The sequence below is a fragment of the Coturnix japonica genome, chromosome 2 (genome assembly GCF_001577835.2).
Source record: "Coturnix japonica isolate 7356 chromosome 2, Coturnix japonica 2.1, whole genome shotgun sequence".
NCBI classification, from domain to species: domain Eukaryota; kingdom Metazoa; phylum Chordata; class Aves; order Galliformes; family Phasianidae; genus Coturnix; species Coturnix japonica.
The window spans coordinates 99,511,966-99,584,054 of record NC_029517.1 but is presented as its reverse complement, the minus strand read 5'-3'; the positions used below and the strand labels follow the sequence as shown (position 1 = coordinate 99,584,054).

Below are 72,089 nucleotides of genomic sequence, written 5' to 3'. Positions count from 1 at the left end.
ACTTTCAGCTGCTCTGCTGTGATTTAATGGTCCAGTACATTCTGCTGCATGTGTGCAAAGTGAGGGGTATAAGTAAAAAAGCCTCTGAGTGAAGTGCTAATGAGTTATTGATTCTGCTGAGACTAACAGTAATGGCACTGATGTAACTGTAATTGGTTTGCTGAAGTACTTCTTCACATGCAATATACTTCTACCTGGGAAACTTCTACCTGGGAAATTTCATGTCTATTTTTCTAACTTCCTGACTTCCACAAAAGTTAGAAAATTGCTTACTTCACTCAAATATAACTGAATACTAAAAAATTTTCTGGGAGAAAATATTAGTCAGTTTTCAATTCAACAATTGTATATCCATCTTTTCAATTACAATAGAAAATATGTGTGTGTGTGACAAAGTGCATAGAACTAACTCAAGGGTTTTTTGAAGTATCTGCAATTTTCTAAACAATTGTAATTTTAATCTTACAGTATTTTAATATGAAGTATCCTTGCATAAGAAAAGTAAAACAAACAAACAACAGATTCTGGACAGATTTTTTCCTAGCTCTTATTCCTAAATGAAACAATTATATATGTGAATAGTTTGCACCTTTAAGCATGGATCATTAACAAAGTCCAAGCTGGAAAATGACAGCCTCAGAGGCTTCTCTGAAGGAAGTTCTTCAGGAGTAATGAGTCACTCACATTACTTCACTAAGTGATGTGACAGTGTAAAAAACCCTGATACCATCCAAACTAACTCTTTTCCTCCAACGGTGGTGAAGTTTCTGATGAGGACAGGGTCCAATTTTGGACCAAGGAGGATGTCAGCCAACAGAAATAAGCCCAGGTAACAGTGTAAGTGGATGCTCTACAGAATAAAGTTATTGAGTGAATTTTGTTTGTCCATGCTAACTGGTAAATGTAATAGTATAAGCATTTGCATGGGGCTTCAAAAAGAAAATGTCAAATTTTATGTGAACTTTGTAACTGTAAGGGAAAAATCTGAGCTGCAGTAGGAAGTTTAGGGAGGGTGTGTATCCCACACCACTGGACTTCTCGAGGATAAAGCATTCAGTGCTACTTGCTCCTGCCCCACAGAGAAAGCTGAATAAAGTCATTTCTAGTTTATTATTCAATGATTTCTATACAGCAAACTGTTACATATTATGCAGCATTACAGTTTCTAAATTATATAGTTTCACACTGGATTTACAGAAAAGCTAGGAGGACACTTATCTGTTAAAAATAGAAGCATATTAGAGCTGTATTGATTTACAGGAGGAAATCATAGAATTATACATTGAAAAGTACCAAGTACTATTCATTGTATTTTATTTTTTAGGTAAGAAATTGTCAAACACTACCAGACTAACATAAGTGATTAGTTTGCAGTGTTTAACAGTGATGTTCTCTGCTCTGTTCACTGTGCCCTCAACACACATAGCAAGCCTCTCCTGTTAAATTCTTGTTAAACTGAGTAATACATTAACTTAGAAATTTTTCTCCCAATTTTTGTTTGTGAGTGACTCACTTGTGAGTATGCTAATTATCCATAAGAACCTTCTGACATACTGGAGCAGCATTTGTTACATGTTACAAGTCAGTCTGACTCTAATCTCACCTGAAGTGCCGTAAATAGGCTTTGTTAATGTGCGCTAATGTAAGAGAAATAAAAATCAATTGAATGGCTTTGTGTATTCAATGGCTTATTAAAACATTCAATCATCAGAAGAATGAAGTAAGTAAAAGGAAGGTAAAGTTCTCCACAGAAAACGGTCTGCTTTTTGTTTTCCTTCTTATTTTAATGAAGGACTAGGGTCGAAAAATCTTATAATAGATAAAAAGCTGTATTCCACCTAATTTTAACTGATAAAAAGTTAAAATTTATGTAGGCGAACTCTGTTTAAAGCTGACTGTGGAAAGTCAGCAAATATTTCAGCAGAAATTACTAAGACTACTGTATATTCATATATTCTCTTAGAGAACCTTGAAAAGCTTTGTTATTTATAGTACTTGCTGTGATATCTGCAAACTTCATTTTGTCAGCTTTCATCCTTCTTTCTAGTGTGACTAGCATTTACCTTGACAGGAATGTGAATTACAATGTTTATTGCCAATGCATTATGTTCTTATAAAGTCTATAAACATAAACACTCTTTGTAGACTCTAACTCCTTTGTGGCTGCAATGAGTTGCAGGAGAAACAAGATACATCTATTTCTGGAGTCTATTAGTCTTCTAGACTTTGATTTATTTTTTTTTCCCCCTTCTTTTCCTTCATTTTTATCTCTTGTAGATGAATTTTATTTTCCTGCAGTTTATTGTTTCATTCTAAACTATGCAGAGTAATAAGCACTCAGAACTTCACTTGTATTTGGTCCACTTTATTGTGCCATCTCCTTAAGGACTCTTCCATGTCCTTAAACAGGTCTCATAACTCCAGAATGTTCACTGCGTAGATGCTGAAATTGTGAAACAGAAGCTCTGTAGTGAAATGAAAGAACAAGATGGTGAAACAAGACATATTCTACCAACTTTCCAAATACAAATAGTACATAAGAAACCCTAAGACTTCCTGAACTGGGAAAACAAGGAATTCCTTCCTATATATAAAAGAAGAAACCTTTCAAGAGCGATTTCAGCATGGGAGAGAATACAGGGGTTGTGGTAAGGCTTATGGATGAGCTCAGGCACACTACACATGCATACTGGAGCAAAGGTATAAAAAAGTCACGTATGAAAATTATAAAAGACTTTGCAAAGATATGAGGAAGAACATAGTAGAAAACTTGACACAGGTAACTGGAAAATATTGGATTTCAGTGTACAGATTGCTGCTCTTTTATTACCCTCATGTTGATTTGTTTTACACTGTCAAGATTGCTCAGAGATATGACTTAGCAGAGGGTTGCAACAGGAATCTCCTCATTGCTTTTTTGTTGTTGTTGTTGTTGTTTCCTAGGGAGAACATCTTGAACAACCAAATGCAAAACACATCTTGTGTTTCTCTCCTGGAATGTCTTTTTGCAAAGGCAAAGTCTGTTTTTGCATGGACCTCTGTGAGTCTCATTGTTTAGTTCTGTGTGTTTTAAAAATGTGAACAATCACCTGGCAGTGACCCCACAGAACAGACACCAGCATGACTGCCATACTAGAGAGCCTGCTGCCAACCATCGTTCCTGTGAGCATTCCAGCCTTCACTCACATTCTCTGAAAGCTTCTAAGTGGATTATTATACAGTCAGTGTTATGTAAATCCATTGCAAAGAGAATTCTGGGGAAAATAATATGAAAAACAAGTCCTTTGCTCTAAGCATAGTATTCAGTACTTTGTGTTCTCAAAAGCTTGCAGTCATTCTCAAACGCTGATCTATGTTCACAGCTAGAGCAAGTGTAAGTGTCTTAAAAAACTGTCTATCGTGCTTTCCCAGATGGATACGTAGCAGGCTGAACTGAAAGATGTTAAAAAGTACCATTGAAAACATATGAGGGTAACTGTTGGTGGCAGAAATCTTTGGTCCTAAAGAAGTAAATCTTGTTTCTGTGTGTATCTATAGTCATCCTCTGCTGTCTGTGCAATCTTTTAACGTGGCCTTATATTCTATGTTAAAAGAGAAGGTAGCCAATGTTAATTAGGATTTCTTCTTTAAGCTGCCTTTTAGGCTTAAGTCATGCAGCAACTTTGCAATAGAATGTCAGTCTGGCTCAGCAAGCCTAAATTTTGGTCCATTCTCTGAAATTAATATAATGAAAAGCTAAGTACACCAATTCTTTTTAGAAGAGGATCCTTTAAATATGGTCATCAGGTGATCTCTTAGCCCATTTTTTAGGAAGGCACCACAGGCTTCTAAACTACCAGATCTGATTTATACCCTACTCAAGATTTCATTTTTTTTTTAACGTATGTCGTTTCTTGGGCATCTGAAAATGGCTTGGGCACTGCAAGGTTGAGCCTTGTGTACGTTATTTTTACCTTGCAAGTTGAAACCTGAAGTCCTGGGGAGGACGTCTATCATCATGTTGTGAGTAGAAAGATAAGTGGAAAAGGTCATCCACGAGAAAAACCTTTGGTTGGGAATAAGTTAAAATCCCCACTGTCTAGAATTCAGGTATCTAAACCTGGGCAATGCAAGCTTGATAAACATGATAAAGGTCCAAGTCAATTTATTTTCAGGAATGTGCTGAAGTGTTTCACCTGAGTAAATTATTACAGATTATTATAGGAGTGGAGTGCTTACCCATAATGTAAAACTCCCAGTTTTACATTTTGCTGTTGCCTGTGGACTCTGAAACAGCTCTCGGCTCTTAAGGTATTGCAGTAAACAGTAAGCCATACAGATACATTTTCAGCTGATGGCTGAGTAATACAAGGACAGAAATAAACTTTAAAATATGGATGCAAAGGAGGATTTTCACTTTCCCAAAAGATCAGTCTAAGAAGTAATGATAGTCACAGTGTTTTCCTTTTATTTCTCCTGTCCCCTTCTGGCATCATCTTTAAAGTGTAATAGCTTTGGTTTTGCTGGGGTAGAGAAAAACCCAGCTGCATCTTTGAGGTCGCTGATCAGAAGGCTGTTGAAGAAAATTTATAGGAAGAGAATGCCATTCTGTGTGAAAGCCAGTACTTCCTCTCTCCTTGAAAACAACAGTAACCATCTGTTTTTCAAGTGAACTGCTAAGGTTGACTGGCAGTTTTAACCCTCTTCAATAGAAGTCTTGTTTGAAAGCATGAGGTAGCCGCTGAGAGTGAGGTGTGGTAAACTGGGCGTGTTCACAAGCAGTGCTTGCACACTTTGGTGACTTTACCTATCAAGGCAAAAGTCCTGATGACTGGTCTGGTTTACACTTCAGTGTCTAAATTGTGCCTACATTGATTGTTGGAACCCATCTGTGAATTTTAGAGCTCATCTATTACGCAAAGGTTCAGAAGTTAATGCAATAGAAACACTAGTAAATACAAGATGCGTCTTTTCTGTTTGTGCCTTTCTCTCCTTTAACTAGGTGCCTTACTTCATGAAATCTGTGGAAATTTCATGTTTGGGAAGCCAATCATTCTGTCAGTTTTGATGATTGACATCTGGTCACTGAGTTTAAAAGCCATTGCTATTTGTATTCAGAGGCACATGCATGTGCATAATGATTTCCTCCCTTTCTTGGGATCTCATGACTGAAAAAAATGCAGATCTTCTGATCTGTTTTGTAACAAATGAATAATGGTACAGCACTGAGTTCTGTTAAGTTACCCAAAGTTTTTCATCAGTAAGTTCAAGACTACTAACATGGATAGCATCTGTAAATATGGAAGGTGCTTCATAGAAAATATTCATGACTATTAAATACATTTTTGTTTCAATTCAGACTTTTTATTAGGAAAAAAAAGAAAAATGTTTCAGCTAAGTGCACTCAGTGTCTCACTTATAGCTAAGGAACTCAATGACTGGATGCACTAATAATGGCACTTGAGACCATTAGGCTCCATGTAAAATAGGATGATTGGCAGCTAATGAAAGAGAGAATACAGTAAGATAAGAGTCTACAGTCTAAGAATAATGGAGGGCTGAAATGAACTATGTGTAACAGTAATGAAAAGAGCCACATTGTTCATCTCCTAATAAAGACATGAAAGAGTGACCTCACATCTAGCAGAAATGAGTTAACTGTAATCTGAACTTGGCCTCCTATCATCTGTTTGGAAAATGTCTTCATGTAAGTATAGGTGTGATGATAATGAAAAAGGTTCCAGGCAGGCAGGAAGAATATAGTTGCTTGTACCTTAATGAACAGACAAAATTATAGTTAATAACTAAGAATCTGAGTGTCCTGAATTCCTAATTGGACTGTGGGAACTGGCCAGTTTATAACAGGAAAAGAGAGTAAGAAAAAAAAAAGCAAAACAGAACAATTTAAATGCTTAGTAGCATGTATGCAGAGAATTCAGTGCTTTTCTTCTTTCACACTTTCAAATTGGACTTCCAATAAGTAATTTTGGCAAGCTGATGATTTGCAGGATCTCATGCAGCAAACAACATAAGGGAAGCAAAAAGTGAAATCTGATTTCTAACTTTGAAGCACAGCACAGTGGGTCTGAATCTCCAGCCAAAGCACCACCATTCAAAGATACTTTGTGGTGGTTTATCTAAATTTAAATATTCTGAAAGTTGGTGAAGGCTTTTGTCCAGTAATATTCTGGTTATTTATCTTTAAGCTCCCCTGGTAGTTGATAGATAGAAAGAAGGTGCTTGGGCTCCCTGACTTATGCTGATATATCACTGTCCTCATTAGAGCACAGTAGAGTCTGAATTCTACCCTTAGTAAATGTGTCCTTGGATTTCTGAGTGTCTTCTACCACCTCTCAACTGGACCCATTATATATTCTGAGAAAAAATGTTTATTTAAGTGGATCCTGACATGCACGGTTTAGAAGTGCCGAGTATCAGTTCAATGTTCAATTTCTGATATGCTGCATAAAAAAATCATCATCTGTCTTCCAAGTTTCCAAGATTTGGGCTGATGTGAAATGCAGTTGCATATCTGCCAAGGTTATCCCTAGTAACTACAGGAGGTAGTAATAGGACAAGGGGGACTGTTTTTAATCTGAGACAGGGGAGATTTAGGTCAGATATTAGGAGGAAGTTTTTCACACAGAGGGTGGTGACACACTGGAACAGGTTGCCCAGAGAGGTTTTGGATACCCCATCCCTGGAGGCATTCAAGGCCATGTATTCAAGGATGTGGGCAGCCTGATCTGGTGGCTGGTGACCCTGCACATAACAGGAGGGTTGAAACCAGATGATCATTGCGGTCCTTTTCAACTGAGGCCATTCTATGATTCTATGATTCTATGAATTCCAGTTAAAATTTCTTCTATCTATCTGTAACCGCTTTACAATGTACATGGAGTTAAGATTAAACAAGATTAGAAAAAGCTTTTAAACCTCTTAGAAATTACACGGCAGTTTCACAACAATTCAATAGGAATGTACATAGAAGGGAAATTAGAACAAAAAATTCTTTTGACAGTTAGCTATCAAATAAAATTATTGCTGTGTTGCACAAAGTGCATTTATAAGAATGTTTAAAAATATTTCAGTTGTTATACACTGCACTGATAGACAACTAGTGCATTTTTCTCTGGGGCTTACATTATTGCATATAGAATATTTTTTGAGATAGAGTAATTGTTCAAGCAATTCATTAGAGGACAATAGCTATTACATGTTGTCATCATTTTCCATACATCCTTGAATATTATGGTTGGTACTGTGTTGGCTGTTTGGTTCTTTACTTCCTTGCAATGAGTTGATGGGGGAACTGGTTGTTGCTGTCCTAAAAATATGTGAATATGTGGGCAATAATATAAATATGTTCTACACTTGGTGATGGGAGTGAAAGCTGTATTTCCCTAGAAGCACGCTCCAGGACCTTTGGACAATAAAGATGTAAATAGGTTAAGGCTGTATGTACATATTTTTGCTTCTTATGTATTCACAAATAAAGAGAACTTGCAATGTAGCTTTCTTCTGATTTCTATCAGAACACATGTATTAATCATACATAGAAGTCATGAACTAAGAGGTAGGTCAGCATACCATGTTCGCACGTTTTTGAGGGGCTCAGAGCTGTCTTTGCCCCTGTCCAGGGTAGGTGTGAGGAGCAGATGGCTGAGGTCACACCAATGCCAGAAGAATGCTGTAAAGAGAAGATGGAACTGGGGGGTGGTGGAAGCCTATAGGCAACTTTGCAGCTTAGTATTGATCCCACAGGGTTTGTCACTATCACTTCTGTCCTCCTACAGTTTAGACCTACCCACACACTGTCGGCTCCAATTAAATATATATGCCAGGCATGACAAACAGAGAGGGTTTTTCCTTACTATGTGAGAAACAGATTTTGTGTACTGTCTTCAAGTGACTGAATTACTGGAGGAACAATAAGCCATGTAATACTGTGGTCTGATATAAATAAATGAAAAGTCACTTTCAAAGCAATAAATTTTACACCAGCAAATCTCACAATCTCCGGTAAACTGGATCCTGACGCAAGGGGCCTAGGAATGCAACATGTCACAAGTCAGGAATGAGAAATGAATTTTTGATGTATTACATAAAAGACACCAACATTCAAGTTTTCAGGTTGGGCCTGCCTTCAAATGCAGTTGGGTGACTGCTGGGCAGCTGGGAAGGATTGAAGTTACAAGATTTTGTCACTTTGAGAAACTAGGTCTAGTAAGAAAAAATCAATGACATTGTTTACATTTTATGTCACCCTGGTGAAATCAAGCTAAGAAAATAAATTAAGACTCCTTTTCTCCACCTCCCCCCCCACAAAGATATATCAAATAGAACAACTATGACACAAATGAAGTTCAGATATCATTTCTACAGCTTCTTTGCTTTTAGGGTAAGACTTTAAAGCACTTTCTTAAATTTCAAAGAAATCTAATGATTAACTACTGCTGTGATATTAATGAATATCTTAGGACCATGCCTAAATCTATAGTGTTTTACTATTTGCACTGAGCTCAAATCTGCTGCAGAAACAGACATAAGACTTTTTGTTTTTAATTGATTCAAAGGTGTTGAGAACCTAGATTATGTTCCTGGTATATGACCAGAAGGAGAAATTTGTCACACAGTGGGAAAAAAAAATGTCAAAAGAACTCCTGCCTGCTGCAAATTGATCTGCAGGAGGAACACATGCAGGATAGATCCTTCTTCCTGGCTTTTATTAGTCATTCTATAGTAAGAATTTAAAAATAAAAAAAAAATAAAAAAATAAAAAAAAAAATCCTCTATAATCCAGGGATATAAATTAATTGCATGAATGTGATGCAATGTGCAAGAAGTGATCTGTGTCTGTAAAGAAAAACAGTATAGCATTTTACTTGCAAACTCTGCACAGCAGTCCTAGCAATCCTAAGAGTTTTATTTGCATGGAATCCTACAGAATGCTTTAAATGAAAAAAAAAAAAAAAAAAAAAAAAAAGCTCACCGATATTCTATATTTTCCTTCTGGCAAAGATATTCTAGAACGAGAAATCTAGAAATTGCATACCTCCTTTTTCCACAGATTTAGGGAGGCTGTCTCAGAAGTTGGTGCAAACCAAGAGCTAACAGGCTCAATCTGTAGCTGAAAGGCCACGTAAGTCAGCACTTGAATGGCTGCCCAGGGAGGTGGTGGAGTCGCTGTCCCTGGCAGTGTTCAAGAGGTGTCTGGATGAGGAGCTATGAGATATGGTTTAGTGGCTTGTGGTAGCAATGGTTAATGGAAGGATGGTTGGACTAGATGATCTTGTAGGTCATTTCCAACATTGTGATTCTATGATTCTAAGTTAAAAGCCCATTATTAATGGAAGTTTAAAATTACAATATTAAGTTTTACATTTATATTTTTATTGGCTTTTAAGAATAGCTTCCTAATTTTCGTTAATTCTATTGCAGAGTGTTGTACACAGCAATTTAACTTTGACTGAAAAGACTAATTTCTAGCAAGATTATATATATATGTATATATTTTAAGAGCAGCTCCTTTGTGAATTGAACAGCTTATTTGCTAATACTGAAATAGCATTCAGTGGCATGAAACTGATATGGTTTCTGTTTCAGAATCTCATGTTTACCTCTGGAAGAGGTCAGGTTGTTCTCGCAAAGTTTCATTTCCTTCAACAACAGAATGTTTTGCTGAATTTCATGGGATCATGGGACAATCAAATGACATTAGTGACAGAGGAACCACATCCTTTAGATTCACTTTCATTAATTTCCTCTGTGCCATACTTCTGATCTGTTTTAGGAAAAAACCTCCTACTCTACTTTAATCCTAACTGACTTGTTTCCCATTCACAAGTTTATCTTCCTCTCTCTCCTCCCTCTCCGTCATTTTTTTCAATCCTTTTTCACTCCCACCCATTTCTCTCTTATCAGGCAGATGTTTTACTTGACATGAATAGACACAAGGTCTATTTACCCAAGTGAAATACTTCCTTCTTTACATTCTCTTCACTTAAGAATCATCCTAAGGGTGCAGTGGTGTTCTTTCTTTTCTAACTACTTCTATTCAGTTTCGAGCAAAGGAATCATATTTTCTACTGCCATTGGCAAATAAATATTGATAGCATCTATTCCCTGTCTAAATTATAATTCCAGGTCCTTGGACCAGGAAGACTTTTGCTACAATGAAAACTCTACAGAAATGAATAAAAACTGCTAGGTAGGGATTGAAAGCATATAAACCTATTGCAGACCTGATGAACAAATGCACAGAGAACTCTCATGTCCATTCACACTGGACAGTCATTTTTAGGATTTGGAACAGTATTTCAGTTTTGGAAAAGTTTAAGATGTTCTCTGATACATTTTTATTGCAAGGCAGAAGCAATAGCCTGAAGGTAATATATATGATATAGGAGACAGATCTACTTAGTACTGCTGATATAAAGACCCATTCAGCAGTTTTGAGATCACAGTTTATTTTCCTTGCTTTTGGCATGCTGTGATAATGTAGTACAATATGTTACTCATTTCAAATGAAAGTAGTTGAACTCCCAATTTGTTAAAGGCCAGAAATCAAATGCATATCAGAAAGAAGATATTTTTTTTTTAGTGAAGAATTGCTTATGCTTTTATCACTCACTGGCAGTTGAGAGTAATTATGTAAAACTATATTAGTAGCCTAAATAAATCTTCAGTAGCTGTGAGAGCGTATCTGAAAACTTTTTGGCTATAATGTTTAGTATTTCAATATTAGTACCATGAATAAATAAATAAATAAATAAATAAATAAAGGTTGCACATAGTTTTGGAAAGAACATCTTTTAAAGAACATTTTGCTCTCTTTCTATGTAGTCTTCCACATTAACTGTTTAAGCTGGGTCTATTGGTTATTTGCAATGAAAGAGCTGATATAGAGTTTGGATTCAGGCTTTATTGATCATATTAGTTCAGCTACTGAAATTAGATTGTTTGGAAGTTTCCCTCTTTCTGCTTACTTTCAATTTTCTGCTCTAACCTTTCTTTTTCTTATGCCGTTAGCAACACTCTCTTTAGAATTCACTCATTCTACCAAAGCTTTTTTCTTTACAACCTTTAAAAATAAAAACAGTTAAAGATTAGAGAGACTAAATCTCTTTAACATCTTTTAATATTCATTGGGTTCACTGAAGGATAAACTGTTCTGGCCTTTCAGATTAACACTGAAGTAACACCCTGTGGGCAAGCCGAAGAATGCATTGTCTGAAACCAATTAGTAAAGCACAAACTATTATCAGGATCTGTCAGATCTGTCAAACAGCTATTCTCATTTTTGACACCTTTGGAGAAATTGTTTTGAGACAGGGTTGTGAATGTTCAAGGAGATACATGTTAATATCTGCTGGGTGTGTTAAGTACACTCAGTTTCAAGCTGCCTGTAACAGCACCTTTCTCCCAAGCTATGACCAAAGAAAACAGATAAGCTTCTCTGCTCAGGATATTTAATTAGAATGACCAGGCTATGACAGTGTTAAAATAAGCTTTGTCTTGTTCAGGTAAAAAGGACAAGCAGTTTAAGTAAAATCAAATGAAATAAAATAAAATAATACAGTTTTTAAGGGGAAAACCTTTACGCAGTAAATACAAAAACCATTATGGCATTTTTTTTCTGGTCAGAATATGTGAGGAAAATTAAAAAATGCAGTGAATAGATGAGGCAACAAATGCTCTGCTGTAGAAGAGCAGCTGCAGTTTGTTGGAAGTTTACATGGGTGGTATTATTTAGTATCAGTAATATGGAATTACAATAACTTGTATATGAACAGAGCTAGTTCTCATGGCAATTCTGTTGTGGATGGGCGCGCAGCATTTTCATTTTATGACAACTTTGGGTTCAGAAAAAGAACCTGCTGACATTACAATAAGCATTATGGAAGAGGATGTAAATAGGGACTTCTACAGTCTGTGACAAATTATTCCATCTGTGGAACAAACTGAAACTGATTCCATCAATATTCAGTGATTGATGCCACAGTGAAAAAGACAGCTCTCCTAAATGATGGGGATTATGCTCTCTTTTCCTCTTTACCTTTATTGACACAATGATTTATATCTAGGTAGAAATAGGGCTTTCAGAAAGAACAGGACATGAAACTGGGTTATATCAGTTAGATATTTAAAGAAAGTGTTCTTTAAGTCAGAACAAGATATTTTGTTATGATTAATATAACCATGAGCAACAACCTCCACAATCTGCTGAAATTATTGTCCCAAGTTCCCGTCATGATGAATGTGACCTGTGCATAGTATGAGCACTTGGCTGACCTGGGTGCAAGCCATGTGCCCTGGGTCTCACTGGGGTCATTCTTCCCTTTGATGGCTGTGAATCAAGAGCTTTAGAATCCCGCCTGCCAACAAGGGACCCAATGTACTGCTGGTCTTGCTCTTCCCCTCGCAGCATTACCCTGGTAACAGAAGTACACTGCTAGTGATGTGTGCAGCTTATGTTGCCTAGATGGAAAGAGAAAGGAATTTTAATGTGCCTTACATTATTGTTATATGCATCTGTGTATGATGAGAGACTTTGAAACATCTGCAGGAATGTCTTATTCAGTTTTTTCCAATTAGAAACTGTTATTTTGTGCTGCATACAGAAATCCTTTCAAAAGAACCAAGCCATCTCCCTGCTTCTAGCTTCTTGCCTCACTCTTGTGAGCATGCAACAGAAGTGGAAATGCAGCAGTGAAGAGGTACACTCAGAATGGATCTGTTCCAGGGAGTAATAATAATGGCTAAGAAAACAGAAATCCTTATCCCAGAATAGGTCTGTTTTGCTCTGCTGTGTAATTTAAAAGAGAAAAATGACCCAAAGGTTCAATTTTGCAAGGATTACATATTCAATAATAACAAGCGACGACTCCAGCAGTTTTACTAATAGACTATAGTAGTTTTCAGACCTGAAAGACAAACGGCACAAATGGATTTGCCTGGGGAGAGGACAGCTAGCATTAGGACCTCAAGCTTCCTCTGCCTGGTAATAGGAGAGGTGTGCCATGTCATAACCCCAGGTGCTCTTTCTCTAGCAATCAGGTAAGAACACTGTCTTCCTTTGAGAAGGAAGATGGAATTTTGTTAAAGGAAAGAGCTACTAGTGTAAACTATTAAGCTTTTGCCTTCTAAGCCTATCATTTTGGGAAAATGAAGCAACTGTAAAGTAAAATAGAAACAGAAATGTTAGTGTGACAAAAGACAAGTATTTCATTATACCAGGGAAAAGTCAGCAGTATTATTCAGGATTAAAATGGTTGAAAATGAATTTCAGTCTGCAAATGGATGTTGAATTCTAATCATAATGTAGTAGTTTATAACTCATCAGAGTAATGATGTTATTTAGAAAATGGAGAGAAGAATGAGAGGTAATTAACTTTTAACTAATTAGCTTATTTGATTAGCACTGTGATTTTTACTTATATATTTCTCTTCCTATTTTCTCATTGTGGCTATACAAATATGTGAAGTTTTGTCACATTTCCTGTCTCAGCAGGGGGGAAATAAGTGGGTTAAACGTACTGATTAAACTGAAAATAAAAATTGAATTGTATTTCGTTTTTGAACGGCAACTGCTGTTAAAAATATATTTATATATATTTATGTTATCTAAAAAGAGAAAAAACAAATGTTACTAATATTTGGGTTTGGGTACATTTTTTTTTTTATTATTATTATTATTATTTTTCGGTTGAAATGGTTTGATTAAGAAAATGTGAATTTATCATAATTTCTAGTCACTACATTATACCTTACCAGTGAATTTATTTTTGCCCCTAATTATTTTTGTATCAGTGAAAGACTTGTTATATGAAATGATTTGAACAAATTGAAACTGTGTTACCAGAAGTGCTTAATATCTTCAGGCTAACCACATAGTTTGAAAGAGATCCTTCCAAATCAACTTTCTGTGTGTGCTTGTAAACATGAGTGTGCAAACAATGAAATCAATTGAGCTAATGTGACACTCGAATTTAGCTCAGAGCATTTGATGCTCTCAACATAAACGCAACAGTGTCGTGTATCCTGCCTAACACTGCGTGTTGCGCACCCACGCTGTAAAAATGTTGAGGAGAACCTTGAAAAGCTCAGGAAGAAAGTGTGTGGGAGTGCTCAGAAGATTGGAATGAAACAGTGCGCAGTGAAAGAAAGTGAGCACAGAAGGGTAAAATTGTCACAGTGCCTTCCTTCAGTCAGAAGTGCTGCTTCTCTGAGTCACTGCTGTCACATGACATCAGTACCTATTGCAGCAATTTCACAGGTAGCAGGAGTTGCTCTTGCCTGTGAAATGGGAATCGTGTCTCTTCTGCCAAAATACAGTGTTGGAATAAAGTTATAGCAGAGATGAAAGGAAAAGATGCATGTCGTACCATTGGCCAAGATTTCCAACAGATGCTTTAGCAACAAGCCAGACTATGCAAAAATTGTATAGAAAGATGAATTTTTTGATACATTTTTGCACCTAAGTGGAATTCAGGAAGTTAAGTGAGAAAACAAAATTAAACCAGCACTGATGGGCTATTATACAGATGGGGACCTATTAACATTAACCAAATATATGCTGTACATTTTGAACTACTCATTATAAACTGTGCTTGCTTAAATTACTTTAAAATTATAACTGAACTTAGACTGGGGACATTGTGTTACCCTTATGTAGATCTATTTATGCTTGTTTTTTTGAAGCTGATGAAATTACTGCTTTCAAAAGCACCAAATTGAAAGTACCTTCCGCTTTGTGGATCTGGCAAAATTATTGTTATGATTGCTGTATAGCACCATCTTCCTGCATAGGACAGTATCCAGAGCACTGAGACATTTCTGGATGTAGACAGACAGATTATATGTTGACCTTCATATTCTTGAAGTTGAATTTTTGAGGATTTCTAAGGCTGTAATTCTGAGCAATAGCTCTCAAAATGAGTTTTAAATGCAATGCAGGTAACAGTATCTGCATTGGCACATAATGAGGCACAACAAAAACAGTTCACAGAGTGAAGTGGCTGTGAGTGCTTATGCTGGTACAACATGGTATAACTCCTACAGTGTAAGCATGGTGCATGGACTAGCTCTGGACTAAGGAACCCACTATCACTCTTAAGTAAGTGTGCTCCTTACCTTCGTCTGAAGGGGATACAGCTGGCAAGTGCCGAGACTGCACTGTGAACCTAAACCTAGTAAATGGGGACAACCAGGATGTTAGTTTCAAAACTGAAATTGTAATTACATGGAAATGGATAACTGTGCTATTTTAGTACAGAAAATAGATTGTCCATTGCAATTAACCTGTTGGAGCTGTGGAGAAGTTTATTTAAAGCTGCCTAGCTGAACAAAACTTTCTACTTTTTCAGTACAGGTGACCCACTGGACATCACTGAAAAGATCCTGTCCCCATACATTTGACTGTTTTTCTTTAGATAACTATCAAAGAAAAGAGGCTTTCTAAAGCTGAAGCGCCAGAACTCAGTGTTGGTCCTCTGAGTGGATTTCTGAGATTTTAGGGAAGGCTACACTACTGAAGACCACTTATGTTCTGGGGAAAATAAGCCTCTCAGATCAGCATTTCCAGGCTTTTTATCAGAGATTTTGCCTACCAGGAGAAATTGATATCCCTCTCTCACTTAAAGTGACATCTTTAGGATCTTTCTGTCTCCGATCTCTGGGTATACAGGACTCTGAGGGTCTGTTTTCAGAAGACAGAAGGACTAAAGTCTTCAAATCTATAGCTATTCCCTCTGCCATAAGGGAGGATAATTAGATCCTTACACAATGGAAATCATTGGACAAGAGTAAAAGCACATTTGCAATTTATAAGCAATGCATCTCCTATTGGTGAGAAGAGGGAGACACTTCAGCAGAATGCTGGACTGTGAAGCAGAGTCCTACAGCCTTCTCTATGAAAAGGCTCTGACCTCACATTGACTTTGAAAACTTTGAACCATTGGCTGATCTGAACTGAAAATTGCAAGAGTTCCCTTCCAGTGGACCAGAATAAGCACTTCTTTTTTCCTCAAAGACTTATCTTAGTGTCGCAACTCTGTCTTCTGAGTATTGCCAGATCTGGCTATGAATGTGTAGGGAGCCCCTGTGTGCAAGTGGATTTCCAGAAGGATGAGAAATGTAAAGGCCAAGTGTAGCAATAATGAGCATAAAGTCCCTTAAAGATCTAACATCAGTCTGGCTTGAGTTAACGTAAATACTGTTGACATCAATAGGATTTGAATGAAAGCTTAAGGGGTGCCTCTTCAAATTTAAGAGTGTGTGGTGGATTAAGCCAAACAGAACAACTGAGGCAAATTTACAACAGGATCAGGTTATTGGAATATGAAAAGTATGCAGGATTTGTTCCTTTTCTTTAAATGCCTGGCTTGTGGTAGGGTTGAAGTATCTCTGTTTACTTAACTCTAGCTTTGCCTGTCTTTCATAAAGGGTATTTACGAAAATATGAATATATTATCTTAGCCAAGAAAAGTTGAACTTTATTTTATTATCTGACAGTTAAGACTGCAGAACTTGAGACTGGAAACATTAGACTCACTCATCCTTCATTGTATCTAGTTCAATTTTCCTGTCAAATTGAAAAAATTATTTTCCTTGGAGAGTCAAAAATCTTATTTTTTTTCCTCTTAGCTTTCAGCTTAAAAAAAAAAAAAAAGAAAAGAAAAAAAAAGAAAAAGAAAGACAAGATGCTGTTTTACTTTTGTGATTCTTGGGAAAATGCAAAAATACCAATTAAGCTGTAATTTTAACTCACAGCTGTCTTTCAATGCCAGTGAAAAAGGTAATATCAAAACCACTCTATGGCATTTAGCTATCTTGGAATTTTGAATTGTGCATAGCACTTGTTTGTACTTCATAGCTTGTCTGCCTGCCACATTTAGTTGAAAATAAGCTAAATGTGAATTGTATGAATCTGTGTTTTTCCAATCTCTTTGCAAACAAAATTATTCAGTGCTTCAACATATCAACAGAAAGACTTTCAGGACAAATTTAATCACGTTTTTAGCCTTTTGTTCTGGTTTATAAACAGCTTTTCAAGTCTCTGAAAATGCGATATATATGTATATGTAAATATCACATTGAGAAACAGATTGTGTGCATTGGCTAGGCTAGGCAGAAATTTAATATTTATCTACTGGCTTCAATCCAAGAATTCATTTCACTTACTCATGGGCTGATGACTGGATAAGTGTTTAGTGGATTGGGGCCTAAAAAGGGAATGTGTTCTTTTCTTTCTTTTTCTTTTCTTTTCTTTTCTTTTCTTTTCTTTTCTTTTCTTTTCTTTTCTTTTCTTTTCTTTTCTTTTCTTTTCTTTTCTTTCCTTTTCCTTTGCTTCCTTTCTGTTCCTTTCCTTTCCTGAGTGCCTTTCCTTTCCTTTCTTTCTTCCTCGCTTTCCTTTCTTTCCTTTCTTCCTCCTTTCTTCTCATTTCCTTTCCTTCCTTTCCTTGTCCTTTCCTTGTTCCTTTCCCAGTCGCTACAACTGCAATGCTTGCCTTGTTTTTATATGTCTGAAAGGTCTGTCAGGAAATGTAATTTACCTTTTAATTTTTTTTTCTTTGCTCAGAGGAGAAGGACAAAGCAGTAAAAATAAAAACGTGGTACAGAATATTAAAGATGAAGCTAAATTAATTATAAAAAAATAAAATTCAGCTGGTTAGGAGGCATTTTGTTTTTTCCTCACTGAAGAAAAGAAAGAAAAGAATTATATGGTTAAGATCTTTTTAATGCAACAAAAAAAAAAAAAAAAAAAGTATATTGCAAAAAAAAAAAAAAAAAAAAAAAATTCAGAGTAATCCCATCTGATTGTTCCAGCGTGCTGCATCCTTCCATAGACAGCCATTTTAAAGTTTTGAGTTGACAGATGATTTCTGAAGAGATGATTGTTTGATGTTTCTTAAGAGCATTTTAAGCTATCAAACCCCAAATCAATTAGTAGAGTTCCCTACCTGTTTTTTACCATTCTACGGCTTGCTTTCTTTATACGTATAGAGCTATTTTTAAACTCTTGTCTCTGAGTTTACCAGGCAATACAGTGATATAGTGACAAAATTTAAAACTAGAGCTAACCATTATCTTGTTTCCTGTTTCTTAATCTACTTTTTGTTTTCAGATGACTGTATCTTGAGACAGAGACATCTATGTCCTGTATTTTGTTAGAGAGCTATTAGGGTTTAAATGATCCTCAAACATAGAATGGCTTGAATTGGAAGGGACATTAAAGCCTACACAGTTCTAACCCCCTGCTGTGGGCAGGGTTGCTACCCACCAGCTCAGGCTGCCTAGGGCCCATCCAACCTGGTCTTGAGCACCTCCAGGGATGAGGCACCCACAGCTTCTCTGGGCAGCCTGTGCTACTGCCTCACCACCCTCTCAGTGAAAAGCTTCCCTCTTGAACCTAACCTAGATCACCTCTCTTTTAATTTAAAACTATTCCCCCTTGTTCTGTCACTATGTCAGTATGAGACTGCAAAAAGTCAGTCTCCCATCTTTTTTATAAGCTCCCATTTTATACTGAAATTCTTCATACATTCCAAATACTATATCAACATATGAGAGCAACATGCAGAGCTGAAGGAAAATGTGACTATTGGCAAATTGCAACAGTTAAAACAAATTAAACAGTCACTGATTGGCATTTTTCACTAATTTCTTTCAGCTGAAAAGGGACAGGGCTTACTGATGGGCTTTCCTTTTGGATTCCATTGGCTTGAAGAAGTGAGGATCAGCAAAGGGGAGTTCTGTATGAGCTTCCTTTCTCCTCCTGGGTGAAAATGGCTTAGAGAGCCTGCCATTTTGTGACATTTCACTTTTTGTGTGTGTGAAAAGGAACTATGTATGTATGGATGAAATCTATAATTCCTCCCCATTTCTGCAAACTAGTGGTTTCCATAGTAACCTGCATAGAGTTTGGAAGGAGGTGCACAGTCTGTCTTTGGGAGAAAGTTGAAAGATGATATGGCACATCAGCATGAGTGTAGCTGCAATGATAGTTGTAATCTAAGTATGTCTTTTGAAAAATTACATACCCTTTTAAAAAAAATTTAAATATATATATATATTTACTGTCATAGTTATCTCTGTATCATAGAACACAGCGCATGAAGTAGTCTCTGCTTTACTTAGGCTTTTAATTCTTGCCCTGTGACATTGTTCACTTGCCTTTTTTGCAGGACTGATCATAGAGGTTGGGCAAAAAGAAAAGTTTGAGACAGATTTCTAAGTCTAACTATTAAAAAAAATGATTGAGTAGAAATTGAAATGAAATTCAGTCCCTGGGTTTCCCAACTAAAAACTTAACATGTTTTAGAATATAAAACAACACGTGACACTTGGCTTGAATTTCATATGTCAAGATCCTCAAAAATACGGCCCTTTCTAAAAAGATTTATTCTCAGAAATGGACACTTAATATATATTCACTCTAAATGGAGAGATTAATTTACACATATGCTATTGAAGAGTTTGCAAAGGACTCAGGTAGGGGTGAAGTGAAAATTGTAAATGAATGAACAGATCCCACTTGCTTACCTGACTCTGCAAATAGAGCTGTTTCCAGATCACCATCCCCAATAATTACTGCCATTAAACTAAAAGCTCCCTTTGGCACATTTATTTTGGTCACCGTCTTTGGTTGCTTGATAAAGAGCAGGCCACTGATTTGTTTTCAAGCATATTTTTTGCCACATTTTTAAAAAAGTCTTCCTAAACTGAGTGCTGTCATTATGAAAGCAAGGCCAAACGTGTGCATGAGGACTAAATACCTAGGAGCATGTAGAAGAGGGGGGAAAATAAATGACAGCACATTTCAGAATGCCCCAAAATGACTTTCATGTTTGTTTCTTCTCCAGAAATTTCTCAGCCACCTGTATTGCCTCTGTCAAGCCCTGATCCTTGATGTGATTCTCCTGTACCTGCTCTGGAGCTGGGCCTCATCTCTGCTGCACAAGCCACCATTTTCTCCTGCCCCTGGCACATCACAGCTGGCAAAATTCATGTATTGGTGCAGCTCCTTCCCAACCGCTTCTTTTCCAGGCTCCATCTCTCCATACTACTTGCTATGTTTTCACAGCACAGTCGCCACTCAGCAGCTTTATTTCTGGTACTGGAAAAGAACAGGGTTCTCTGTGGAATAGAGACATTCACTACAATATTGCACTGTGGGCTGTTTCATTTATTTTCTTGGTAATTTTTCTGTAATTAATGGGGTGAAACTATCAGAGATGATTGCATTTTACAAGATTTCAATTTCCATTGGTAATAAACATTAAAGATATGGAGCAGTATACTGAATGTGTATGCACAACTATTTCCTGCACTTACAGTATTATTACTGTATCTTTTTTATTAGCTTTTTATTAGAGCTAAATCCAACTACAGAAGTGATGATTAGATGAGATAATATTAGGAAATCTCTGGTTTTTGTTTGATTGTTTTTTAAATCTGAGACAAAAACCTATCTCTTGTGGTTTAACTAGGCAGGTAGCTCAGCACCACAGAGCCAGTCACTTACTTTCCCCAGGTAGGATGAGGTAGAGAATTGGAAATGTTAAAGTTCAAGAACTCACGGGTGGAGAAAAAGACAGGTTAACTGGAAAAGCAAAAGCTTCATGCATAAGCAAAGCAAAATGAGGAGTTAACTCGTGACTCCCCACTGGCAGGCACATAGATAGTCAGCACTCCCAGGAAACTGCGGCTCATCATGTAAAGTGGTGTCTTGGAAGACCAGCACCATCAGCCTGAATGTCTGCCCCTTCTTCCTTCATTCCCCCAGCTTTTATTAGTGAGTGTGATGTGATGCGGTGCAAGCTTGGGTCAGCTGTCCTGGTTTTGTCCCCTCCCAGCTCCTTGTGCACCCCCAGCTCCTTGTTGGCAGGGCCATGTGAGAATCTGCAAAGTCCCTGATTTAACATAAACACGGCTAAAACATCAATGTGTTATCGATGCTATTTTCATCAAAAATCTAAAACTAGCACCATAGAAACCTTTTTGAAGAGAATTAACTCTATTCCAGTCAAAACAGTAGCTGAAGCAGCCTTCTAGTTCCCAGCAGAGAAAAGCAAGCAGGAATTTGATGGCAGCATGAGAATCAAATCTGTGTCTCCATTCCAGGAGTCACCAGAATAAATCTGAATTGCAGAGCAACAGACGACATAAAATAGAAGACATTAGTGAGTGGAAGCTCTTAGATGCCTGTATGTGAAATTTGGTAGCTACAAAGTTACAGAACATTGTAATAAATTTTAAAACCAGAGATATGAAATACCGACAGTGCTCCCACAGATGTCATTAACGCTTCCATTCGAAACATGGGCATCATTTTGCAGGTCTGTTTTGTGTGCTTGAATAATGTCTTCTGTTTCACCGTGCCTTATTATGGGGCTGTTAACTGGACAGCTGACATCATCTCTGGGTCTGCATGACTGTGATATGATATAATACAGAGTAAAATGTCTGTAATATCTGTATCCTAGAGAGCATTAACTACTACTGAAGTGTCAATTTAGTTTGAACAAGGCACCATTTGTTTTTCCCTAACAAAAAAAAACTGCTCCCAACACCCAGCTGCCTGGATAAAATACTGTCTCTTGAAAACCTCAGTGAGAAAACAGCTTATCCCGAAGGTGAACATCCTGACACAAATGGTGAGTAGTCTACTTGAAATAGTCATAATGTGACCCAAAATGTCTTTCTGACAGTGCACATAGCTTTTTCTCCTGCTCTGGGCTTTTGAACATTAGATGACCCTTCAGCTTTTACCTGAGAACAGAACCATCAGAGACCTTTCCATCCCCAGCTCAGCTGAGGCAGGTTGCTAGGATCTGGTCAGATCACTGTGCTTTCAGTTGAGTTGAATTCCCTCCTGAGGAGATAACAAGCTCAGGAATTGGACATATCTCAGTCAAAGCATGATAGTAATCCTTTTTATTTGTTTATTTCCACTTTGCCAACCCTGAACAGCTCTCCTTTGAAAGTATGCTTCACTGGAGTTCTGGTTGTACAGTGTATGCTGCATACCCTGTATTTGCTGGTGTGTATAACTCCGTTCCTGCCTCATGCATTTTTGGCTGGGAATCTCTTGTAATTAGGATAATAAAAATCACTTGTTAGACTGCATTCTAAGAAAAGAAAAAAAAAAATCTTTGTGTTGTATCTCTTGTTCATCAAGGTGTCTGATCTGTGTTGGAGGAGAAAATCAATACACAGTTTGACTAGAGAAGTATGTAAGATCAAATAGCAGTGTTTGCTTTCTATTTAGAGAGTTCAGGTGCTTTTTGCAGCAAAGCAATTAAGCTCCTAATAGTACCACAGTACATCTTGAAAGAGTTTTTGAGCTGACATTGTTTTGGAGACAAAAGCAATAATGCACATATATATACTATGCTTGCTTTTGTTTCTGGTAGTTCATCTATATTTTATCTAGTTTATTTTGACAACAGCTGCCTGAATACTTTATATATACTCACATTTGTTGTGAAAAGAGTAAGACATTCAATAGCATTGTAAAACAAACCTGTGTTCTTTCAGGGAAGTTCTCATCAGAAATGACTAGTGATGGTGCTGCAGGGAGTTTACCAAATTAACTGTTTTTCAAAGCATATGTTGCCACTGATTATGATCTGACTTTGTCACCACAGTCATGAGACACCTATCAACACTCACTGTGCTTGTTCTTGTAGAGCTTTCCCCTTAGAGGGATTAATCTGTCTTCACGATGCTGTGTGTTTCAGGCTAGCTGTTCAGACCCACTGCCGGGTCGTGTTTCTGTTTATGACAGTATACTGGTAAATAATCAAATCCATAAGGTATAAGACGGTTGTGTGGCTCTAGAGAGTTAACATGCTGGCCAACAATAAGAAAAAGATTTACTTTCAAAAATTCCTTTGCAGATATAGCTGGAAATACTCTGTCTAAATTATTTTGTAGTAAGTGTAGGTTTTTTAAGACCGAGTTTCTTCACTTAGGACACCTGCAGTGAGAGCAAGGAAGATTTGGAACCAAATTCTGGGACATCTGGTTAGTTTGGGAAAGACTCATTGGCAGCCCAAGAAATCACTGGTTTTGTGGTAGATAAACACAGTCCTTGGCAGAGAAGACACAGGGAACATTTTTGTGAGCTCTTCATTCCCGCAACAAGTCTGTGCTGGGTGAACTGCCAGTGAGTTTGGTTTAGGCAGCCTTTGGACAGATAACATAGCAGGACTGGAAAGCAGGACCCCAACTTCATATCTGCTTCCCTTACTCCTGCTGTTTTTAAACAAAACAACATTTATTCCTTTGAAGGTACAAAGCAAATATGAAAATTTAAAACCAAGTACTTTGTCTTATTTATTTATTTATTTATTTTTGGTTATCTCCTTACTTTTTGTCTATCTTCTCCACTCTTACTAACAAAATTATGTCTTGTTGCTCTGTGTTCCCATTCTTCTGAAGAACTGATTTTTTCCCTCCTGATCCTAATCATAGTGCTGCAAAGAGCAATTATCCTTTACCTGGATGTTGTGAAGTAGCTCTACCAGATAGACATTGTCAAGAATTGCGCTTGTGATTTCAGGGTTCTGGGTTGTTCTTTTTTGTTGTTGTTCTTCCAAATCACAGGGATTTTCTGGAGAAAAGGAGGTTGAGAGGTGACCTGACTGCTCTCTGCACTTGCCTGAGGAGGAGAAGCAAAGAGAGGTGCTGGGCTCTGCTGCTGGGAACCGATGGTAGCATGGGAATGGTGAAACCCTGCACCAAGAGAGAGTCAGACTGGGCCTTAGGAAACATTTCTGTGCTATATGATATCAGGCAACAAAATGAGTTTCTTATAGAGGTGGTTACCTTGTGACTCTCAGAGTTCAAGAAACGTTTGGGCAATGCCCTCAATAATGTGATTTACTACTGGTTAGGTCTGAAGAGGTTAGGCAGTTGGACTTGACCCTTGCAGATCCCTTCCAACTGAACTATTCTTTTTTATTTTAAAGGATAGAACATGCTGAACTGAATTGGTTCCATTTTATAAGTCTGAGGTGCTCCAGGAAGCCTTTGGGAACCTACTTTTAAAAACATGTTTTCATAATGTAAAAACTTCTGTGATTTCTTTCTCAATTGAAAGTTTTTAATGAGCTGTGTAGATCCCTCTTGATGACCCAAGTGATTTTCTGTATCATAGAATTTATTTTCATTTTATTTAAATTACTCCCTTTTCTTACTCTTGAATATTATAAGTGCATGTAAACAGTTCCTGGAAATTTGTGTTCTAGCAAAACAAATAGCAAAGCTCTAGAATAATCTTCCCTTTGCAAAACCTACTAACTTGTGAAACAAAAGAATAAGCCATTTTAGATGAAACAATAATTAAAATAAGAGGCAAGAAAATGAAAAGCATGGTAATTATCAAAAAGTCTACAATTTTACTTCCAGCACTTAGTAATTAGTGCATGCATTTCTCAGATATCTACTATTTATCTTGATTTTTTTTGAAGCAGACTTCTAAGCATATGAAAAATTCATTTTTATTTGTGCTTTTCTACTTAATGTGTTACAGCTACTGTTTTGCACATAATAACACACAATGAAAATACAAAACCTGGTTATTATTTTTTTGTTTATGAACTGTAATTATAGCATATGAATGAAATTAATATTACATTTTGTGCTAGAAACAGAATAAAAGTGGAGTACAAGCCCTGCAATTTAATTTTGTAACAATTATAATTAAGTGTTTTGTGAACACGGTAGAATGCACTATTGTTGGACCCAGTCATTGTAGTAAGGCTGGTGGTAAAGTGGTTGGAAATTTTTTATAATTATTTGGATGATTTTCACTAGTTTAGTAAATAATTTAAGTTGGCTGATGCAGCTTGGTATTATACTGTGCAGCTATAATTTTTGTCTCAAGATTCCTATTTTTTTTTCCTCAGGAGTTTTTGGAAAATAATACAAATATTATAAATTTTAATCAGATGTTACTCTTTTCAAGTGAAGCCTAAGACCTACAACCAACGAGGTCCTCTTTGCCTTAAGTCCCCCTTAGCATCAAAGCAAACAGTGGCACTCCTCTCCTGGCCACCTTCCCTCCCTACCCAGTCACCCTATGGGGGCTGTCACACATGTGCCCAGCCAGATTCCTGCTGTCTCGTGAAACCTGGCTGGGTAATCTCTCCAACCCTTTTCACCCTGACCTCCATCATTGTGACACTGCTCACAGACTGCAAGACCTGCAGCCAGACTAATGGCCCAATTCCTTTGTTGAGGAACTTCATGAACCTCTGTCCTTTTGGTGCTGCAGTTAACATGCTGCTGCTTCACTACTGTCAAGTTGCTGGAATTAAGCTCACATTGTGAGAATAAATATTCCCAGTGTGCTAAAAAGGCAGTGATACAGGAACTGGAAGAGCATAGTGAAGCATCTGATATTCTGCTACAGTCTTCTCTGGTTTTGACACATATAGTTTGACAATTATAGCTCAGAACTTTGCTGAACTACAGGCTGCATTTTAGACATCCTGTTTAGCAGCCAGCAGCTGTAGACTTGTTTACAACCTTTGTAAGAACCTGGTTTTATTTCCAGCCTATAAAACATTTTTTGTGGAAACCAGTTTTGCAACACCAAATTGTGTTGAAATAACTGGTATACTAGCATGCACATACCATACTCCATGCTAATGGAGTCTATTGATAGTTTACCAATATCAACAGATATCATCATTACTGCTTGTGTCCCCACAAGTAAGTAAGCCTAAGACCATTTTGATGTTCATTTCTTTGGTTGTGTTAGGATTAATTAGCTGAGTAACAAAGAATCTACTATTTGAAGGAATGTGCAAATATTATATTCTCAAATAAAAAAGCTCATTGACAATTTTAGCAACTATTTTTTTTTTTAATTGTTCAATAGTGTTTCTTTAAGGACAACAAAGATGAAAATTGGTAACCCAAATTTATGCTTGTAGTAAATTACATAGAAATACTTCTCAATTTATCAGTCAGGTGTATTTAAGGAGTTTTTCCTTCTAATTTCCTACATGTAATTCTGATTGACAGAGCTGTAAGCTACGCACGTGTTATAAGTACTGTGGGATATGAGATAGACTACTTGGAAAAAAATGGACTGATCGTTTTGTTGTTTTTCTTGAGTACTTTTAGCTGCAGTAATGTGTCTCAATGGCAGCACTCCCTCAGAACCTAACTTAACAATGTAGTCTCACCACTGAGTAGCACTTCATATCTTATTTAGTAACAGGGGAAGGGAAATCGGCCACCTCAACTTTAACAAGGCTTGAATGAGAATACAGTAACCAACACAGCAAAAATTAATAGATAGAAGACAATTGCTAGCAATGGTAGGGACCATTATTTCTGCATTGGCCTTTCCATCTTATATTCTGGCTTAGTCTATTTAACTTTGTTCTCGGTTATTTATACAAGGATTAATTTCACTGGATAACACTTCTTGATGCCTTTTTCATTTTAACAGAATTTAAGTCAGTGTTAGCAGAATGCTTCATCACACTAGAAAGACTGTCAACGGGGCTTAAGTTTCTCCCAAGCTTTTTGAGAGCTGAAGATTTTGGTAAGATTTCTAACATTCTGGTTGTTTCTCTACTTCATATTATCTGTTTGAATGAGCAAGTATATTAGATGAGTAAGAAAGCCTTAGGAGAAATGTTTCTGTTCTCTTGAATATTTTCCTTTTAGTCCCGCAGCACTACTTAGAGGATTTCTCTCCTCTCCTCTCCTCTCCTCTCCTCTCCTCTCCTCTCCTCTCCTCTCCTCTCCTCTCCTCTCCTCTCCTCTCTCTCTCCTCTCCCTCTTCCTCTCCTCTCTCTCCTCTCGCTCTCCTCTCCCTCCTCTCCTCTCCTCTTCCTCTTCCTCTCCCCTCCCCTCCTCCCTCCCCTCCTCCCCTCTCCTCCCCTCTCCTCCCCTTTGTTTTTTGTTTTTTGTTTTTTTCATTATTATTTATTTTTTTCCCCCAGTGTGGTCAAGGTATCTTCAAAGGATAACAAATAGTGAGCTGCCTTCTTCTTTTATATGAAGTTTCCAGATTCAGTTTTCCAAAGTTCCCATAGCGTATTGTGCCACCAGAAATAAAAAATGACCTATTGCTCTGGCTCTTGATGATACTTGAGTAGTGTTCTCAACCAAAGAGAACAAATGTCAAACTGTAGAGCTCATCAAATGTGAAGACAATAGGTTCTATAGACACCTGATATAAAGCACATTAAAGTTTTAGATAGCACGTTGCTGCTGAGTTACTATGCCAACCAGAAATTAGCTTTGCTATTTCTTCAGCTGAAGATCCCTTTTGGAACACAGACTCAGTGACTGAGGCATAAAAGCCCACATGCAATATTTCAAAGGTGAATTTAATACACAAGTGAAATACAGACCTTGGAAAATGCACGTTTCTTTTGAGAGGAGAAGAAACCTAGATATTTATTATAGAATCTAAGGGGACCGTAGGAACATCTTATCCTGTAATAAATTACAGAAACAGATTACATAGTCACATATCCAGTCCCACTGTAATACAGCTCCCCAGAAATCTACGAGATATACAATTGTTTACACTCCTTCTCCTTAACAAAACATTTAGATTTTTCTTAATACACACATTATAAAAAGATTTGACTCATATTTCCTGTATATAAAAAGTTTTTTTGTTTTTTTGGTTTTTTTTTGTTTTTCCTATAAGAATTTGTGAATTTTGTTAAGATACTCTTTCCTCATTGATCTGCCTAATATCTGAAGTGAGAACTTGAATCTGAAAGGAGCAGAAAGGCATTTTTATCCAGATTTAACTAGATGATCCTTAAGGTCTCTTCCAACCCAAGAAATTCTATCACTGAAGTTAAATCAGATCTAGGTTCTACTGTTTATTTCAGCAGACTTTGTTCAGCCATTTAAACAACGCCCATTGAAAAGTATTAACCTCCAGAAATTTGAAAGGTCTATAGATATCAGTTATGAACCTGTGAATGGGGGAATCTTGTCACAATATTGTGTTTGAAAATAATTAAATCTGCTCAGCTGCTGTACTGCACCAGTTCAGTAAGCTGCATTTACAATGTTCATTTCCCTGACTTGCCTAAACTGTGTCCAAGGGTAAAACTGTGTTTACCAGCCCAATTTGCTGTACCGCTGAACATAGCCTCAGCCCCATCACAGCTTTGGCCATTCTCCTGCAGCTGCATGGAGCAGCCAGGACATCTCCCTAGGTATGGGAAGCTGAATCTGATCTGCCTGACAGCACACGTACTGAGGAAGGAAACAGTGCTGTTCTCCTCCTTCAGCCTGCTTGTATGCATTTGTGCTACCTATTGTATGATTTATAGCAAAAATCCAAGTATTTTGTTTCCCTGAAGACAGACTAATTTGCATCAGTTTGGGCGTCTCCTGTAGCACCTGGAATCGATTTTGTAGTTTTCAAAGCTGGTTTGGGAAAATATAGCTACTTCTCAGTGATAAATCAGTGCCACCTAGGGGCTGTGAGCAGGAAGGAGATTCGGTGTACAAAATGCTAATTGCAGCCAGGGGACAAAAGGAACAAGGGCCAGGAAAAACAGAAATACTAGGCAAATTTAGCTGATGAAGCTACTGAGAAGCACAGTATGAAGATACAGAAATCCGTGCCCCGATGCAGCTTGGCCTTCCTCTGGCTCAGGGAGTGGGAAGGTGGAAAGGTGGTCTCTGTGACACTGCATTTGCTTTGTGAAATAAGCTGTGCAGAAGGTGGGCTCCTGAAGGCCAGTTCAGGTGAACTGGGGCCAGAAATGTGAACTAGGGCAGGCTTACTAGGAATGGGAACATGCAGGAGGATATGGGTGCTCAGCTGCATCCAGACATTTGCAGTTCTTTGAATCCAAAAGCGCTATATGCTCAATGAGTATGCTTATAAAGAAACAAAAATGCTCTGAGCAGCTTTGGGATCACACCTCTAGAAAATTATGATCTAAGCTCAATGATTTTTTTCCTCTATATATTTTTATCCCTTTCTTAAAGCTATTTTAATACCCTACTTTTCTTATGCTTGTGAGAAAAATCTGAGGAAAGAGAATTTATGTAGAAAATGCATGCTCTGTGTCAGGAATAACCCCTGGAACTGGAGTCCCCACTCAGTGCCTTTCTAAATAACTTGTCTTTTCACTCCCTCTGGTGGTGTAAATGTTTTGTGAGGAGATACTGTAAGTACTCAATGTGATCTTAGTAATGAGTTGATAGTTTGTTGGTATATATATATAAGAAAACAGGAAAAAAAGGAAAATCTCTAGCAAGTACGAAAGAGGGTTTGGGTTTTTTTTCCCCCATTGTCTCTTACACAAGAGACAAACACTAAATAATTTCCTTTGGTTGTAATTATGTTTTATCACAGAATCACAGAATTGCAGGCATTGGAAGTGACCTCAAGAGATCAAGTCCAACTACCCTGCATAGCAGGTATCCTACAACAGGTTGCACAGGTAGGCATCCAGATGGGTCTTGAATATCTTTATAGAAGGAAACTTCTCAAACTCTATGAGCAGCAAATAAAAGAATTATACAACTTTCTCTATTGGTCACTGTGAAATTACTTTAAAATAAAGTGGAAAGACTGAGAGAGTTGGGGACCTCTCTGACTGTCATGGGCTGGTCTGCCATGAGCTGTTCTTACAATGCTTACTGTTTATACGGGCAGAGACTGGAGTATTCCTTTCCTGGACTCAAACACAAGGGTTGGTGAAGCCTGATGTTGTGTGGGCCTTCTCCTATCCATCTGTGGTATCAACTGTAGGTCACACAAAAGATTTGTACTGATTCATTTTATATTTTACTCATTTTCATAAATACATCTTCACAGCAACTATGCTGTACCAAGATGTGATACTACTGAATTTCATTATAGCTGGTTAAGTATGGGCTGAGCAGGAGTATAAATCTTTTTCCCGTACAAGAAGTACAAAGATTTATGGGGTGCAAATTTTGCAGAGGTATTACCCTCTAGTTCTGCTGTGAGAGTCAAAGATTAGCTTCTAGAGAGCACTAAATTGTCCCTGCTGACAAGCAAAACTGAAGATCTGACCTCTCTCTCTCTTGCTCAAAGCCAGTTTTGATGATGTTTGTACTCCTCCAGAATGGTCTGTTTCCAATTAAACAGGGCAGACATTAGAAGAAAATATATGAATTGCTTGCTTTAATGTTGAGGCTGTGCAAATCAGAGAACGCATTTCCCAGGCTGTCCAGCCACACCTTCCTCTTATACACAGCTGCCAAACTGCAGTGCCCAAAGCTGAACCTCAAGCATCAGTGTGTCACAGGAAAACCCCGGGCATTTGGGGAAACACTGAATTCTTCTCAGATGGTCAATCTGAGAATTAAGAACAGGTTGAGAAAGAATTTATGGAAGGATTGTATTTACCACAGGTGATGCTATGTTTACCTTTTTCTGGTTTTGATGAAAAAAATAAAAAGACAAGCAGTGCAAGACAGTGGAAAACACAAGAAATGTGGCAATGTATGGCACTTCACATGTGGGCAAACAAGAACTGAGTATGAGGAAGACAAAAGGGCTGACTATTAGTATTAATTGACCATCTCAGAAATGCACTAAATATGTCTGTGAAAATCAAGTTTTGCAAAAACACACTAAAAAACACTTCAATTATCAGTAACATTTCTACAGTAAATATAAGTGCCAGCCAGTGATAAGGCAAACGTAACAGCATTATCAGCATTTTCATGTGATGGGTAACAGGAGCAATGCTCAATCTGTGCCACTCCTTCTAAGGTGATTGTTTTGCCAAAAATAAAGCATACACACACACCCAAAACAAATACCCTACAAACGTATTTCACCTGCATTCTTCAGCTTCCAGGAAAGGATGAGCAAGCAATGAAAGCACGGTAATCTAGAAAAATATCTTTTCATCAAACAATGTGCTTTAGTTTCAAAACTGCACACAAAGTTCACACAAATAACGTTGCAGGCATGATGAGACAGAAGTGTGTGTACAGACGGATAGCCTGAAAGAAGACAGACTTTGTTTTTTGGTCCATGCAGTGTAACATGTCAGAAGGTGCATCTGGTGAAGGAAAATGCTGAGATACACAGACCGGCACAGCAAGTGGTCAACCAAAGAGAGACATCATTATGAGTTACAAGCATAGCTGAAACAACAGACAGCTGTGGGGAAAAGATAATTACCTTTCTTTCCAGGCAGCATGATGAAAACAGGGATAGCAGTTCCTGCAGCATGCTTCTGTATGTTTATTCTCAACACTTTGTGGACTTGCTCTGTCAAAGAACAGCCTCTGTGCCTGATAGAAATCAATCACATGCTCCCCACTGGCTTCAGGGAAGTTGAATTAGACACAGTTGCTCCCTAAAGGAATCCTTCCATTTCCATTACAGCTGAAATGAGCATTGAAATTAGAACCGGCTGCTTTGCAGAACGTTAGTGACTTGTAAGAGGACATGATTTAATCAACAACACTGTTACACGACATTGTAATATATCAGAGATTGTGAAATTGCTGCAGTCTGAAAGTAAAATTCTCATTTGGGGTCTTTTTGGAAGGATGTGATAGAAGAAACATTTCACACGTCTGTAGCAGAGGATTAGGCTGCAGTAGTGGGAAGGGACCTGCTGCCAAGGACTCTCAGGAGGCAGCTGAAAATCTGAGCGTGAGCCACATGGATCCTTATGGACCTCCTGAAACCCATCCTCCTTTCCCATGTAAGTGAAAATGCAATTCTTTTACTGCATATTTCTGCCTCTCTGTACTCAGTGGAGGGGGAAATCTGAATGAAATAAATGTTACTCTCCTAGGGAAAAGTACAAGGAAGGCCATTAAGATGAGATAATGCTAAGAGATTGCAACTATTTTCACAGTATTCCATACTTTTATTCAGTTTTCCTTGAAGGGCTAACATAGGACGGAAGAGAAAAAAGCCTCTTTGCTCTGTGTGTAGACACATGAATACTAGTGAAATTTCCGCTGATACTCTCTCCCCTCTTCCTTACTGTTAGAAGTCATCTAAGATCTACTCATTTATCATTTGTAGGGAAGAAGTCAGAATCTTCCCCACACTGCAGTAGGGCCAATATGAATAGAAAATACCTTCTTTTTATAGGGTTGAAATAAAATTATGTGCTAGAAGGTGATTGCCCATAAATATATGATGAATAATAAAGTAAACATAAATTCAAGAGCAATAAATAAATAAATAAATAAATAGATCCTGAAAATACAGTGAACTACTCTATTTCCACAGTGGGTTCTAAACCTACTTCTAGCAGTTTTATTCACCAGTGATGGATTGCTCATTGCTAATACCAGACCAAAGTCATTCTTGCCAGCTGTCATTGGTCTCATTTTCTTGTGAAATAAAATAACCTCAGTGTCTTGTTTTTTTCCCCTTGAATATATTCCTTACCCAATGCCTTGGTTTATTGTCTATCCTTTGGAGCAGTGCCTTTTTCAGTACTGGTAACTTTGTGAGAGTTTTGGTAAGTAGGTAAGGATATGAAGGAGGCCGGGGAATCATTAAGCAGGACACTTAACAACACACTTTTATTTGGCTTTGCAAATCTCCAGTGACAGTCATATGGCTTAAGCTCACAAGGCAATACATTTTAAAATGGAAAAGGGATCTGCTGCAGCTGTGTGAGCTATCACGTTAAGACAGAAAGCACATTAGAGAGAAGGGAAAAAAACAAACACTAGCAAAAGAGACAGAAAACAGTGCTGAGGAAATAGGTGCTAGAAAGTTGAGATTAATCCATCTGTCCCCACTCTGTATTTTGGGCAGTGAGACTGAAGCACCGTGGACCATCACAGGGAGGATGGAGCAAAAGCACTCTCTGGGCTTGAGAGCCTCAGGAAGAGCAGATAACAGTGAGAGGGACATACAAGAGGGGTATCATGTTGGCTCTATGAGGTGGTTCTGCAGTCCATGAGTTTGCGAAAACTCCTCCGGAAACTGTCATCCAGAAAGGCGTACAAGAAAGGGTTGAAACAGCTGTTGGCATAACTCAAGCTAGTGATGAAGTAGGAAATCCCAACAATCTGAGGAGTTTGTGGGATGTCTGTGGTGAGGGCCACCACTGTGCTGAGGTGATAGGGTGTCCAGCAGAACAGACACACAGCCAGGATGATGACCACCATCAGTGTCACTTTTTTTTTGGCTTTATCCAGGGCTTTTGCATTGCTATGAAGATGCACACGTCTCAGTCTGCACAACATGATGGTATAGAGGATGCAGATGGTGGACACTGGGATAGCAAAGCCTAAAATAAGAGTGTAAATCCGACTGCCTTTCCACCACACGCTTTCAGGATGAGGGAACACAAAAACACACTGGGAGCGCCCCTGCTCCTTGTGTACCTTAGCAAAGACAGTGAAGGGCAGGATGATGACTGTGACAAAGGACCAGATGCAGAGGCTTACAATCTTGGCAGCTCGGTAGGTGCGGTAAGACATCTTCCTGGACTTGGTGGTGGCCACTACAACAAGGTAGCGGTCAACACTCATAATGGTGAGGAAGTAGATGCTGGAGAAAATATTGTACTGATCTATGGAGATTATGAGCTTGCACATGAACTCTCCAAAGGGCCACTGTAGGAGCAGGTAGTCAGCGATGTTGATGGGCAGCACCAAGGTAAAAAGTTCATCAGCAATGGCTAAATTGAGGATGAAGATGTTGGTGACTGTCTTCATCTTCGGGGCTTTGAGGATTACATAGATGACAACAGTGTTACCTGTCAGTCCCACAGCACAGATGATGGAATAGATGACAGGCATCGTGATGTAGGAGCTGGGGCTTGGTGCGGGAGTAGGAATATCCAGCTCCACATCTCCTCTCCTTCCACAGTCTGTGTGCCCAGCCACACATGAAGAATTGAGCTCAGAGAGAGAGGTATTTTCCATGGTCACAGCAGAGGGACCAGACCTGCTGGTGGCAAGAAGGGATTGGAAGTGAGAGAAAGGCAAGGAACCTGGTTATTCTCAAGCTTGCTTTGTTGAAAGCGTCCAACCACTAGGGTCTTCCCTTCTGCTCCCATGTGCGTTCCACCAGAGATGTCCTGCTGGGAGCAAGGGGACATCATTGAAGGCTCAGCTGCTGGCAGAAGGTCCCACCATCCTGTCACAGCAGAGGCAGTCCCTTCCAACTGCCCTTGACCTCTGCCAATGCTAACTGAAAAGGCTGCCGAGGGAGGCTGTAGATGCTCTATCCCTGGATGTATTCAAGGCCAGGCTGGCTGTGGCTATGGGTGACTCTCCGAGGCATAACTGCCAAGACGTGAGCCCAAAAGAGGGGATCTGGTGCCTCTATGATGCTTGGGGCTGAGAGATGGGAAGTGGAGAACCCTGGGGCGAGGGTAGCAGGATGTGAGACTGTTGCTAAAGTTTAGTGTTGCAAGGGGGGGGGGGGGGTTACATCTACAGTCTTGCTCGGTCCTCGAAAATAATCCACCCCACCCACTCCCCCTGGGCTGGGAGCATTGAAAGCAGAGGAAGAGCAGGCTCACCTTTCCCCGGCGGCTGTGAGCAGGAACCGGAGGCAGCCCAGGGTGCACAGATGTCGTTTCTTAGCCGGATCCTAAGCACGGCCGGGAATTAAAGCCGTGCTCATCTCGATCTAGGAACAACAGACAGACAGCGGTAACCGCGAAGAGGAATGTGCAAAATTCAGGAGCTGGAAATTTCCCAGGGGAAAAAAAAAAGGAGTTTGGGGGGCAGTTACCTCAAGTCACATCTCCTCCCGACGGCGGCGGATCGCAGCACAGGGAAGGTAGGAGAAATCCGAGCTCTAGGTGGCATCTGTCTCTGGTGCGGGGTCTGGAAGCGCTGCTTCCTCCCCACCCGGTCCCGGGGTATCCGCGGCTGCGCTCCCACGGGCGGTGCTGCGCCCGTCGCCCTGATCCCACGGCTGCGGAGTGAAGCGGGATGCACCGACGGGAGCTCTTATACCTTTTCACTTTCCTACTGTCATGCTGAGATAACGACAGACTTGCCTGGACCCCCGCGGGAGGCAATCTTTATTAGAGGGTAATTCAGAGCTCTTGATTACCTTGTTTTCCCAGAAAGAACACGGAGTATTTATCTATTTGGCTTCAGCTTTATGTGTGTTCCTGCTTAAAAGAGATTGAATTTTGTGGGCTCGGGGTATATCTGATAAAATTTTGCATCTCTTACACCAGAAGTGAAAACAGTGCCTTTTGTGGTGTGACCAGCAGTACTGACTACATGCCCGAAGCTAATATTGTAGCTCACGATTTCTTTTTGTCAAATAGTTTGGCGAAATTCTTCAGTATCTCTGATCTAGCAACATGGAGTGAGAGAGAAACATAGCTGTGACTGTCTCATGCCCTGATACACAGTTACCTAGATCACTGTGATTTCACAAATATGAGAATTCAAGCAAACCAATCAATCAATAAATGGATTTAAAAGTATAACTGTTTGTTATGGATTTAAAAATCCATAAATGGATTTAAAAAAATCCGTAAATGGATTTAAAAGAAAACTGTTTGTCTTTTATTATATACCGCTTGTAGATACAAAACAAGTGGAGCTTAGCAGTACAGAATACACTGTATGCTCTGTGACTCTTGCCTTCCTTAACAGAAACAGAAAGCTGTTCACATACTTACGAGCTCCCATGACAGTGACATCAAATTTAGGTTGCAGGTCTGCCATGGTGCTTTGATCCTTTTTCTGCATGGTCTGTACTTCAACAGTACAAAGAAAAGAAAAGAAAAGAAAAGAAAAGAAAAGAAAAGAAAAGAAAAGAAAAGAAAAGAAAAGAAAAGAAAAGAAAAGAAAAGAAAAGAAAAGAAGAAGAAAGAAAAGAAAGAAAAGAAAAGGAAAAGGAAAGGAAAGGAAAGGAAAGGAAAGGAAAGGAAAGGAAAGGAAAAGGAAAGGAAAGGAAAGGAAAGGAAAGGAAAAGGAAAAGGAAGGAAAGGAAAGGAAAGGAAAGAAAAGAAAAGAAAAGAAAAGAAAAGAAAAGAAAAGAAAAGAAAAGAAAAGAAAAGAAAAGAAAAGAAAAGAAAAGAAAAAAAAAAAGAGAGAGAGAGAGCATCAGCTTTGCACCTTTCTGTTTCAGAATTATTCAGTGTGAGAATTACTGCCTTTCTGAATGCTTCTCCTTATCTGGAAGAACTTAGAACTCAGCTGGACATGGCCCTGAACAACCTGATTTAGTTTTGAAGCTGACATTAGTTTGAACAGGGAATTAGGTCAGATGATCTTCAGAAGTTCATCAACTAAATTATATTGTGATTTGCTTCTACCATATTCAAATAATATTTTAAGCTTTGAAAATCAGACACTGCCTTAGAATTCACACTGTAATTAAAAAATAATAATAATAATAAAAAGTTTTTTAGAGGAAACTAAAAGATTTTTTATGCAGTTGAATAATTTAAAATTACCAAAAATGATAAACTGTATCACAGCTCAGTAGAAATTTCCTTTGAGAGAGCACAGAACACCTATTGAATGACTAATATCCAACTAAACAAATCATTCAACAGTCTGGGAGGGAGGGAAATCTTTAAGAATGAAGTAGAGAAAAAAAGATGTCCTTTATGCTTTATGTAAAGAAAAGACTAATTATTGTTTGTATTCTAACATGCTTTAGCTGTATGGAGCACAGAGACTGAACAAACAAGGCATCAAAAAACACTCATTTCTGTTCCATGTACAAAATCCTCCAAGGTTATTTTTGTATTTACTAGCAACTTTAATTATATATATCTTAGTTTTTAATATTATATCTTAATCTTAATTAATTAGGTATTCATTTAGATTCATTTATAACCAGTCATCTTCCCTCTTTACTTAAGGAGTTTGTCATCAATACACAGGTTGTATTAATGTAAGTCAGCAAGATGTGGCTAGGGGTACTAAGTATTTATATTCCTGCTTACTCTACAGGCCTATTACACCTCAAAATTAACTGAACTGTAAAAATCTACTCTGTACATGCACTGGTTCCATACAAGTCTTTCTGTGTTCATTTTTCTTGGGAAATGACTGTGTAGACCGAATACAACATGAATAGAAATATTATTCACAGAGTAATTAGAGGAGTGTGCACTTCTGGCATGCAATGAAACAGAACAATCTAAAGGATTACAATAGATGGGGGCTGTTCTGAAAGTAATGCCTCCTATTTTATAATATTGGTCCACAACATCAAGGGTGGATGGTGGTGGACCATCCATAAGCAGTAGAGGTTAAACCTTCTCACCAATATTCCATTACATTTTGCTGCCTTGCTAGATGGCAGCAGAGGGGCTCTCTGTCCAAATAATGCCTGACACGGAAGTGTGGCATTGAATTCCTCCACATGGAAAAAATGACACTCACTGACATTCATCAACTGTGGCTGAATGTTTATGAGGACCAAACAGTGGATGAGGGCACAGTGATGAGGTGAGTGGTGCATTTTAGCACTGCTGACTGTGGCATAAAAGACAAGCCATGTTCCAGACAGCCATACAGATTTTGGAGTAGTGCAAGCATGATCTTGTTCATCGCTGGTGAAAGTGTTTAGCTAATGGTGATGACTATGTTGAAAAACATGTTTGGTAGCTGAGCATTTACTCTATCAGAACGTACTTGTAGCAGAAATTCTAAGTCATGGCTTGGAACAGTAATTGAGCATCTAGCAGGGCCAACCCAGAGGAGCTCAGGTGCAAGTAATGAATCTGAGTGAGCAGAAGGGGTGGATCCTGGCTCCACCTCTTCCCACACCTCATTTAAGCGTTGGCAGGGGGAGATAAGGGTAACTTGTTGGGTGTTCCTGCTAGCCTAAGGCCTTTAGAAGGTAAGTAGCTTCTTTTCTTTCTGTGCCCATTGTTATTACATTTAAGCAAATCCTCACTTACTGCAACTTGGTACCTCTCTGCTCTGCTGTCGTTGCTGTGCTTTCTGTTGCATTACAGGGCTATTGTACTCTCTGTTGTATTTTTCATGGAAATAATAGGAGACTCCACAACCCCCCTGGGCTGCATGTTCCAATGCTCTGTCTCCCTCGCCATAAAGAAGTTCTTGTGCATGTTCATGTGGAACTTCCTATGCTTCGATTTCTGGCCATTTCCCCTTGTCCTGTCTCCACGCACTGCTGAAAAGAGTCTGGCCTTGCCACTTTGCCCCCCATACCTCAGATATTTACAGACCTGGATCAGGTCCCCTCTCAGTCTTCTTTTCTTGAGGCTAAACAGACCCAATTCACTTAGCCTTTCTTCATGGGGGAGATGTTCCAGGTCCTTCACCATTTTTGTGTCCGCTGAAAGAAGAGTCTGCTGGACTCTTTCCAAGAGATCCCTATGTTTTTTGTACTGGGGAGTGCAGAACTAGACACAGTACTCCAGATGAGGCCTTACCAGGGCAGAGTAGGAGGGGAGGATCACCTCCTTCAACCTGCTGGCCATGATCTTTTTAATGCACCCAAGAATGCCATTGGCTTTTTTGGACATGAGGGCATGCTGTTGGCTCATGGTCAATCTGTCATCCATCAGGACAGCCAGGTCCCTCTCAGCAGAGCTCCTCTCCAGCAGGTCATCCCCCAACCTGTACTGGTGCATGCAATTATTCTTCCCTAGGTGTAAGACTCTACACTTGCTTTTGTTAAACCTCATCTGGTTTCTTACTGCTCAGCTCTCCAGCCTGTCCAGGTCTTGCTGAATGGCAGCACAGCCTTCAGGCATGTCAGCCAACCCTCCCAACTTTGTATCATCAGCAAACTTGCTGAGGGTAGCTGCTATCCCCTTGCCAAGATCATTGATGAAGATGTTGAACAAGACTGGACCCAGCACTGACCCTTGGGGAACACAGCTAGTTATAGGTCTCCAACCAGATTCTGCACCACCAACGACAACCCTCTGAGCTCTGCCAGTCATACAGTCAGCTCACCTCACTGTTCACTCATCCTCACTGTCACTCTCTGACACTCGTCCTCACAGTCACTCATCCTCACTGTTCACTTCCTCAGCTTTGTTATAAGGATGTTGTGGGAGATAGTATCAAATGCCTTGCTGAAAGCAAGGTAGACTGCATCCACCACTCTCCCCCATCCACCCAGCCAGTGACATCATAGAAGGCTGTATTATGATCATCTACATCACCTCTATCAACACCATGCTGCTAAACTGTGTGTGTATTTGCAGATTAGAGCTGTTTTCTGTATTCTAGTAAGTTACTGATTTCTACATCACTTGCTTATTTGTCAATACAGCCAGTTATTTTTCAGGTTTTTCTTTACTAATCCCTGTGATTTGATGTCCATGGGTGATCAAAAAACTTTCCTATGTAATACAGGGGAGAGTGGAAGGTGGAAGATAAGTTTTATTTTACTTCACTTGTTTCTGCCTTTTAAGACTAAGTTCTTAATGTGTTTCTTTGTTCTGTTTTAGTGCTTTATTTATTTATTTTTTTTAAAATGTGAGATCTGGTTGGGTTGCCATTAGCCTAGGGAAAGAGGAGCTAATTGTAACTATCTGTACTGGAGAATTGACTGTGAAGACAGGAAGAAAAGATTATAGTGGATCAGATAACTTATGGTTTGTGTTAAAGGTGGCTCACAGCTGAGGGAATGTTGAGTAACTTTAATGGCATGAGCTAGCTCTTTCTGTAGGATTGTTGATTGATATCTGAGGTGGTGAATGTGTCAATGGCAGCTCAGCAGGAACAGTGAGCATCTTACTCTCAGCTGAAAGTGAAGATAAAGGAGCAATGTTAGGAATAACCCAAGAAGCCCTGTAAGTTAAGACTTTCAGGATTTGTAAGTCTAGTCTAATAGAGCAGGTCCTCAGGAAGACATTAAAACCTATAGACCAAATCTATTTCTTGGTCAATGAAGTATGACCCTATTATGGCTGGTGGAGCTGTGCCTGCTGACAACTGTAGTGCCAGCTAGTCATTAGAAATATTAACATTATATTTTATGCTCTGAGAAAACACTATGTAATCATTATCTGTGCATACAGAATATCTCTAGCTGTGCTTTCTTATGAATACTTTAAGTAGCTCATGCTGTCCAAGTTGAGAGATAAAGAAAAGTCAGGGGTCTTTTTCTTTGAACGTAATTACTTCTTTGTGAAATTCTGGTATCATTATCTGCTGACCTAGACAAGTAGCAGACAAATAAAAATAGCTTAGTGAATTACCACAGCCTGCAAATCTTGTACCTTCTCAATTAGTCCATTTCTAAATTTCAGAATGTATCCCTTCCTCCTTCTGTCCAAAGTCATGAGACGGATCCCTCCCACTGGTAACTGACTGAGTCTTGAGGAACTTTAGTGATCTCAAGTGGGAAGAAAAAAGCCACATAAGGCATTCCTGCAAAGAGAAGTTATAAGACAGTGTGAAAGATAGCTCAGCAGTGGAGCTAGGATGCAGCTTCTGAAATAATAAAGCATATTCATTTTCTGCCTTTGAGACTTACTATAAAGTATACTTGATGGTGTTAGCAACTCAAGGAAGGGGAAGAATTCAAAAATGTTGAATTGTGAAAAGACTTTTTTTAATTCCTACTGTAAATCTATTAATCCATTGTCTTCCATCCATCTATTATGTGCAGAGGAATAAACCTGCCTGAATACAGAGTGAAATGAAGATCAGCTTATCCTTTTAAAAAGGATTCAGTGATGGCAACTTCTCAGCTCCCCCAGGTAATCTGCTCAGTGCAATCTATTCTCATAGTTTTTTTGCTATTATTTTAAATACATGAGTTATTTTCCTGCCCTGAACTGGATGCTGAAGACATCACTTTCTGCTATGATGAGCTATTCCGTGTCTGAATACTTTAGTACTGTTTCCGTAGACTTTTATATGTTCTCAGGAACTTAATGGCTTAAACTAAATAGTGTACTTCTTCTTCTATTAAAGATTAGTTTCATAAATCCCTCAATGGCTTTGTTTTAGCATGAGAATTTGAAATAGATTTAAGTAGGGTGTTAGGGAAAAGTAATCCACTTGCAGGACCAAAAGTAAGCTATGAAACTACAGTATGTATAATTAGAGATTCACCTGTTGAAATATGATCAGAACTTCTGAAAGACTTGAGTGCTCTTCTGACTACTGAAACTCAAAGACTGTAAGGAACATAAGGAAAAACAGGTAGTTACAGCAACTAAACTGCAGAATTATTTAAGTTTCATCTTGAACAAAAATAAAAATACAACAGAATGATGTCAGTTAAAGATGTCTGAGTAAGCTAGCGGGTTTGGCTTGTGAAAAGTACTGTGTCAGGGTTCACTGAAGGAAACTACAAAGAGTATCATAAATCAGTTGGGGAGTCAGACTCGATTATGACCACTCCTGTCTGGGATTGCTTTGCTTGTGGAATCTGAGAATGACTTTTGGTTCCTTTAAGATTAGCTGTCTAGGATGTCAGGATTTGTTCCTTAACTTTAGGAAACACGATTATGACCCCATCAGTATGGGGTTTTGTTCCATGGCTGTAACATCTATGCTGAAACTTTGAAACTTAAGTTGCAAAATGAAGAAAGGTGGGGAGGAAGACAAATTTCAATCCAAACTAGGTTTCAACATTTTTTAGTATTGTTATCTTTTATATTCTTTTTACTTTCCCTTTCCCCTGTTGACTGAATGTTCATCCATATCCACCTGTATAATAAGCCAACAAACGTGCATGCACTGTGGAATTCACCTTGTTCCCATGAATAGTTCTTCAAGAGAGAAGGACTCGATGGCATCAGATGTGACATGAATTAAAATCCAATGCCACAGTCCTGAGAGAAGAAATCTTATTTCTCCAAAACATGATAAATGGACCCTGGCAGAGCAGCCATTCTCCTTTCCCTTCCCCAGTAAAAATCATAGTGCATAATATAGACACTTTATCCTCTTTATTATGCATAAGCCTCATAGAACTGTGGAACTTGAAGTAGTAGGGTCACATAAAGCTCCATAATTGGAGGGAAAAAAAAAAGCCTCCTTCAAAATTGGATCAGGTTGATCAGCACCTTCCCCTGTGTTTTGAATATCTCAGGGATGAAGACTCTGTAGTCTTGCTAGGCACTTGTTCTGGTGCTCAATCACCTTCACTGTGGATAACTCCTTCCTTATATCAAATTGAGTTGTTATCTGTTCTATCTTGCATCCTATTCTTCTGTATACCTCTCTGAGGAGTCTTGCTCTGGTTTTTTTGGGGGAGGCAAAGGCTGAGATTACATTCTGCAACTTGTGTTAGGACTAAGCGTGTGGATTTTATCACTGTGTCTGTACCTTATGCTATAGATTAGAAAGGAATGAGTTACTGGAGATTATCCAGGTGGCACGTAGCAGTGTGACTTATAAGAACAAAAGCTACAACTGTTGGCATGTTGACACTTCTCTGGTCTTCTGTTTCAAGATGACACAATAGAACCACCTAGTCAGTTCAGTTGTATCATGCCCAATAACCTTTGACTGCAATTCATCCTGGAATGACTTCTGGTTGGATGGGACATTTAAGATTCTCTTCTTCCGCCTTCCTTGCCATAGGCAGGGACATCTCATTCTAGGCCAGGTTGCTCAAAGCCCTGTCCAGTCTGTGGCCTTGAGTCCTTCCAGGGAGATGGCATGGCATTCATAACCTCGCTGGGCCAAGCTGTTCCAGCGTCTCACCACAGCCATGGTAAATTATTTCATCCTAATATCCAGTCTAACTCTACCCTCTTCCAGTTTAAGGCTGTTTCCCATTGTCCTGTTGCTATCTATCTGCCCTTATAAAAAGTCCTTTCCCAGCTTTCCTGTAGGTTCCCTTTGTTTACTGGAAGGCCACTATAAGGTCTCCTCGGAGCTTTCTCCTAGTAAGAAGGGTTGTATTGAGCAAGTACAGTCCTTCATTTACTGTCAGTCTTGCACAAGATCCAAAAAAACTAGATCAAATTTTTAGCTTTGACATGCGAGATATCAAAGTCAAGTTATACTCTTTGCTTTTACTGTTTTCAGAATGAAAGCTCCTTGGGTAAGCTGTCTGAACTTTAGAAACTCAGAATATTGCTGAGCTTTTTAAGATTTCTGGCTTCCGTGTAGCAATCTTCCTTTTTTGCTGACAAGAACAGTTGCATTCTTTTACTTTTTCCTTCTGTCAAACTTATTGTCACATACAAGCTTGCTCTCTTAAATTTTCTTATTTGCTGTTAGTTTGACTAGCTCACTACTAAAATTGCTAACTATTTAATTATAGGACTGAATTAGGATAATGTTTAAAAATTACATTTTAAGATAAATTTTGTTACTGAGATGCAGTAATAATCTGGTAATATCAGACCAAAAAGGCCATAAACTTGTTAAAAGGAAGCATCATCACTTACAAAAGTGTTATTCATTAGTTGATAACACACCACACTTTCTTCAATATATTCTATAAATATACGTAGCATGCTGTTTATGTTGAATCATCTCATGTCTTTCACAGATGGTGCCCTCAGTTTAGGTTTTCATACTTATCTTTTTATTTTTGCTTTATTCCAAGTATGTCTACGTTAACTGAGGGTGTGATATTGCACATCAGAATGATTCCAGCACTTCTGTTGTAGAGGTGTTGTTAAGAAACTTTGGGGATTGTGGTAGAGGAGCTGCAAAGTCTTCACCCAAAGCAACTGCTGAGCAGTTGGTATCATGGACTGCAGCATCCGCAGCTGTGGGGAAAATGTCTTTGCCATTTTGTTTTCTGCTTCATGCCCTCAGTCTGACTAAGATGAACTTTGTTGAAATGATAAGATGAAAATTTCTAACAGTCAGGTAGGTCAGCCCTTATAATGAGGGAACAAGGAGTTAATTGTAATCTGTTGTAACTTTTTGGTGCTCTGATAACAAGTTTTCTGAAAATCTGGTGACCTCCCTCTCCACCATACATCTATTTACTCTGAGATCTTGGAATGTCTCAGTAAACATATGCTTAATTGTTCCTGTGTACTAAAGTATTTCTGTGACACTTCTTGTGATCTCTTGCATGTGATTTGGAATTTGAGAGTAAAGGGAAATGTCTTTCCTTTAGAGCATTTTTTCTTTTGCACTAAACAGCAATAAAAATGATTAAAACAGTAGTCATGGTGATGCGAGCTGTTTATTCAGAGGCTTATAACAGTACTTGGTCATTGTCAAATAGAGTTTTCCACAGAGACCGAGTGTAAAGAGCTGCTTATTGTTGCATGACTTGTAGCTATTAAAACCACTAAGCCAAAGTTTTATTTTAGCATACTTATAAGTGATATTTTTTAACATGTCAAGGTTTATTCAGAAATGCAATTTACTCACTGGCCATTTAGCACATGTACCCAGCTTTTACTTCTGTACTCATGCTTTTTATCTTCCTGATGACAGAAACAATCTCTTAAATAACTTTACTATGATTTAGATGGAGGAGAAGCAAAGGAGGCTGCTTGTTCTTGCTCAATAATGCAACTAACAGAGCTAATCTCAAAATGCATTACCATTCTTCTTGCTTCATCGCACTCTTCACTGAAAAATATCTAAAGGTCTGAGACTCAAAATACCAATGCAAAAATCCTATTGACAGAAAATCAGTATTGATTTTTCATCAGTTTGGCTATTCCATTCGAGTAACTACTTCTCAGGACAATGTTTTGAATAAAGTACATTCTAAGAATGTACTAACCAGTACATTCTAAGAACAGATTTATAAAGACTTTAAAGATATATATATATATTTTTTTCCTTTTTGGAAAAGAGAGAGGTAACTAGTGGGCACTATTTAGGGGTATAAAGTGCAACAGCATGTAACAACATCAGTCCTTCCTTTATAATATAGACATACTGTCTTTAGAGATATCTGTTGCCCACCCTGAAACCTGAAATAAATGGGACCATGCATTCACCTTCAGCTATGAAAGTGTAGAAGCACTTTTAAGGGGTCTATGCTGAAGAAAACCAGGGCTCAGCATCTGCCTTGTTTTGACACCTGTGTCCTGAGATCAAGATAAATGCATATTTGCAGAACAAGATTATTAGAAGACAAGTAACACAGAGATTCTTATAGAAAACTTGGATAAATTCCCTTCCCTTCTCTTTTTTTTTTTTTTTTGTCACTTCTAGTGTTGTTGTTTTTTTAACCTCCCCCCATATAGCAAATGGTCAATGTAAAACCAATGCTTTCTTTGTTTTGTCACCCAAGCAAAGTGTACAGCTTTCATAAAACAACATCCTGTATTGTTTCTGCCTTGCCAGGCAAATAAAGTGAAAATAAAACAAATAGTGACAGCAGTATCTGTCTTTAAAATACAAATGTATAAAAACAAATAAATCTATGCTGCCAGACCTACAATGTTGTTGGGAGCAAGGTGATGTGATTAACTGCTCAGAGGAGGCTCTGAGGTAGAGCAATCCATACACATCACTTTAAAGAGCACACAGCTGTGTTTCTGAGGCCTTTACTGTGTAACTGCATTCCTCCTTTTCTAGCAATACTTTAGTACAGATTCTGCAGCTTCTGATCTCCTTATATTGAGCCACTGGGAGAGCTGGTCAGTTATATGTTGGGACCTTATTTAGAAAACAGATAGGTTAATTATAGACATAGAACAACCAAAAAGCTCTTTTGTTGCATGATTTTAGGTATTGCTGTACTTTTGATTTTATATTCACAGCACTGGTGAGAATTAATTGGGCTCCTATTGCCGAGTTTCCCCATGAATTTTGGAAAGGGCTCTGGTTCTTATTACCTGTTAAAAGACTGAATTTCCATACTTCATTTAATTTCTGTTTTCTGTATGATATGTCTCTGAAAACACAAAATTACATTCCTTGAAGTAGGCTCTGGAAACACAAAGGGAAAGACTATGAGGTGAGTTTCCCTTTATGTGAGAGCCTGGAAGCTTCTTCAGGCTCTTTTGTTGTTACACCTTCAGAAACTGCTTTGCTGGCAGGCATGGTCCCCACTATTTGAAATGAAAGAGGCAAAGTAGGGGCTCTGAGTTCCTGATGTAGCTATGTAGTCATTTTTGCACCTGTCTGTTTTCCACACAAGGTAGCATGTGTCCTTGTTTGTCCCTGGAAAAAGCTGAAGTCTCGGAAAAGCAGAAGGCATTAACTGGAAGAAGAAAGATTCATAACGAAAATTAGAGCAAGATCTATGTCACTACATGTCTCCAGCACATACAGTCCTCTGTCTGGAGATCAAAACATTGCATGGTTAAGCATTGTAATAACTGGAGGAATTCTTTTTTAAATAAGTGTTCTGTGACTGTTTGGGCCTGAAGATGAATAAAATCTTCTGTCTGCAGAAAACTTGATCGATGTGAAACTCAGGGAGTTGGGCAGAAAAGCAAATATCACTTACTGCATGCTATGATGAAGCCACTTTGTGTGTAATCATCTTTTTTTCACTCTTGATGTAGCCAAGTTATCAGTCTGGTAGAGACTGCTGAACCCTTCATGCCTTTCCCTCACCTCCTCTTTCCTATTACTTACCCCTTGTCAAAGTGTTCAAATGAAATACTTCCAAGCTTTTTCAACCACCAACATCTGGCGTTTGGTACAGAAAAATTTTTGTTCCCCTTCCAGAGGCAAAACCTGTCATCTGTTCTGAGGCCTGGCCAGCTCTCGCCTTAGGGCTGCTGCTTGGCCTTCATCGTCCATAGCCACAATGTGTTTATCACTGTGTTCAGGCTGCTAAAAGCATTGCTGGAATGAGGAGCACTGACAGTAAGCATATGCTATTCAAATCAGGAGGCATGAAGAATTTGCTTATGTACTTCTCAGCCAAGACAGTGGCTATTTGTGGACAGAATCTTCCCCTCATGCTGTTTTTTTTCTCCCTACTTTTATCAGGAAATCCAAACTCAGAGATGCTAAAAACAATCTAGAGATTTATTCTTTGGAAAAATCAATGTATAGGTGAACAGGAACGGAAAGGACTAGGAGCAAACAGGACAATGAAAACAAGTTATCACTCAGAGTCTGATTTTTTGTCAGTCACCTTTTGTAAAGGGCATCTACTAAAAGGTCTTAAAAGCGTTTATATATATATATATATACACACACACACTTATATATATACTTATATATATAATATATATGTGTGTGTGTGTTAAATATATATATATATGAAAAAAGCTTTAACTTCTGCAAAAGTAAAATGGGAGCTTAAATAGGGAAGAAAATCATGTTGCTTTTATATATGTAGGAATTTATATTTATTTATGTGCATACATTTATACTTCCTCTGTTATTTGCTGTCTAGATGCTGGCTAATGGAATATTTCTGTACCCAAGCTGAAATACAAAAGCTGACAGGCACTTGACATGAAAAACAATTTTTCTTCTTATCTCTTCATGCTAACTTTGAGTTCTGCTTAACACAAGTAACAAGCACAATACTCAGTGCTTCATGCCTCACTTCTGCGTAAGCTATGTTTCTAAGAGCGTTTCTGAAGTTATGGGATATATTAACCAGTTTTTGAATTGAAATGCTTTTCCTAAAATCAACCTTGTATTGCTTCTTGACTCCAGTTTCTTCTCTTGCTTGTGGCTACCAACTTCCAGCGAAGTAGACGTAAGCTCGACTGCTCTAGTAAATATGTTTATAGCCTTAGGCTACTCTGTTACTAGGTTTGAGTTAATTTTCACTGTTTTGACTAGTTGTGGTCTATGCGAATGATAAAAACTGACTGTCCTTCTACAGTTTAATATATCATAGAATGGCTTGGGATGGAAAGTCATCTAGTTTCAACCCTCATAATTATGAAAGCAGAAATAATATTAAGGAACCAACATATTAGATTTGAAGTGTTGCTCCTTTCTCAGAGGGCCTGCCTCAATGTCCCAGGAAATAAATCACTCCATTTGGACAAGACAAAATCAAGATTCTGACAAACCTATTTTGCTCTTTCTACAGAGAGCACTTTCTACACTTTGAGGAAGGAGTCTGTTCAAGCACTTTCTGCAGTGATCATGGCTGCACTAACACAGTGGGAGCTTTCCAAAACAGCTTTTGGAAGAAGGTGGTTTTATTTTTCCCTTGAGAAACTCATAACATCTTCAACTGAATCTGGATAGCACCAGCCAGCTAGAAATTCTGGAATGGGTATCTCACTGCTAACAAGCATAGATTGAATTTAAATCTGTTCTCAGGGCCTCTGATAGTGCCAGGCATAAAGAGGGGAAAAAAGCCAATATTTATAAAAATGGTTACGTAACTTCTGACATGCAGCAGAACTGAGCGTCTGCCTCACTGTGAATGCTGTGGTATGCTGTAACTTTTAAAATTATCTTTTGTTTTTCATTTCTTTAATATCTTTGTGTGTTTTTCTCCTACACCTTTTCTGCCTGCTTGCTCTTAATCCTTTCTTCACTGGACTGTTCCTCTTCAGCATCTCATCGCACAGACATTCTGACAAAGAAAAAAGTACCTGAAATTACAGTGTGTTTTTCTGTTTTTGTCTGTGTTTTGCCTCTTTCATCTTTCTTGTAAATATTGATGGGTCACTTATTTCAGTCACAGGACCTGAGCTGCTTCTATGCCTGGAATAAATCCATGCCACTGGGAAACAAGCAACATTAACTTTTCCATAAAAGACAACAACATTCTTATTATGCTAATCAAGAAGCATTTAATGATACATTGTTTATACAAATGCAATATAAAAACATTTGTTAAGCTTCCTTCCTTGACAAAGATGCCTGGGTGAGCAGCCTGAAAATAGTACAGCAGACAGTGAAGGAAGGCAGCCTGTGTACTAAAGAGCCAGGCTGGTTAAATGCAGGAAGCAGAAGGTGTTGTAGAAGAGTTGGTCTAGTGGCTTTTTTTATGCCTGAAGTATGTGTTTGCACATTTTTTTTCCCCCCCAAATGTGAAGGGAGCAATTGACTGGAAGGCAAAACAGCTGGCAGAGGGGCTCAGGGCCTAAGGATGGTGGGAATGTAGTGCAGTGAGCTGCATGACCTGGCAGGCAGCAGTACTCACTTCAGGTCCTGTTCTCTGAAGCATGTATGGCTGTTCTCAGTCTCACTTAAACACCTTCTTTATGAAATCTGGACCACGAATCCATGGAAGCAGAAAGTTGAGTTTGGCTGTGAAGCTAAGGCCCACTGAAAGTCTTGCCTTCACTCTCAGTTCTGGGCATCTGCTCATCTTCCTTTCCCAGTTTTTATTTTAGCACTTTTTTTTTCTCATGTAGCAAGAATATTTTTGTTTATAAGTATCACATTTTTATACAAGTTCTAGAACTTTAGTCTGTTCCAAGAGATGCTACGTAGGATCTTCTCTATTCCACCCCTATAGCATCACCATAAGAAATTCCTTATCAAGTTCCTTGGCTGATAATTCCAACCAGTAAAATACACTTGCTCCTTCTGAAACTTCAGCAGGAGCTAAAAAGAAAATAACCCAGAGACCAGGCAGGTGTTTGATCTACAGCGCAGTGAAACTGCTTCTGACAAGTTCTTCACAATAACAGATAAAGTATTATTAAGGATATCAGTAGTCATATATAGGAGTAAGTATGACTCACCCAGCTGGCAATGATGGTCTTTGGCTGAGGAACATGTTTCTAATGAAGCAATCTTTGTCCAGGAGATGTTTTCTTTTCAGAAACTAGCCCTTAGATGAGACCAGGGCCCACCCCTTCCATAATCCTTCATGAGGTGCTCAATCACCAGTTCAGTCCATGACATAACAGTTACCTTACAGAAAGCTTTTGAGATCTGTCTGATAATTGGTGAAAGGATACTGACAGAAATACATAAGTTGTTCATTTCTGATGCTTTTTAGCAAATTTATCAAAAAATCTCAGCTGAGGTTTTTATTCTGATAGAGTCTGAATTTATAACAAGTGAAAACAATGCATTGCATAGAAGTGTTTTCATGTTGACTTGGCTGGTTGCATACATAGTGAGCATCAGCGCTTTGTGCTCTGATACTATAGAATGTGATCTTCTACACTTCATTTTTTGCACACTGTACTTGTGGCTTTGCATAGATGTCCTCAAGAACCTGTCCTACAGAGATACAGGTTAGAAAATAGCTGATGAACTAACATTTTTCTAGGTGAATGGATTTAGGTCTGAAAAGGAAAAGTAGAAAATATTCACTTTGGGTGAAGTTGGAGAATTATTATTATAATAAATCAACTCTTGGGAGAGAACAATAAAGCTAAGAGAGTAGATGCCAAGAATTTTCTCTATTTCAAGGCTGTACCCTTTTTTCCTAGAGTCGGGATGCCCAATTCTCAAGAAGTCTTCAAAGAAAATTGTTACTTACTGTATAGGCTGCAATATCAATAGTATCACACAGAAGTAGATGAATAAACCTTTTATTTTCTTTCTTTTTGTCAAATTCACTATGAAAATACATCTATTCCATAAGAATTCTCAGCTGTGACACATTTTCTATGTTTGAATTTGCCAGCTGTAGGATGAGAACACAATCAAATAATTGTTTTGTTGTCTGATTTCCTCATTGCATCAGTAAATTACAGCTGCCTTGAGAGAGTGCAAAGGTGAAGAGACAACAAACAAACAAACAAAATACCCACCTGTGGTTTGGTTGATTTTCACAAAAAATTTTTAAAAAAATATTAAAAAATAAGTAAAATTCTGTGGCTTCAGTGGGGCACAGATGACAAAATGAAAATAGTCTCCCAGTGTATCAGCAGCTGGGCAAGTACACAATATTTACATCTATCAATCAAAACAGAGACCCTGACATAATCTAGTAGCAATGTTAAGGCCAGGCAAGCATAGACTCTTCTAGTGGAATCTGATAACTAATTAGCATATACTGAGAAGCATGAAGCCATTAGTAGCTGAAAAAATTGCATTGGATAGCATGTCCTTATAACCAACAACAAAAAATAAACGAGCAAGAGCTTTTGGAGCTTAGTCCTAATAAACTGCAATAATTCAAAACTCTTTGACAATCTCAATCTATTCTTTCCTCTTGGGTTTCTATTCATACTCTCAGCAGGCTTCAAAAATAATTGCCAGGACGAATTTATACAGTCATCAAGCAAGGCAAATAAGGGAAGTGATCTTTAATACCTGCAGGAATGCTGGCCATTTGTTAAGGGTTTTCCTGTCTTGTGGTTTTGATGGCGTAGTGTTATAAAGTATAGCAAGCCAGGGTCTGAGAAGTAAAACCACAATGATGGATTCATCTTTGCCTATAGTACAGTAACACATCATTTGAGATGGAGCTGTTAATGTGCGATTTCCCTGGAGATGAATGACTTGGCTGCATTCTTTTCATTTGCTATAAAAGAGACTCCTTTTCTGAAGGAATAAGGACCGAGACAATTTTATAAAAATGCTTTTAAGTTTAAATGGCACATATTTGGATAGCACTTATGCACTAGAGTCTTTGCCAAGCAGAAAAAGATAGATGCAAGTAAGTGTTCTTGAAGTTCAGTTATTTCATACAAAAGAAACAGAATGGCTCTTTACTACCATTTTCTTTCATAATTTTGTGATGGTCATCATTCCTATATATTCCTATCCTTAAAATACAAATAAAATAAAATAAAAAACAAACAACAAAAAACAACCAAACAAGAAGTGTCAACTACATTCTACCTCTCTAAAAACGAGGAACTGGCTCAGGAGAGATTCCTAGTGACTAAGACTGATCTTCCCTTTTTATTAGCAGCGTTGAGTTTTGACTCTGTAGTGAATTTTCAGAGGGAAATAATTTGAAATCTAGCCCTTTACCTGTGTTGCTCTGCTGTTTAATCTCTTCTAGCTGTAGAACACTGTAAGCCAGGTCCTACTTCAGCCTTGCAGGTTTACTATGCATGCTGTGGGCCCTGTGTGTAGTGGAAATGCTAAATCATGGCTTGAACCAGTGATTGAGCACCTGGTGGAAGTCAGAGCCAAAGCAGAGGAGCTCAGGTGCACACAATGCACCTAGGTGACCAAAAGGGGTGAAGCTAGAATCCACCCCTTCCCAGATCTCATTTAAGGTTTGACAGTGGAGGTAAGGGTATTTTGATGGAGATCCCTGCCTACCTGAGGTCTTCTTCAGGGTAAGCAGGTTCTCTCCTTTGTTTCTATGTCTTCAGCTGCTGCATTTGAGCATATCCTCACTTGCTGCAGCCTAGGACTTTGCTACTATGCTGTCATTGCTATGCTTTGCATTGCATTATAGCATTACATAGCAATCTTCCAGAGCTCTGAAACTGCAGTTTTCTAGTGTCGCATATATGCTTTGCTGAGTTATGAAAACTCAGGAAATTATAGGAAACCGTTATGGCTGGAAGGCCCTTACCTGCGTTATAGAAATTATTATACTGTACTAAAGGAAAAGAAAGTGGTTGTGAAAGAGACTGTCACTGTAAAGTTATTGGGTTTCTTTTTGTGCAGCGCTGTGCACTGGTAACTTTAAAGCATTTAAAGTTAGTGGGGCAGTTGAAATGAAAATGAAAAACAGGACTGTCAAAGTGAGAACATGATGCCTACAGATTTTTATACTCCAATCCATAAAAAGTCAGTGACTGAATTATTTCATAAAACAAAGTCTTCGTGAGAGAGAACAGCAAATTATAGCAAGGTTTAACTAATCCTCCACAGAACAGTTTTGTTACTCCAAACAAGGTGTATACAGAAGTATATATCCAGCTGTCCCTCACAGAAAGAAACAAATATAAGAGAAGAACCTTCAGCCTAAACCTGGGAATTGTAGAATTGTAGGATCTGGAAGGGACCTCAAGAGACTGAGTCCCACTACCCTGCTAAAAAGGTATCTCACAATAAGTCGCACAGGTAGATATTCAGACTTCATTCTGCTTAGTAATACAGTATAAGAATATTCTTGAGTAGAAATGTATGAATATTATCTCAATTTGCAAAAATTTTCTTGTTTATTTCAGAGATCTTCAGTTCTTAAGATTCAACTCAGATTACTCTATTAAGATGGACAGTAACTGGTGAGCGCATGTTGTTAGGGGTAGAAGACCTATCAGATTTTTGGAGTGTTCTGCAGAGCAGTACCATTCTACAGCCATTACTGTATCAGGAAACTTGCATTCAGTGCACTGTGCTGGCCAACGCCATTGGAGTTGTGAAGGAAAACATCAGACCTTCTTAGTGCCATTAGTAAATCTACACATCTTCAGAAGATAGGTATTATATTGGCTTTGTAGCTATGAGGGTCTTGATTTTAATTTAAAACAAGGTAAAACAAATATCTTCATATTCACCTATCCAAAATTGCAGTTACATTGTTTGAAATTTGAATCACAATCTGGAACAACAAACAAATGAAAACTCTTTTGAGACATTACTTTCTGTTCCATTCACCATAAAACAAATACTTAATAAACAAAGCTCAAGATATCTATTTTAAGAACAGCAATTCTACACACCTTTTAAAATCTCTAGAGACTCTTAAGTTTTAAATGGCTATTGAACTCATGTTTGTTTTATTCATAATGAGACAAGAGATAATAAAATCTACTCTTTCCCCAGCTTTCTGACATCAATTTTCCCTGGACAGTGTGCAGAATGTTGTGCCCATTCTTATTACCTTGCATGTGGACTGATGGATTGTTTCCAGAGCTGCCTTGCAGTATACTATTACTCCAGTAGAACAGTCAGATGCAATGTCCATCGTGTCTAGTGATTTATGCTGGCATTTGTTCTCTGTGTTACCGAGGACTTTTTAATATTCTGTAATTTGATTTTCTGTGGTTTTGGATTTTTTTTTTCCCCTGATTGTTCTCCACTCACTTTTTTATTAACGAATACTTTAGCTTCCTCTTCTTGATATATTTTTTCTGCAGAAGAAAATGAACAGCAACACAGACTTCAGTGGCTTCATGGAGTTTTGAGCAGGGTTAGTTTCAGATATAGAAAATCAAAGACAGGGTTTTCAAACATTCCTCACTTATTCTTTGTTTACTATGTGCAGATGCTGCCCAAGTGTGTTTTCTTTTCTATAACCAATGTGATAGAGATGAAATTTGCTTGCCTGTATGCACTGTGATGTAAAAGTCTGTATGTAGCTGGCAAAGCAGATAAGGTTGTCCACGAAAATCCATTTGTAAGAATCAGCTGTCCACAGACTGTATGCTGATCAGTATTTCCAGTGTAGGAACAGTAGCAAGAATCCTAGATTTGGGTAGGTGAGTTTGTGCAGAAGTGCCCTGTAAAACAAATGCCGGGCACAAAGCAGCATGAAACTTGCCATTTAGAAATTTACAGTTTGTCTTGTTCTTCTTATTTTTCTTACATCTGATTTTTCCCTTTTGTGAATAAAATAACAAAGGAGTCACAGCACTGACTCATACCCAAACAGTGTTGCTTACTTGTTGCCTACAGGTTCTACTTTTTCTGTTGGCTAATGTGTACAAGCAATAAATAATTCCCTTGCACTGAAAATACTGCCAGGAAAACTTTCAGCTGCTCGAACTGCATTATTCTGTAGCTGGAAGCAAATTTCTGTATTTACTTGTTGCTCTCATATACAATATAGTGGGGTAAGCTGTCAAGATTCAGTGTAGTGGGCTTGAGAGATCTGGCCACCATGTAGAAGATTTACAGTTCTAAAGTGAAACTCTTAGTTCAGTCACTGTTGACTGCCTCTGTTTTGCCAGCCCACCTGCTATAGGGAAACATTTGTGTTGTAAGCGTTAACAAGGCAGAACCCTGTTGTATTTGGGGAGGGTGAGATGTAGGCACTAACAAGGCAGAACCCTGTTGTATTTGGGGAGGGTGAGATGTTGTAGGCACTAACAAGGCAGAACCCTGTTGTATTTGGGAGGGGGGAGATGTTGTAGGCGTTAACGAGGATTCGGGCTGTGACGTTGATAGTACCTCCCCTGTTCAGTCTTGTGATGTGTCTTGGGCGTGCATTTCAAACGTACACCCTAGGGGGCGTAGACGAAGTGATTAAGGTATATCAGATGCTATTTACTCCTAATAAACGCCATTTTGCCATCTTTCTTGCTGAGTCACGGTGGCTTCTTGGCCCTAGCGGGCGGTGGCGTTGGGGCCTGGAACAAGGGGGGTTTGGACCATGGGTGCACACGGCAACAGACTTGGCAGCTGAAAATCCTAAGTGCAAGGTACCAAGTAGCTCTGGCTGTATCTCCTGCATCATCACACTCACTGTGCACTTTTTATCTTTTCCCCCATCCAACTTAGGAGATCCATAGGCATGTGTACTCATGAAATAGTCTTGGAGAACTACCTCTGGGATTCAGTTTGCATGGGCAAGTACAGTCATATTCATATCATTGATTTTTTATCATCTGATTTTTGAAAAGCATAAAACTTTGTTTACTTTATCTGTCTTTTGTGGGCAGCATGGGATGGAAACTTACTTGTCAGTACAGAAGCTTGAAACACACAGATGTGGTGTTGTCTGGAGCAGAGCAGGTATCACTGGGATGTTGTTGGTTTCCCTGTTAATGTAACTGAATTGTATTGGGAAGAAATTTTATTTATGCTGAGATTTCAGAAATCCCTCTGCATCAATGTGCATCTTCAAGTGTCTTCAAACTAATAGTAATGATGATTTTCATACTCAAGACTTATTAAAGGCAATTGCCAAATTGTGGAAAGAACTTGGAATTCTACCCCTCATATACCTGGGTGTTTTGTCGGTAACTTTACAGTAAAAAATAATTTAGTCTTTAGGCTAAGAAAAGGGTAAGAATTTGTTTTCTCCCGAGGGAACAAAAACTTATATAATTTACACATTTGCCTAAAACTAAGGCTCATAAATCATAGAATGGTTTAGATTATAAGAGACCTTAAAGTCTATACAGTCCTTACCCCCAGATACCAGATAAGGCTGCCCGGGTTCCCATCTAACCTGGCCTCCAGGAATGGAGCTGTGCTCTCTGAGCAGCCTGTGCCAGTGCCTCACCACCCTGTGAGTAAATCTTTTGTTAACACCTCTCCTAAATTTCCCCTTTTTTTGTATTAAAGCCTTTCACACTTGTTCAGTTGCAATTAGACTGTGTAAAATGTTGGTGCCCCTTCCACCTATGAGCTGCCTTCAAGTATTGGAAGTCTGCAATGAGTTATTTCCAGAGCCTTCTCCAAGCTAAACAAGCCCAAATACACTGCATGATTTGCAGATTTCCATGGTGACCAGCAATTTCCCATCCTTTGTTCACAGCTCTCACTTCAGAGGAAGTAAAATAATGACTTGCTATTTTGCCTAATGACTATATTTTATTTTTATTTTTTAAACAAGAGAAGATAAACTGCAAAATGTCAGAACTGAGTTATAATTCAGTTGGCAAAAATATTAGCTAAACTCTGGCAAAGGGCAGTCTTTGATTTTATTGATGTCAATATTTCATTGTACATAAATAATAAGGTACCATAAGTTATTGTATAGGAAATGGTAAGTTCCACACGTAGCTCTTTGAAATCAGACAAGACTGAATCCCAGAGTCACCATAAGATCAAAAAATATCTACACGAGCATCAGAAGTTTTCTCACTTTTGCTGCAGAGGTCGTTGAGGAACATATTGACAGCAGATCTGAATTCTGCCTTTATCCTCTCTGGCTCCTGGTATCCCCAAGCCAGTGCTTGGAACAGTAGCATAAAATATCAAGTTCACTTTAATATTTTCATCCTATTGAAATTATATTCATGTATATATGATTTTACAATTTTGGTTTTCTTTCTGTGAGAAGTTCTTATTTTCTCTACAGGTTCTTCTGCAGGTTCTTATTTTCTCACTGCTGTCTCTGTTAATATTTTTAACTCTTACAAACACTTTGAAGGTACAAAGATATTCAGCAGATGGGAGTTGGAAGTCTTTCCTCCATGCTGCACCACTAACGTGTACAGAGAACTCACTAGGCAGCAGCAGTTAAATACAAGAAGAAACAAACTAAGCTATTTTTAACTGAAGAGAAGTAAATCCTGGAACAAATTGCCAGGAGTTGAAAGAATTTACTGCATAAGATTTTGCACAGACATCAAAGCCTTCTGGATTACATGGCATGGTTAAATTGCAACAGATTTGGAAAGTTCTCCCTGTCTTGAACTTTGAGGAGTGAAAGCTCCCAGTAAGATATACTGAGGGGATTTGTACATGTTGTTCATTTGCCCTCTTCTTGTATATACTGAAGAGGTTAGTTCCCCTATTTTCTAGCTATAGTGAGTGTCTCACTAACTATATCTCCCAGTGGTTAATGTCCACATATGAAGACTGATTTCCATACTGAAAGGACTTCTAGCCTGACTCCATACAGCAGGCTAAACTGTTCTTTTACTAGCTAATGCTTAAGTATTCAGCTATGTAAGCAAAACAGCTTCAGCTATTCAGTGGATCTGAAATGTTCTGCAGAATCATGTAACCATATTCATAATTTATTAGTTAATCATAAATCATCATTTAACCATTGGTTCATAACTTTACAATTTAAATGAGTAGATGGCAGTGCTAAAATTTCTGTACTGTCAAGGAAAAGGGAGCTTCCACATTTTACGTTTTTCTCACTTGTGTATAAAGCACTTGTGCTGCGCTTTTGTAGTAAGTACATGTGAGATCTGAGGATGGTTTGCTGTTCTTGGCTTGCACTGGACTGGAAATAAAATTAAAAAAGAGGTAAAAAACAGCTTGAGAAAACATTTGGGTTTCAAAAATATAATTGTCTTTCTTGATATTTAAAACACTTTGCTTTCTGTCATCTGCAAGATATTACATTGTCACTTTGTATCCATAGTATTGTTTTGAATTTGTTTGTTTTACCATTGCTTGAAGGAAAAAAATTTACACAGCTCTTTGCATAAACTAAAACCTGATAAAAACTGAGACTGATGTACCACAACTTGATGATTTCTAAAGGAGAGCTTAAGTTATATAATTGTTATTCTTCCCACAAGAGAAAAAAAAAGACTGGTGTTGATAACATTTGATGAGAATTCATTGCATCAGTGCATCCATATCAGTGGATGTAGAAAAAATAAAGTCATGGATTACCTTTTGATACTTTTGGCCTCAGGCTGCACCAGGAGAGATTCAGATTGGATGTTAGGAAATATTACTTATGAGGAAAAGTAGTCAGGTGCTGGAATGGGCTGCCCAGGGCTGTGGTGGAGTCACTGACCCTGCAGGTGTTCAAGGAATGTTTAGATGCTGTACTGAGGGACCTGGTTTAGTGGGAAACATTGGAGATAGGTGGATGGTTGGACTGGATGATCTTGAAGGTGTTTTCCAGCCTTGGTGATTCTATGTCTTTGATTTTAGCATTTCAGCATCACAGATGTTACAAGGAACCTTTTCAAAACTTCAGCTTGTTTTTGTCACAGATATGATACAGCCAGAATCTGAGTAGCAGCACCCAATAGTGAGGTCATTGAAGGAAGCTTCTGTTCCACACACCTACCTCCATACTGATGGACAGGTTTGGTGTTTCAGAGATGATAGAGATGGCTCCAGATTAATCTGGTTGATGCTTGAATAGTATTCTTGCCCTTCCTTGTCCTCCTCGTGGCCCCAGAAAGTAATCAAAAGCCTGCAGCATGTATAAACAATAAATTCACATGTTGTAGTGCTAACGAGGCAGAACTCTGTTGTATTTGGGGAGGGTGAGATGTTGTAGGTGTTAATGTGACGTTGATAGTACCTCCCCTGTTCAGTCCCTTACCTTGTGATGTGTCTTGGGCGTGCATTTCAAATGTACACTCTAGGGGGCGTAGACGAAGTGATTAAGGTATATAAAGTTCAATTACTCCCAATAAACGCCATTTTGCCATCTTTCTTGCTGAGTCACAGTGGCTTTTTGGCCATAGTGGTGGCTAACACTAGAACCTGGGGCAAGGGGGGGTTGAACCATGGAAGCACACGGCAACATTCACATGATGATGTTTCTTCAGAACATGTTAACAATGAAAATAAAAACCACAAAACTTGTTACTTTTAGTGAAAGGGAGAATGTGGAGATACCTGAAGTTAATGAATAGCGTACTTTTGTCTTCAGGACTAGGAGACAGAATACTAAGACAGTGACTCATTCTTAGAACAAGGGTTTGTCAGAGCTAATCTTCCAATTGTTGAAATAAATTATGGTTGGTTTGTTTTTTTAATCTAATTAAGTCCAAAAAAAGAAAAACACTTGGCAGAAAGGACTACTAGTTTATTGTACAAAATGCCAGAGCTTTAGGAATGTGGAAATATGTCTATTTATTTAATCAAGGAGCTGAACTTGATTCTGAGGTATTGCTCTGAGCCCTGTGGGAAGGCTGGTAGCAGGTGTAAGCTAGCAGAGCAATGCTGAATTTTTCCTTCAGCTTCAATACATTAATCACCTAAACATTTTACCCAAGGAGCTTCTTACTGATAGGCTATACCACCTCTGTGTTCAGAGTGGGAGTAGAAAAGACTCAAGATCTGGATTGTCCATGAATAATGTGACTGCAAACAGACAAATAAGTCTGGTTGGTTTCAGAAGTGCAGTGGGAATTAAGACTTGCAGCCTACTTGGCACTAGGTGGCCTCTTTCATTAGCATGAGTGCTGTTCCTCAGGGAACACCTGGTTTACTGCAATTGAGCTGTACAGCATTTATTAGCAGCATTATTTAGTTGTGGCTTGAATCATTATGCTCTATAATGATCCACATTAATCTATTTATGTGTTTTTCTATTCCATTTATCCTCTGGTTGTCAACCATTATAATCACACTATCACATTTTTCCTTTTTATCACTGATGATGTTTGAAGGGACTTCCATTAAGATAAACACTTCAGTCAGTCTGCCTGGAGTTTTCATATATTTTCTCATGCATTACCGTGGAGCTGTTAGGATAAACAGATTTTTCATTCTGGCTTGCAGGAAGAGGTTTTACTACATGGACTGAGGAAAAAAAATCTCTAAAATAGAAGCAAAAGTAGTTCACAAGCTGGAATTAAAGCTTCTGGTGAAAAATACCACCAATTTAATCAGTGCATTTGCTGGAGCAACCTGGGATAATGTCTGCCTTCATAAGTTGATTGTGATCAAGTCCTCGTCGTTTTCAGTTTTTCAAACTGGTTGGCATTTATAGAACCAAAATTATGTATCAACTGCCTTCCATATTCCAACAGATTATTTTGGTTTTATTCTGTGTTGGCAGTGCTCCTTGCCTAGTGTTATTAGCAGATACCACTGACCTTTAATCACTTAGTACACATTTTTGTGCAAAGATTCTGATGATAGTACTAAGATCCCATCAAACTCCTATTCCTCAAAAATTCTGGCGAAGAATTCTCTTCATGCAGATACCTCTTCTTTCAGCTGTCTCTTCCACCCTACAAAATAATTCCATTTTCTTCACCAGTCAATCCATGCCTTTTCTGATTCTTCATGTAAAGTGTGGATTTTCCTTCAGAAAATAAATGCAAGAAACATTTAACATTGAAAAGAAAAATAGTTTTCTAATTGTGGCTCCTGTTCTTTCTACTAAGTTGCCATATCTTGCTGTAAACTGAAAATGCAAATGATCCTTTGCAAAAGCTTAAATCAGAGAAGGCTTTCAACTTTCTCTGCATATTTATTTTCATTGATAATTTATCTGGAAGATTACGAGTTGGTAAATGTTCTCTGAAAAACTAAGATATTAAATACTGGGGAATTTGAATGACAATATTGATAATTTCTAACAGACAAAAAATAACTCGATAAACAGTGTATTCAATAGAATACTAATTAGTTTTAAACTACAGTTGGTGAAGCAGCTTGCTTGATGAGAGACAAACTTTTCAGCAGTTATGATGGGAAAATTCATCTGTTCACTGAAGAGCTGCCCTCTCAATATCTGAGATACTAAACTTATACTTGGGCAAATCAGTGTTAAAATATTGAAGTTAAAGGATATATGAATTAGTCAGAGTAAATGCAAAGAAAATAGTTTTCAAGCAGAACTGTGTGGGAGATATGGATGTACATGAGACAGAGTAGACAGATATTGCAGTTTTTCATTCCTGGATGAAATAATACATCCAAATATTTTATCCTGTTTTCATCTTTATGCTTCCTACTGTAGGAGACTTTAGAAGCACTGTCTACAATGTGGCAATCTGTAACATCTTTTGCTTTTACTGAGCAAAGTTGAAAAGGCATGAAAAAAATCTGTGATGCTATTTAATATTTGTTGGAAAATGTACCAGAATGAAGATTTAATGTTTTCCCACATGTCTGCTTTGATATGTAAATTCATTTCCAGAGGAATTAAGTTTCAATAAAGAATATGTAGTAAGGTTGGCTACAGAAATTCACAGGAGAGAAAATAATACTAAATACATAGTAGGATAAAAATTTGAGTTTTGAATGGAAAATGTGTCAGTTTCTCTCCAATTCTGTGACAACAGAGCTCTCTAGATACTTTCCTAGTAGTCAGCTTTCTTTTTTTTCTTGATGAATAAACTTCTGTAAGGTTTTGAGTTGCTGAAGATTCAATTGCAGTAACATCTTAGTTCAGCTGTAATTATTAAACTATTAAAGCAACATTACTATGCTGAAACCACCTCTTTTTCTGACAATCTGAATCTCTCAGTTGCATACATAATGTTTCTTGTCATTTAGATCTGTGCCAAAGCTATAAAGACCCTATTGTAAGTGGGTATATGTCAGTCTTGAACTTAAAAATCAAGCCTTCTTTTCAGAGTGCAGTGCAGGTAAATGCCTCTGCTGAGGAGTTGTGTTAAAGATATTTGAATAAAGGTTAGATAACAGCATCTGAGAAGTGTGAAGGGGGAAGAAGTGCTTTTTCCTCTCCTACCTAATGGTCTTTATAAATACAAAAATAATGGATGGGAACATTTTTTTTTTCTTGGGCAACCACTGAGCCCTCCAGCTTGAAATCTATTACTAGGAGAAGTGTTCTGCAAGATGGAAAGTTCAGTTGGAAAGTGTGACATCAGTATCGTCATATTAGATTGTATCTAATTGTTTGCTTCCTTGAGTAATAGAAGTAAAGTTATTGGGATATCTGCTTGTGAAGACTAATTACCTCTGTTGTGTTCTGCAGCCTTGGGAGCGTGATTGTTCCTTAGGTACTAGCTAGAAATGATTTGTCTGGAAATTCAGTTTAACTTTGGCCTACAGTTCAGAAAAACAAACAATACAAACAATGACAATAATAAAACAACAATATTTAAGTTCAATAATGATCAAGTTTTGGTTTTGAGAATTTCTCAATAGCTACCTTATTAGATGGAAGTGTGATTTTTGTGCTGCAGAAAATACACTGCTTGTGTGTAATTTCAGCCTTTGGGCTTACTGCTTTCTTGATTCAAATACCATCATCCCAGATAAATTAAATTTATTGCTATGAGAAGCTTTCCTCAGGAAACAGGGACAAAAATAATATACGGTGCCCTCATACCTTTTAGAAACATTCTAAATTCCAGCTTCCTCTGTGTGATGACTCAAGCCTTACAGCACTTTACAAATGAAGAATGCCAACAGGTTCAGCACCATGATGATTTCAAGGGGATTCTGTTCCAGTGCCTGACCAGCCTCTGAGTGAGGAGCCTTTTCCTCATATACTATTTGAACTTCTGCTGATGCAGCTTTAAGCTACTCCCTTGCATCCTGTAACAAATACTCAGCACCTCTGTCTTCACTTCCTCATGCAAGAAAGTTGTAGACAGCAATGGGTCACCCTTCAGTGTTCTCTTCTGAAATCGGAATGAGCCTTGTGTCCTCACGCTCTTATCTTAAATCCTGCCCTCTAGTTGTTTCACTACCTTTGTAGGACACATTCTAATGCTTGCATGTCATTCTAATATTTTTGCTGCCCAAAACGTTATGCCATATGTGGAGTGGGGCTACACCAATACTGAGTACCTCAAAGTTAACTTCTTTTGTGTTAAAAATTCTTAATCTGGTGTCCCAATCTATTACTATAGATAATAGTGCTACAACACTTCAATATTTGTTGGAAAAGATTCCTGAATTTAAGCTAAACTGTAAAACAGGAGCATTTTGCTAATGTTCATTCACATGTGGAAGGCCATAAGCTTTGACATAGAAACTGGGACTGCACAGACACTTCTGCAACCTCCTGAGAGACCACAAGCGGTGCAGGTTTGACACTGCTTGGCTAATTAAATCATTGGGCCAAGGACACTTCAGTCTGACAATACACTGGTGATGCTGCAAGAGAACTTCGTACAGCTTCTAAAGAATATCTATACACTGCATCTACAAGGAGGGTAGCAATGAGATAAACTGAGGCAAGTTTGGAAATCTGTATCTAAAGAATGTAGAAACACTCCTTAATTAAAATTACAGCAAGACAGTGCATGTTACGGCAGATCAGACCTGCCTGTGGCTAGGTGGGTCCTACTTGTATACAGTGGCTGTTTGTCAAGGACTCTGAATATCAAGCTGTTTACTTAGGATTTCCTAGATGGGCACAGCAGCTCTTTTTTACTCAGTTCTTAAACCTCTTACTCTCTGGTTGGTAGAGTTGCATTCAACTACAACAATGTAAAAGGTGTGCTGACTTGGTCTCAAAATGAGAAATTCTAATTTTCATTATTTAAATGAATTTCCTTAACTTTTCTGCATGAAAAGTGAATTTTGTGAAGGAAGATTTGGTTCAGTAATTACAGTCAGTTGAAGTTGGTGGAAATTCTGGTGAAGAAAATTTTAAAAAGCAGCTCAAAAGTTACAGAAGAAATCTAAACTAAAACTGCTGGAAAACCACTTAGGTCAGATGCAACTTGACCAGAGATGGACAAGGTCAGACCTGGCAGCCTCCTGGCACATGCAGAGTGGAATCCAGGACAGAAGCCATGACACCACATAGCAGGTCAGTGAAGAATAGCTCATGGATGAGCAGAGAGCAGGAAACAGCTGCTTTGCAAAAGTTGTACAAGTCTTGAAAGACTTGGAGATTATATTTGAAGCTTTGACTCTGAATGTGATTTTGACTACATAGCCATAGTACAACAGCATGCTTATTAAGGTTTATTGTCTGGAGAGCTCAAAATCTGTAAAAGGATTTTTTAAAAGGACAGTATCAACAAAAAGATTGGTATGGTGGATAAAAGAAAACAGATGCCTGTATAAATAAACACAAACTGCAACTAATATATATTACATTTATTAGGGAAAATCAGGGGAAGGTGCACCTCTCCCATGAAGGCAGGCTGAAGAAGCTTGGTTTGTTCAGCTTGGAGAAGACTGAGGGGAGTCCTCATTATGGCAATCCAATATTTAAAGGGAGATTATAAACAGGAGGGAAATCAATTATTTACGCAGGCAGATAGTGATAGTACAAAGGAGACTGGTTTGAACTAAAGGAAGGGAGGCTTAGATTACATGTTAGGGGCAAGTTTTTAACTGAGAGGGTAGTGAGATATCAGCACAGGCTGCCCAGAGAGGTTGTGGGTGCCCCATCCCTGAAAGTGTTTAAGGCCAGGTTGGATGGGGCCCTTGGAAATCTGATCTAGCACTTGATCTAGTGATTACAAACCCTGCCTGTGGCAGAAGGTTGGAACCTGATGATCCTTGAGATCCATTCTAAACTGATAAACATATAATGTCTTAACTCCAGTGCCTAAAATGATATCATTTCATGTTGCGTTCTCTTTTATGGTAAGTAAAGTTTTGTATATGAGATTAATCTTTCCATATGAACTAAAACAGCTTTTGAGGGTATTAGAAGTGTACACAGTGTGATTGAGATCCACCCCTCACTCAGCTGAGGTGCTACAAATGGACTGAGCCTCTTTTCTGAATCTATTCTGTGGTAATGGGTTAAAAGGTTCTCTGCAGGGTAGGAAGAAAACACAGGAGAATTTTTGTTGGCTGTGAGCTGAATGAGGTAGACCCATTTCTCTTTCTCAAGGCTTTTTAATTCATGATATGCTCTTTTGCTTTGATACAAATCTCTCAACACTGCTTGAACAATGAAGAAGAATCAAATAGATGCACCTGTTGAGAAGGATGGGGTGGTGTGCTGTTGCCGTGCAACCTTCAGAAAGAGCATTATGATAATTGGCCTCTCTCTTTGGACGTGCTGATCTGGGCTTGGAATGCAGAGGTTAGAAACAGGCTTTGAAAACAGATGCGTGATAACAATACGCAGTGATTAGCAAGTAACTTTATCGAAGTTGGCTGGAATGTTTTGGGGAAATTCTGTGCATGTCCTAGCTGTACTTTGGAAAGTTATAAAAATTATTTGCTGCTCATGGCACCAGCTTTGTTTTCTCTATTCAAAGAGGAAAAAAAAAACAAAAAAAAAAAACAACAAGGGATGATGGGAAGTCTGGAAACTGAAATACTTTCATTAGTTCACAGGAAAAAAAAATAAAAGGCTCTATTTTGTTGTCTGTGTGTCTGAGAGCCAGTGAAATTCAGTATATTTGTTTCCCTTTGTTGATGAGAGTCTACCAGAGAAATATCTTGTGGGGTTTGATAATCAATACTTTAAATGTAATAGTTTATATATAATGCATTGGTCTGTGTTTATTTATAAATGTCTTTGAAAACATATGCATAAACAGCTTCATACATCTATGATTTATTATCCATAAAAAAAGATAACACTTGAAAATAAACACAGACTTAGCAAAGTAATTTTTTTTAACCTAAATCGGTGGCAGATGAATTTTAGCTTGTGATGATATAAAATATAACAACATGACTTTGATCCCTTGTAGCCAGTGTGTTGTTGCAAAGATTTAATGTTGTTAGGTATCTTGCTTGGATGCTTTTCCATTTCAGGTTGGGCTGAGGGAACTCTGAGTCCCTGTGCATTGCAGTGAAGTTGGACTAAATGAACTTTAAGGGTCCCTTATGACTGAAATGATACTATGATTCGAATTCTAACTCTGTCTTTTTTGAAAAGCCAATTTTGCCAGGCCATCCGTTCATATGCAGTTTAAACTGGCAAGTATGAGGAAACTTTTAGAATGATGTAAAGTCAAGTGTTAATTGCTTGTTCCTGCATTTGGTTATTATGTTACATACACTATTCCTGTAAGAAGAAAATTACAAAATGAGAATAGACGGATAATAAAAAAAAGTTTCCATTAGGCATAACAGCTGGAGTATCAGATAATTATTCTGTTGTCATGATTTGCTGCTACTGGTTATTTTACATATAAATTGTTTTGCTCATCCCAAGTTGGCAAGTTTTCTTGGCACGACCAATAAGTAGCATCTAATTCTTTGAGCAAATACTAAGAAATATTTTCCTCTTAAACTGTTTATGAATTACTTGCACTTGGCACCAGAAAACAAACAAACAAAAAAACCCTAAAAAATGCAGACTTCTAAACACACAGAGGTTTTGGGCCCTGGAAATGATCAGAAAGAGGCAGGAACTGATAGACATGACAATACATAGCTAGTAAGGATGATAGAGAAAGCTTCCTTATACAACAGCTGACTGACAGTAATATAATAGAAGTCTTGATGCTCTGACCATAAGCGATGTAGTCAAGCAGAACAAATAACCACAGGAAATTTGAGGGGTCTGTCATAGTAGACTTCAAACCAAGGATAAGAAGTCCTCATGTATCAAAAGAAAGGCTCTTTCTGCTCTTTTTCTGCTCTTTCATTCCTCTCTGTGATAGAGAGCCTACAAGGCTTATCCCTTCTAGGAATGCACTCCATGAACTACGACATGCTTAAATGTCAGATATTTGTCCAGCGAGGTTATGGCTGGGTAATTCTGCACATATTTAAAATCCGAGGAACTTCAGAGTCTGAAAACTCTCAAGGCTAATTTCTATGGAAGCAGAGATCCCTTGGGGTGAGATAGCAGCTGGAAGGAGGCTTCTGGGTCGACTCTGTGTTGAGGGGGAAAGTTAAGTCATTCAATCTCACTTTAAGCACAGTTTTTATTTGAGCTGTCTGCTTGAATGAGGTTATGTAGATAGCAATATAATCAGCTGTAATTGTTCCTTCTGCCCTTTTAAATTAAACTGAAAATAGCAAACCAATTTAGTTTGTAAGTAATTACAATGGATTCTTAATTGCCTCAGCGCAGGTTGCTACTCCAGCGGATGTGCTGATAGTATCAGCAATAATCTGGTGACAGTTCTAAGGGCCCCAGGAGATATCTGACATGACTGGTGGCAGTAGCTGAGTACCCAGCTGACCTCCCCACTGCACTATGCCAGCTGCATGTTGTCCAAGTGCCCTGAGGGCCCATGTCTCATGGCACCATTGAACTACCCACTGGGTTCACTGCTGATCTCCACCATGGCCACAAAAATGATGCAAGGGGTGGAACACCTCCACTGCGAGGACAGGCTGAAAGAGCTGGATGTGTTTAGTCTGGAGAGGAGAAGGCTCTGGGGAGACCTGAGAGCAACATCTAAAAGGGGGCTATAAGAAAGAAGGGGACAGACTCTTTAGCAGGGTCTGCTGTGACAGAACAAGGGGAAATGGTTTCAAATGGAAAGAGGGTATATCTTGACTGGATAGAAGAAAATAGTGAGACAACAGAACAGGTTGACCAAAGATGGTGGATGCCCTGTTCCTGAAGACATTTCAGGTTGGGCTGAAGGGGCTCTTAGTAACCTGATGTAGCTTTAGTTGTCCCTGTTCATTGCAGTGAAGTTGGACTAGATGACCTTTAAGGCTCCCTTATGACTGTAATGATTCTTTGATTCTATGAAAGCTCAATTAGAACGAATGGTGTGTTTTATTTAATGCAATTTTGAATTAGACAATTGTGCAAGAGAGGTGAGATTAAAAGCTGATTGACGTGATTGCCTAGAAATCTTATTCTTCATATGAAGAAATGCATAAGAAATTACTTTTATCATATATCTTTGAATATATAATTGAAATTGAATATATATTTTTTCCTTACTATTTTACTATTGTTATAGGGTGACGGGAATAGAAATTAACGAACACCAATCAAATGAAAAAGAGTGAAATATTTTGTTTCAGGCTGAACATGAAATAAAATAAATGTAAATAAGATTGGAAGTAAAAGGAGGGAAAAGATAAACATTAATTTTGGATATATTTTAGTATCAAGGTTTTTTTTGTTTTGTTTTGGTTGAAGTATATTTCATTGAGCCTTCTATGTATTTAACTTTCCAATTTGAACAAGAATTTCCCCAAATATTTTTGAGTAGCTAATACAGAAAACAGCAATTCTGACTGAATAATAAAAAAAGTGATGTTCTGACTCAGCTTTCTTCCTCTTATATTAAAATGAAAATGAATTTTCAAAAGGGAAAAAGAAAAGCTAGAATAAACTTTATTCAAAAATAGACAACTGCCTGTCATTTGGATGCAAGTTCAAATCCTTAGCCTCTCTTGTTCTCTAACCTTGCATTCTATTCAGAAAATTTCCACTTTTACTGCTGTTATTATTTTAATGGTAGACTTCCACAGTAAGTCTTTTTAGAAATTTCATTTCTTTATGTCTTTGTGTACTCATTTGTCAAATAAGCGTCATTAAAATGAAGCATATGCTTTATTTGAAAACCTAAGTATGCTGGACACATATGGAAAGTCCATTGCCTGTTTTATTGAGCTTATCCTTTCATATGTTCATGCCATATTTCTGAACGCAGCAGGACTACATAAAATATAAGGGCTGAGTAGAGGCTAATATTGAAGGCTATCATTAGTGAAAATGAAATTAATTGGGTTATGCATTATGTGCTGTTGTCTCTTACAGAAACACTGGAATGAAACAGCAGGCTTTCTTGAGAAAGGACGAAATCATGTAAACAAAGCATCAAAAACCTCACCAGGAAGCATTAAACTTCTGAAAACTAGAAAGAAATTAACTGTAATTGCCAGCCTACTGGGGAGGTTATTATCAGAGCCTCTTAAATACTGCCTGTACTTTTGCAAGAAAACACACTTTTTTCCCTTTGGAGATTAAGTCTGCAGAAGTGGCCACCTATGCCTGTGCTTATCTACTTCTGGAGAATTCCTGTAGTCAGGTATTATACAGAGAGATAAACTATAGCATTGATTGCAGTTTAACTCAATATATGATATGTGTAAGCACCAACAACTTGTGGCATGACAGACACAGACCATGGACAACGTGGTGCCGTGCTAAGCCAGGGGCTTGCTGCCTTGTGAGATGCAACTTCTTGTGTAAAGGCTGCTGGATGCAAGTATGCTTCTGCTGCAGCTTAGGGCTGCTGCCACATCACTGTGATAGTGAAGTCCCACATGCTGGACATTCGCACATTCTTTGAGAACTACTACTTCAGTTGTGCCATGTAAACTTGATGCTGTCACTTCCACGCTCTGGCTACAGACTCTCACCTTGTTTTTTAAGCTAATCCAGCTTTCCTCAGACATATTCTAACACTCTGTGAAGTGCTGCTATAATTATCCCAAGTACAGACCGAGATTTCAGTGTTTCAGTTGCTTATGCATACTATCTTTGGCAAAACTTGATGCGCATCCTTAATCTGCTCCCTCCAGAAGGGTTTTGTTTTATATGGTCTTTCAAGAAAGAGTCGAGTACTGAAACACAGCAAGTGATAAACTGCTCTGGGTGTATGCCTAAATAAAATAATGAGCTACATTGGCTCAGATGATGCTAATGGTGGGTACAGATCATTAAATTTACCAATAGTCTGATCATAGCCATATAAAGGTAATTGTCAAAATGCTTTTCTGTTGCATTTCTAAGGCTGCATAAAGGTAATTCTGTAACAATTTCAATTGCACAGAACTGTAGTTTCATTTTGAGATTACATTTTCTTCTCAATTCGTGAAAATTTAAATGAGGTTCCATTCATTTTCCTTTTTCTCTTCTGTAGATTTGAAAACTCATTTCGCCATTGCCAGTTCCTTAATGTTAGTTTTCTCCCCATACATGTGGTGCTGCTATTACACTTGTTCGCAGGTACTTTAACAGATGGATTAAAGCAGGTGGACGAGCTTTCTCTCTTTCTTTCCACCCCCTTAGTCTCTAAATAAGGATAAGTTTCTTGCATGTAGTGAACTCTGTGTACTTTGTATGGGGAAAAGAAATCAAATTCTTTCATAAAATAATTATTTAGCAGGAATTAGTAATTTCTACCTGAAAAAAATTAAGGTTCTAAACATCTGAAATAGAAGTTGACTTGGAAAATTTATAAATCAATATAGGATGTGTTTTTCTTCCACGGAACAATAGAAAACAATTGAAATTTTTAAGAAACACTTCATCAACTTTTAGTATTGCCAGCACATTTCAAAACTTGACACTATATTTATTCCACTTAAAAATACTGCTAACCTAAAGCTGTGCAAAAACCTCATACTTTTGTTGCCCGTAAATTCAGGCATATACCACTGAAGTGCTCCTGTTTCACTCCATAGAGAGAAGTAGTAAAGCCAGCAACATCCTTCATCCAAGGCACTTCAGGCACTAGTGGACAGCTGTGCATGTAAGGTACATTTTCAAATATCTCAGCTGCTTTTTTTCACTGAATGCATCATATTCCAAGCAGAAACAGATGTGACTGATTTTCTGCTCCAGCCAGTCAAAAGCATTTTGTATGGCAAAGCCTGGGATGAAGCTGCAGGAAGCTGAGCATTGTCACATTGCCAGAGGCTGCCTTTTCAACTACTGGGAAAAAAAGCAGCTGGGATGAGCCACTTCCATATCTGCTTAAGGGAAACAGCAGTGTAAGCAAAAAATTTAAGTAGAGGCTAAAGATTGATACAATTGAGTTGGTTTTGTTGTTGTTATTTGCTTGTTTTAGCAAAGTTCTGCAAAAGAAAATGGAAAAAGATGTCATAACAGGTGATAACAAAGGGTTTTGGGAAGGGCCCTGTCTAGAGGGGCTTGAAATGAAACAGACCTTTCTCAGTCCGTGCTCCTTGTGAAGAAAAAAGGCGTTTATTTATTTATTTATTTATTTAAACAATAATAAATAAGGTAACTTAATTGCTTGTGTTTTTTTGTTTTGTTTGTTTTTTGTTGTTGCTGATTTTCTTTTTTGGGGCTGGTGGGTGTCTATTTATTTATTTCTTTATTTGGAGAAATTCAGACGACCTCCAATCTGGCTTAATGAGAGGACTTGAAAGGTGGATAGTAGAGATGAGTTTCACATATAAGTGAACACTCTTCAGAGCAGAACACTTACCCAATAAAAGCTGCCTTTTATTGAAAACTTGAATGTATATACTGTACTACATTGAAAGACTTCAGCTCTGTGGTGTCACTGTGATCTTTCTTTAAAAGTGTATTTAAATTAATGACTGTTAGGGTTTATTTTCTTGTGGTTGCTCATGTTCATTTGCTTGTTTTTACAGCAGATTTGATACTTGAGTATCAGACCCTGCTCTCCTATGGACTACTTGGCTGTTATTAAATCTTATTAACCTACTTGGAAATAAATAAATAATTCAATCTTTCATGAACCAACTTTAAGAGATATTTTTCTGGCCTTGCAACTTCCCTCTGAATTCTCTCCAGCTGGTAAATCTCCTCACACTGTAGTTATAAAGCTGGGCACTACTGTGATACAGTTAGACTGTAGTGATTCTAATACTTTAAAATACCTTCCTGGGCTTGGTTTTTATATATTTCATATATCTTTTATCACTCTCACCTTCATTTACATTTCATTTCAATTTGTCATATTTGCCATTTGTTATGTATAGGTTAGAAGGACTGGTTTTCTTACAGTGCTCGCTTTACATTCATTGTGAACTTAAAATAGTATTCTTTCTCTTGCATGTTTAAAATGTTTTCAGCTAATTCCTCTTTATTGTTCACATTAATATATCTGTACTTCTGGGGCTAGAAGATCTTTAAGGTGTCCTTCAACCCAAACCATTCCATGGCTTTCCTCTTCTTTAGCCTTTTAATGTAGTCTTCCATGGTAAAGGTTTTTCTCCTTTTTTACTTTAATCACCTTGAGTTGTTACGCATCTTTCTAAACTGAAGACCAGCCATGGATTCTGTTTGTAAACATATAAGCAATGGAGTAATTATTTCACAACTACTGATTGTTATTTCTTGTCATAAACATATGCAGGAAAATGCAATAGGAATAATTTGTTAAAAATGCAAAATGCAGGCAGAAAATTAAAGGTTTGATCCACTTGTCTACAAATGTTAATAAAATTTCCAACATGATGCCTGTTCAGAAAACAAAATCTAGGGTTGGTTGTAAGTCATTTTCATCCCCATCATTTTCAGTGACAGAAAAAAAGTCAACAACAGTCCAAATTTGGTTCAGTACATATAATTTCTCTCTCTACTCACA

The 72,089-nt window shown here is 38.1% G+C and overlaps 1 protein-coding gene and 1 long non-coding RNA gene across 6 annotated transcripts; one reads left to right on the top strand and one right to left on the bottom strand.

The window, feature by feature from the left end:
* Window positions 1-31,807: 31,807 nt before the first annotated feature.
* Window positions 31,808-35,127, bottom strand: NPBWR1 (neuropeptides B and W receptor 1). Of its 3 annotated transcripts, none has more exons than XM_015855572.2 (3): window positions 34,700-35,127; window positions 34,485-34,594; window positions 31,808-34,037 (listed from the first exon to the last, which is right to left on the bottom strand). In XM_015855572.2, exon 3 carries the CDS (start codon window positions 33,880-33,882, stop codon window positions 32,887-32,889), a length of 996 nt encoding a protein of 331 aa, XP_015711058.1. In that variant the 5' UTR covers window positions 33,883-34,037; window positions 34,485-34,594; window positions 34,700-35,127; the 3' UTR covers window positions 31,808-32,886. The 3 variants fall into 3 exon arrangements, with proteins under 3 accessions (XP_015711058.1, XP_032298617.1, XP_032298616.1); XM_032442726.1 differs by having other exon boundaries at window positions 31,808-33,904; XM_032442725.1 differs by having other exon boundaries at window positions 34,485-35,127.
* A 3,925-nt stretch (window positions 35,128-39,052) lies between these two features.
* LOC107310164 lies at window positions 39,053-70,724 on the top strand. 3 transcript variants are annotated; one of them, XR_001553499.2, is made up of 4 exons: window positions 39,053-39,155; window positions 40,544-40,634; window positions 47,831-47,936; window positions 52,797-53,952. It is a non-coding gene; the product is annotated as an uncharacterized LOC107310164 (long non-coding RNA). The 3 variants fall into 3 exon arrangements; XR_001553498.2 differs by lacking the exons at window positions 47,831-47,936; window positions 52,797-53,952 and adding an exon at window positions 68,540-70,724; XR_001553502.2 differs by lacking the exon at window positions 47,831-47,936.
* The last annotated feature ends 1,365 nt before the right edge of the window (window positions 70,725-72,089 follow it).

Bases quoted from the DNA above. Each gene is read 5' to 3' on its own strand.
- NPBWR1 (XM_032442725.1), bottom strand. From the start codon at position 33,882: ATGGAAAATACCTCTCTCTCTGAGCTCAATTCTTCATGTGTGGCTGGG.